A 71,672-nucleotide genomic window follows, 5' to 3' on the forward strand; every position below is an offset into this window, starting at 1 on the left:
CCACCAGTAGGCTCCCCTTGAGGCCTGAAACAAAGCCCATGCGTTGGTTGGGGTATTGGAGTTGTTTTGGAGTTGAATCAAGAACACCCAAATTCAAGGGTTTCCGGCGGGTTCGAGGCAAATTGGAGCCTTTCCAGGCTAAATTGGACTTGGCCTTAGGTATAAAGTTTGTTCTACTCTTTGGGATCTTCATTTCTGTAATTTATGAGAATTTTTAGAAACAGCTGAATTTTCCGGCCAGCCGGGGCGGCTGACCGCCGCCCGCGGCAGCGGGTGCGGCAACGCACGGCCAAGGAACCGACGTTGTGTTTTTATGCAACTTTCATTATTCTCATTATGCTTTTGAGACCTTACAGCTGTGGTTTGAATATTAATACAACTGTGGTATATGTTGGATTAAATGAATATATTTGAATTTGGTTTGAATTTTTGGAAATGTGAACTACGAATGGCTTGATCCCTGTTTAGGGTACATAGGTCTCGTTAGATGCAGCCATACAATAAGTGAGATTAAATAAACGAGACAAAGCTTTGATTGAGAAATTGAACTAAGTAAGAGTTTGGAATTTTATTATAAGGGCCTGTCATTGGAACTATTTCCAATAAACGGATGTTTAAAATCTTATGTTTTGTATATATAAATTGAAATTGGGCCTATCATTGGAATTATTCCCCGAAAATAAATATTTTCAGGCCGGGGACGTGAATTCAACCAAAAGCATAAATTGATACAATTTCAATATCTTATGATGCAAAATGAGAAATGTATTGTCTGTTTGTCCAACAGTCCATAACTTAGTAAGTTGATCAGAGCAATGTGCTCTCTCCTCCTCTATAATAAGTTTGAATGTCTCAACCCCATAATTTAGATTAGTTAGTATATGTTGACCAAAAAAAAAAAAAAGAAGAAGAAGATTAGTTAGTATAAAAAAAAATATTCTTTTTTAATTTTCCATTACCCTTGTCGGATATAATAACGAAATAGTTATAAAAAGAGCGCTACATTTATTACATTTCTACTTTTTTCTGTAGTTTTTAATGAGGATAATGCTAGAGAAGTTAAATTTGTAAACAAAGATTTGGAAACTAAAAGACATGAAAGTTGATGATTAAATTATACTAAAGCGTTGATAAACATGCTTATTCTTATTGGTGATACATCATTTAGTTTGCAAATTTTATTTTTAAATTTAGTCTCCTTAACATTATTTTTTTCATTATTATTGTTGCTGACAATGTAAAAAGTCAAATCCCATTAATATTAATAAAGGCTGTTTCAATAGCGGAGTCAATGCCCTCTTCTACCTCCTACCACCAGTTTAATGCCTGCAAGCAACAACCTACTTGGACCATAGAGCGGTAAACACATATTGAGAATTGTTATGAGTACTCCAAAAATTTTATTTGGCACTTCAAACTTTCTATAATTGGAAAGAAAAATACACTTGTAAGTGTAGAATGAGATTTTTGAAGTGCTAATAACAATTCACACACATATTTATTATTATTAAAGAGCCTCACACAATCCTTCACAATTTCAAATCTTCTGTTTTAATTTCTTTTTATGTTTATTAATTGAAATAATCCATCCAAATTATGCCTAATTTTACCCCATTTACCATTCCAAAAAAGGGAATATGAAAGAGATGAAAGTAAAACTGTTGCAGAAAATTTAGCATTCTCAGTAAATGATTAATGCATGATATGGGAGGATGGTATCAGAGGGCATCAAAACACAAGAATCCAGGTCAATAAACTGTGAGTTTCAGTATGTCTAATACAACAAGTAAAATCTAAAGTACTAATCATGTTCAATATTTGAAGAATAAATTATAGCAATGATCTCTTAACTTTAATGAAATTTAAGCAATGATCCCTCAACTAAAACTCTATTACTATTGGTTCCTCAACTCATCAAAACATGTAGTTATGGTCTTTTTCATCAACTTTATCGGAATTCATTTTGACTTATGTTGGAAAGACCATTGCTACAATTGGGATAAATTTGAGGGACCATTTTCTCCAATTAGGTTAAAGTTGAGGGATCATTTCTCTAATTGGATTAAAGTTGAGGGACCATAGGTAATGAATTTTTAGTTGAGGGACCATAGATTCACGTTTTGATGAGTTGATGGACTAATGGTAATAAATTTTTAGTTGAGGGACCATTGCTCCAATTGAGTTAAGTTTAAGGGGCAATGCTCAGAATTACACATTCATGTCTACCTGGAACGAAAATACCCTTACAATAAACCTTTGCCGTTCTCTCCCTTTTCTCTCTCGCATAGAGTAAATCACAAACTTCCTCAACGCCTCCAACTCTTGCCTTGGGTTGGGGTCAGCTAGCAACCCCTTTCCCCTCTTCTCTTTTCCTTTTCTTTATTTATGCTTGTGCACTTCGAAGTTTTCCTGGCGTCCTTCGCCATTTTCCGGTGTTCTTCGCCATATTTCGATGTTTATTACCATCTTCTTTGTCACATCCCGGCCCGGGGCAGATCACTTCCCGGGCCCGCTCCACCACCTAGCACGATATTGTCCGCTTTGGGCTTACCATTCCCTCACGGTTTTGTTTTTGGGAACTTACGAACAACTTCCCAGTGGGTCACCCATCCTGGGATTGCTCTAGCCCCCTTCTCACTTAACTTCGGAGTTCCTACGGAACCCGAAGCCAGTGAGCTCCCAAAAGGTCTCGTGCTAGGTAGGGATGGGAATATACATTTAAGAATCACTCCCCTGAGCGATATGGGATGTCACAATCCACCCCCCTTGGGGCCTGACGTCCTCGTCGGCACATCACGACCAGGGTTAGGCTCTGATACCAAATTGTCACATCCCGGTCCGGGACGGATCACTTCCTGGGCCCGCTCCACCACGGTCACCCATCCTGGAATTGCTCTAGCCCCCTTCTCGCTTAACTTCGGAGTTCCTACGGAACTCGAAGCCAGTGAGCTCCCAAAAGGCCTTGTGCTAGGTAGGGATGGGAATATACATTTAAGGATCACTCCCCTGGGCGATGTGGGATGTCACATTCTTTGTCTTGACAAACCCAATCCCCAGCCTTCAACCCTCGCCCCACAACCCCTAACAATTCATCATCTTCCACCTCTGTTCAAAGCCAAGAGCGACACACCTGGTTTGGTCCGTAGATCTCAACCCTCGGTTCACATCTCTGTACCTAATTGACATGCTGGAAACTCGAGGCCAAGCATGCTGCGGGTTTGCCCAAAGCGAGGGTGTTTTAGATGCCCCCTTAGCCCCATCCCCTTCCCTTTTGTTTTGGTTTTGGTTCTACTTCCATGAGCTTGTTTTGATGGTTCAAATCTGTTGGCTCATCTTCGGTACAGCGGTTTTGGTGGCTAATTTTGGTTAGAGATTTTTCCTTGTTGCTGGTTGGTTTGTTGTGCGATTCTTTCGTCAAATTCAAAGCAAAGTTGGTTTTCTTCGAACGATTACCTTTGTGGTCGCTGGCGAGGTGATGGCATCATCGGCGGTCGGCCTTTGCTGGTTCCAACTTTGGGTTTTTGTTTTGTCTGCTTTTTTTGCTGAATGGGCCTTTGGCTATCACTTTATTGGGCTAGTTTGTTGTATTTGTATTTGGCATTTCTCGTTCAATGAATTTGGTTGTCCTCTGCCCTAAAAAAAAATAAATAAAATGTCTGCCCAGAACGAAGGAAGTCATGAATCGTGGAAGGAATGTTATGTAGTAGGGAGCACTGAGGAAGTTAGTAGCTGGAAGAATTTCAATACCCGTGGTTTACTAGACGCGGGGAATTTAAGAATCAGAGTAATTCCGATATACATTATATGAAAGTAATGTCGCAAAAAAAAAAAAAAAAAAAAAACACAAACGAATTGGCCGGGGATGAAAACATCCTGGCAGATCAATACTCGTCATGTCCATAAAATCTTTAGCTAGTGTGCAAAAGAAGATTCAACCTGTAGACTTAGGACGACTTCAGACCCGACGGCACGTTGATGCTTTCTTTTGAGTGCAACGAGGCACCTTCAGTCATCGCAGGTTTTCCCAAAGAAGTTGTTCTCGTTACCCCGCCCACACGCATACATACTCACAGAGGTCTGCAGACTGCAAATGCAACATTTGGATTCATAGGAAGTTCCTTACAATCGTAAATGACATGCGCCTCACAGGTCACAACTGCACTCGTGCATCGAAAACTCTATTTGTTCTTTCATTTTTCGGCACATAGCACATAATCTAGCATAATCAAAGAAGAAGCATTAACTTTACAACAACATATGTACAATTCTACAACAAAAGACACTTTTCATAGAATTATGTACTTCACAAGTCAAAGCTTCACATACCTTGCAACAAAATACAACAATCAAATCTTGAGCGGGCAAAGTATTCAGTGTGAATTGCAAAACGTTGATATATTCACATCCTGTTGAACTATCATCTACATGTTTATCCAAGTGATTGGAATCAAGAACTCCTTTATCACAGCCACCGCCTTCTCGATTTCAAATCCAATAATGGAGTCAATCAATCAACAAATGAAGCCCCGCATTGCATTTGCCACTCCATGCAATCTTCAAAATCAAAACTACTTGCACAATCCAGTAATGCATTTTGCTGATGCTCGTAACGGCATATATAATTCAACCCAACAAGCAGCTTACAAATAGCTGCCTCCGTCTTCTCTCGATCAGCAAAATACAATGTCTGAAGCAGAAGAACATTTGTGCGCGTGACAATCTGCGTTTGCTCAAAATTACGCTCGCTCTGCCATCTCATCATGTTGTGCGCCAATGGGGCAAGCCACCTCAAAATCCCGTCAAGAGTCTCCTTCCAATCATGTGCAAGAGGCGCATCATATATGGCCATATTCTTGGCATAGGACTTGAGATTAGTCCTCAGACCCATCCTTAAACTCGTTGGTAACATATGATACAAATCGTCCCTCGCTTCCTCGCCGACTAGATAAGGATATCGAAGCAACTTCTCTATAACAATTATAACATTTGCGTAATGTAAAGCTAGAGCAGAGCCTCCCACTGTAGAAGGAGGGGCATAAACCATTAACTTACTCTTGGGACCAAACAGTGCACCACCATTCGTTCCGCCACACTTGAATTGAAGGTGAACACCCGTTTGTGCTCGGTTAAAACAACCCGAATGGTTCGGATACTCTCTCCTTAAACCGCCATTTGCAACACTGCAACCCGAAATTTGGCTACTCCTGTCATCATAATTACCAGCACCACCATAATCATCATCAACTGTACCGCTCATTCTAAGGCAGTCCATGAAAATCCTCCCGGGGCTTGCTCCGCACCGAGGGTTCAAATCCTCAGCTCGAAACGCCCCAAATTCACCTCTCCTCGAATCAAACTGAGGCTTAAAAGATGACCCTTTTTTCAGCACCACAGGCTTCTCAACCGGACCCGAATGCAACCCATCTTTCCTACTAGCAACCCTCTTTAACGGCTCAGAAGCCACCTGAGAAACCCTCCTCACATCAATCTGACCAGACATCATAGGCGGTGAAGCTCCACCAATCAACCCAACACGGTCCTTGCTCAAAACAGAGTCTCCGAAAACAGCCTGAATCGGAGCGAAAATAGTACAGACCGTCCTGGCGAGCAATTCCACAACTTTATCATACGTTTGGTTCCAAAGAGAGACATCCTTGAGATGCCTGACATCCTGCTTTTGCCAAACGAGCTTCTGCTCAAAAGCCCTTTTGCTCTCCTCGTGCTGATTGTGCTGAAATTTCTTGGTGGCCTGCTCCAACTCATTCAAAACCTCCATTTCGCTGTACAAATTGGAAGTAGCATTGACATACCTCTCCATTTTTCTCACCATACCCTCCATGTCTTTTACCAAAAACCCCAACTCCTTCACATCAATGACCCCATTAACAAGGTCGGCATAGACATGCTCGAACCCCTGCAGAGCCGGCTCGACGCACCGCTTCCCGAGCCTCCCCACGACGGCGGCGACCCGGTTCAGCTCCTCCAGCTTCTCCGCCATGGCGAGCTCGAGAAGATAGGCCTCGTTGGCGGATACCAGGTTGAGCACTCCCTCGGACTTCAAGATCTCGTTTTTGAGCTTCGAGATCTCGGAGTCGGTGAGAGACTTGTGGAGATGGACGGTCTTGGACATGACATTGGCGACCTCGAAGGAGAGAATGCCAACGGTCTGCTTCTGGGTTTTGGCGCCGGCGGCGGGTTGAGATTTGGGGACTGATGATTTTTTCGAAGGTTGAAAAGGAAGAGCGTGCTTGAGATTGGAGCTTACCTGGTTACCCATCTTCAAAATCCAAGGCTCTGCAACCATTGCTGCGAAGATCCGGATCTCAAAGTAACTGGGTCGGGCCAAAACGCCGGCGGAAACTCGATTTCATGCGCGAAATCTCGGTACCCTTTTGAGCTGGCCGGCTATGGCGGTGAATGGAAGGTGAGAATTTGCCGGCGAAAGCAAGAACAGAAGAAGGAAAGCAGAGAGGGGTTGGAGTGTTCTGGGCGTGGGGAGAGAGTGGGAAGGCGCAATTGATTGGAGGGAAAAGAAAGGTGTGGGTGAATCATCAATCAGTGGATGAATTTAAAGTGGTGGAAACTTTTCAAAACTTTTCAAAGTGGCTCTGACTCTGACTTTCTGCAGTCTTTTGGGTTTTGAATTTGTTTGCATCTTTTGTTTTTCTGGAAAATTTATTTGATATTCAAAATAACCCTCTCTTTTACCTCTCTGCATTTTGATGAGTAAATGAGGCCTAGTTGGTACTTAAATTACAATAATTTTAAATAAGAGGATCTTAGACATCAATTCTTAACCGTTTATCGTACATCATGAAGTCAGCTTTCGTTAAGTATTGTTTGTGTTCAATTTTAAATAAAAATTTCTAAATAATTTCTAACCGCAGAATGATTATGAACGGATATTTAGAATCATCACAAAACAGATCCAAATAGGATCCTATTCCTGTTTTGTGTGCTTAAATATAAGATTTTCCTTTTTAACGCTTTATTAGAATCTCTTTCATTTCTAAGAAGAAATATACGCTAAACTAATATTTGATTTGTCTCTTATTAAAGAAAAATAAAATAGCATGAATCCAAGTCAAACATTGATGCATTGAGTAGGTTTGCTTTTTCTGGGTTTCATATTGAAGGATTAAAAGGAAGAACTAGGGAAGTGGTTTTGACTTGAGATTTATTTTGAGTCAACGAGAAAGAAGCAACTAAACCATCATCACCACCACCTCCCCTTAGCCTCTCTGACTTCATATCCAAGTATTCACATTTTACAAGTCTTCATATTTTACATGTGTAAACAGAAAAAAAGCACACAAATTTTCAGTTTGTGCTGTATATTTTATTCAAATGGAGTTATTGACGGAAACTAAACGGAAGGGCTTCATTGATATGCAGGTGTTCGATCTTATTTGACGAATTTGGCTAAAAAGCCTTAATCAAATGGTAGGCAAACTGCTTTGCAATTTGTATGTGCATCTTCTACATCTATTCCAATGAGGTCAACTGTCAAATTTCCCCAAAATTCTGATCCTGCATGCATAATATGTTGGATCCTTTAATTTCATGGAGATCTGGAAAATTTGAGGACAAAAGCATAAATCCATGGGAAAATTGGTTAAAAACTAGGGCAGGAATGGTGGTTTTGGTGATGATTTATGAATATATCTACTTTTTAGCTTGCAAGTTTGCTGTTTAGCTACAATTTAATTGATTTAGGTATTACTGGTACCTGCTCCTCTAATTCTCCTTTAGATTGACACGGCAACTTTGGCTTAATTAATATGAATATTGAATGATACATGAATAAATAATTGAAATTGGAAGTAAAAGACTTAAATAGTTATGAAATCAAATTTAACAACTAAAACACCGTAACATTGAATGATACCCTGATTAACAAGCATAGAAAGCAAACGAGGACATAATCACATCGACTACAACACTTGTGTTTCAATTCGACCACATTGAAATCCACGACAAGATTTTTATCGAGCCCATATATGCACCGTATTCTCAACTAGGTATGTATTCTCTTTCGTATCAATGAATATCGTACTTCTCTCTCTATATATATATAATAAAAAGCATATGTGTTTCAATTATGCATTTGAGTTTGCATTTTCTTATTTATAATTTTGATTAGTCTAAAATAAAATATTGCTTATACAAAAAATAATAAAACAAATGTAGGTGAGTTGGAACGCCTCCCTGTATATAACAACTCAGAGTCAGTGAACTCATTATTCATTTCCTATCATTATGTCTTGTGTGCCTTTTTCTTTTTTTCCCCAATATAAAAGGAATTATTGTTCAAGTCTTTTATTGGCTTAAGATGTTTGCAAAAGAAGAAAAATATGTTCTATGTTAAATGGAACATGGGAGCTATTTTTTACACATTTTTAAAACTTTTTACACGTTTTTATTCATTTTTAATAATTCAGTTAAATAGGTAAAATAGAACGGTAATTTTATTTTAATAAAAATGTGTAAAAGGCGAAAAAAAAGTGTTCATCATTCCTCCCACGCGTATGCATATATCCTCTGTCCTTTTCAAACATATAGGCTTATAGCTTGCCGTATGTGACTTTGGATTTAGTTTTGTCTACTAATTCTGTGGAAAAAGATGTCTACGAACGAAAACTTGACTGCACTGATGAAGGGCATTCGTCAAAAGTTAATGATGTAGTGGGAGCTGGTGACTTTGTTTTTATGCAGACAAAACTTAGCATAAAAAGCTTAATTCAGACTTGAGGGCTATCACCACACCACACATGGACATTCTCTCCCTACAAAAAGCAAGCAAACAATGACAAAAAGAGCAACGACCTAGTCACTAATTCATCGATAGCTATAGGCTTTGCATATATTATTTTGGTTTTCCTCTTCAGAGGAGAAGGTTTAGCGTGTAATAGTAGAGTTTGAAATTTATTGCAATGGAGAAGTAAAATAGAAACTTCAAACATTGACTGTAATACTTCATTTATAATATTTCACAACGAGTCCTCGTACTTTGTAAGTTAAGCGTTCCCTAAATATTGATGGTGCTCCACTTGTCTCGAAGACAAATATGTACTTATATTACATGTAGCATTCACATACTCTAATCAAATACAGATTATATTGATCGTCTTTCCATCGATACAAAACCCTAAATTCCTGGGCATCAAATATAAAATGAACATCAGTCATTTCCTTTATCTCAATTCTTTTGGGGACAGCATTAGAATTCAACGGGAGAAACGAAAACACCTTACTAGGGGCATAAGCACTCAATGTCCACATCCTTCTTCCGCCACTGCTCATGTGTTAGTAAATTTATACCCTCATGTCTCTCATTAACATAACGTGTATCACTATTTATCACAGTATACTGAGTGTACACATTCAAAGAGGGAGCAAAATCTCTCCCTATATGTGCATGGAAAAAAGTGAGTTACCAATCAAAGATTTGATAAATTTGCTTTCTCTTTTCTCAAAAGATTGTTTAAGGTCGAAGGATATGATAATAGTTAATCTCATACAGTAACTATTTAATCTTGCAGACCGAGTTCTGAAGCCATGCCGAGTCCAAACCATAAAATCATGGGGAAGACACTTCCATTTTGCAAGGGGCAGCTGGTTGGCAATGCATTTCATATGGAGATCACATGATTTCAGAAGGATTAGAAAACCCCATTTTCCTACCACTAATTATGTTAATTAGATTAGTTATCAAATTAACATGCATGTGGATCAAATGTGATTTAATGTGGTGGCCATTTTCGTTATGGCCTCTGTAAACTCCGCGAGTGCAGTATAACATGCATGCCTTTTCACTTTGTCTAATGCTTCTAGACCTTCTCCAATGCCTTCAAAGTCTGACGAACGTAAACTAAAGGGCACAAAAAAGACTTACAATTAGAGGACTAGAGAGAGAAGACCACCGCTTTGGCATGGAGATTGACTTCTATACATGGGTGCATTACTATTGTAGCCTCTCCTGCTAATGATATAATATATGTGTAAGTTTTTATTCACATGATGTTGTATCATTAACACGAAATCTCACGATAAAAGTGTATTTGTGTCATATAATGCTAACCTTATCGTGCACCTTTCCTTGATCATCATTGATTTTGTGTCTATTTACCAGCTTTCCCTATCATTTTAGATCCTTATCATGGATTTATGTGCCTTTGTTGCCCAAGATTATTATGAAAAACAAAAGCGCATGCATCATAAATCACAAAGAGTCGATTTGATTAGTTTTTTACTTTATCAAAGCACACAAACGAAGATATTGGCTGCTTGATTAGCAAAAGAAATTAATGCTCATTTTAGTCAACATTTTCGGCTAGTGCTAGTATGTACTTGTAGCATCACTCTACCTAATTACTAGTTCAAACGCAATATGCAAAGGCTCTTCCAATTTCGCACGGCAAAAATTAGCTAGTTGCATGCATGCAACGATAAATGCGAAAGGCGATCATCCACATCTGACCCTTTACATGCAAACGGTTGGAAATCGTTCATCATTCACACAAGAAAAACTAACCTACAATCAAAATGAAATAGCGACAATATCTCACGTAAATCATGCACCTTAATGCATTTTAACTTTCTCATTTGCTAGCAATAAGTGATTGACAATAAGATACTATTACAACATGCATTCACATTCCATGTAATTTGTTGAGAATGAATCCTACATTGATGAGAGGAGGGATGTTGCATGAGTTTATAAGTTAGTTGGGCTACTCTCCCTATTGTCAGTTGGTTTTATGGTGGAATCTCAACTTTCTTCATGGTATCAGAGTAGGTTATCTTACGTGTAAAGCCAGACAGCCACATGCGCTCTACGTTTGTGTGTCCATGTGTTAGGCTTGAAAATTCGCCACATGTGAATGGCGTGTTGAGAATGAATTCCACATTGGTGTGAGGAGGGACTATGCATGGATTTAGAAGTTAGTTGGGCTACTCTCTAAATTACCAATTGGTTTTATGGTGGAATCTCAACTTTCTTCATAAATCTTTCTCCATTTGTACATATGAGTGATTGACTTGAGCACAAGACTCAACGACATGTATTGTTGCGAATTGATTTTATAGCGAAACCTCAACTTTCTTCATAAATCTTTCTTCATTTATACGTATGAGCGATTGACCTGAGCACACTCAACGACATGTGCTGTTGACAATCAAATGTAGGGTCGCCTGCCTAGCCAATTCCACTCTTAGAAAAATAGCATGCCTCTTATCTTATCAAGTGGAGTAGTAAAGGAAAGGTCAAAAAGATAAAAACACACAAAAGAGATTGGTTTTGTGATGATCAAAGCTTTCGCGCTATTTGCATGTAAGTTTGTGTTAGGAGCCACTTTTTACTCGAGTGGGCCGGCTGTTCAACTTTTGCCACACAAATTACGTATTTGGCTTACTTTTTTGTTTCTTTAAATATATATATATATATATATATATATATATATATATATATATATATATATATCTCTCTCTCTCTCTCTCTCTCGGATATCACTCTCATGGAGGAGGTGGCCTAGTGTTGATGTTACTAGCTATTTACACTTATTTTTTTGTTTGTTAATTGGTTTGATTATTGATCCATAAACAACTCCGTAAGAATCAATCAACCTCTAATCATTTTGTATTTTAGTACTTGTTTTTGGCATCTCATAGGCCCATCTAATCTCTAATTACTTGTCTCGTCTTCCATTTTAATGTTCTCTTCTTTCACAAGTTTTAAATTATTGAAAAGAAAAACACTAGAGGGATAAAACGTGATCATGGAATAACTCCACTTAAAACATAATCTCACGACTTAAATTTAGTCCTCTCCAAACAATAAGATAAAAGTTCGTGATATAAGTACATCAACGTGAAAGACGGATTGTCTAGTCAAGTGAAACTGAATACGTACAAAAAGTCTTTATGTTTATGAGAAGTTTACGAATGACGTAATTTGAATATCTCTACCACGTATTTTCTCTCTAAGAAACGGCTGTCCCGTAGTGATGAAGGATATTGACAAACTTCTATTTCCTTGTTGAGCACATATAATAAGTAGATTTCAAACTTATTAAACATGTTTATCACGAAGTTATTTTTATTGACGACTCGTTCTTGAATTTGGAATCCGACTTTGACAATACTGGGTGGGCAGAATATCCGGTAAAAAATGGCAGTAGTTGTATCTTGGGTTGGCCATGGGCCGAACATGCTATTTTGGATCGGCCCAACATGGCCATGGTCATCCGTGGCCGATTTATGGAAACTCACACAAGAGAAACAAATATATTTAAAAAATGTAGCGTCTCAAGTGGTCATTTATCATAGTGGTGGAAAGATATTGAGCTCTTACATGACGACGTGAGTTAGAACCTTGTGGTTGGCTAATCTAACAAAAAATGTAGTATCATTTACACACCTCTTTTTACCTCCCGCACATTCTCATTAATTTTTTGTTATTAATCTCCTTTAATTCATTTGACCAGACGGCTGAAAATTGAGAAGAGTGTGTGGAGGTAAAATTTTGTGTGTAATAGCACCACCCTATTCAAAAATGGAAGCCTATGCATTAGTACAACAGGGCAATGCCTAGTATGCTCTCTAAGACTAGATTGGGTAACTTATCACCCAAACAGAATTGACCAAAGGGTTGGATGCAGGCCCAACTTTACCTGACTGGGCCAAAGGGTTGGGTCTTGCTGGTGCCGAAGTCATGAATATTTTTTTATAAATGAATCGAATTCGATGCAAGACTGAACGCATGGGCGTTAGTCAGAGATACAGTGTATGAATTTGATCTGGTCATCTCATCTCATATGTTCTGATAAGATGATGGAGGGCCACAATGTCACACCTCTTCCTCCACTCATTTTATTCAATTAATTCGAAATCCAAATAAAATCAGACAATAAAAGCATGGAATATTTGACTAGCTATGTATTTTTCTGTTATTATTTCATTTCGGTCCAAAGGTTCTCGGAGGAATCCCTTCCTCTATTGGAATATTTTCTTCTTTTTGACCATGTTATTTTCTTCATTTGCACATATGCCCCATATTCTTATTAAATTTCTTCTTCACGTGTTACATGCTCTCCAATAAATATAAATTAAACAACACTTCTTTAGTCAGGCCAATACCATTCAAACCAAATTATTCTTTTGTTTTTTACATTTCTTTTTTAATACTTGTGTGTGAACTAAGCGTGCTTTTAGTCTAGTAATAGTGACCAACATTAGAACTTGATGGATATAAAAGATAAATGTGTGTTTGAGTACCGCTTCAAAAAGCAAATAAGACTACTTCTTTTGGTTCCATTAGAAACATTGAACGCTTAACCGGTCATAAAACCCATATTTCTTTCCTTCCTCACCATAAAAAATTGATTGCATGTCAGCTCAACCATTAAGACGCGGGACAAATATGGAAGGATTGTTTCAAAGTGTCATAACATGACGTGAGACATAATTGGTGTTATTTTAAACGCGGACAAGTTAAAAGAGGAATATATTATTTAATCAAGAAAATTGATTGGAGAATTGAAAATTTGAAGATTAATTGTTTATTTGGTGCTATCATATCCTTGAAATGGATATTTTGGACCTTTCGAGAAGTTGGCGTGTTAATTTTGGTCCCACTGCATATAGATTTGAAGAGAACGATGAGATCACCAAGACTTGTTGCATGGCGACAAGCTCAGCATGAATTTGGGCGAATTATGTCGTTTAATGTGCGTAATTCGGGTTTCAATATTTTACGATCTTTTCTATATTTTGTTATCTGTTTATTTTTTTCCCTATTTGAAGTTAGGGTTTGTTAAGACTATTTCAACGACTTTTACGGTTGTATAACTTGTATTTTTTTCATCTTTCATATTATTAATCAAAATTCGACAATTTTTTTTAGTTCTTTGGTGTGACAACATCTTATTCAAGAATGACCGTTCGTGATCATTTTTATCTATAACTTCAGATGTGTCATAACAATTGCAGTTTTTAATTGCAAAACAAGACATGTGAGTGTAACGGTTGGTCAAGTTGGTCACTAACGCATCATAGATATCCAAAAATTTAATTAGTAATGTAATTATTCAATTTGGGTTTGCAATACCAAAATATCATGACTTAAAAAAAAGGATAATATAATATAAAACTCACAATGAGTTAATAATAATGTGGTTCAAATTTTCCTTTAACGAGAATTAAACTTACGACCTTTCACTTATAAGTGAAAAAAATATCACTAAATTGTAATCCTAAGTGGCTTTACGAACACAATTATTAGCAAAATGGTATTGTTCTGCAAAAAGGTGTCCACAATAGAATCGTCCCTCGCTTGGTCGTGCTCTGCATCTCCTAGCTTTATTAGAAAGCAAAACCAATGATTACGTCACTGACCACAAATTCCGTTCAGTTTGGGGATCTCTGGCTTTGAAATACATCATCAAAGTTGGCTCAAGGCATCTTTTATACTCTCATATGAACAAGCTTACGAAATCATATTAGACCATCTTCAATTGAATAAGGGTCAGAGGGCTCGTTTTAGCCCTCTGATCCTCCAATAAATTAATATTTTAATAAATAGTGCATGGTCATATTTCTAACCATCTTCAACCGAGGGCCAAAGGGCCATATGGCTCGTTTTAGTCCTGTAAAAAAAAGATGTCTCCAACTGAGGACCAAATGGCCAAACATAATTTATTATTTAAATTTAAAAACTACAACAACTTAAATTTAAAAACTACAACTTATGTTTTACAAATTAAATTTAAAAACTACAACAACTTAAATTTATAGGAAAAAAAAAAAGAGAATTTTTTAATATTTTTTTACAAATTTTGGCCTTTTTTTTTTTTAGCTATAAATAGGATGGATATTGGGCTATAATTCACACACCTTTGAATTCAATCTCTTTCAATTCAAGTTTACAATGAATTCCAACTTTGGATCTTCTTCGAATTCCAACTGGGGGTCCTCATCCAATTCCGAATAGGAAGAAAAATGGGCGCATATGAGACAAGAAGATGAAGAGTCTGATGAAGAAGATGAAGCATGGCGCAACACACAATATGTGGCAGCCATGGTTGCGGCCATGGTGTGTCAGCCAACTGAGGAACAACCTCAATGGGGTGGCTATGTTGCTGGTCACTCTTACAAATCACGAAACAAAGCGATGACGCATGCCAATCTAATGAACAACTACTTCAACCCCAACTCAGTGTACACAGAAGATGATTTCAGACGTCGTTTCCAGATGAGGCATCATGTCTTTGAGCATTTAGTTCATGATGTCCATCAGGTCAATCCATACTTTCAACAGAAGTTGGACAGAGCAGGCCACCCTGGTTTCTCACCTCATTAGAAGGGTATTGTTGCACTACGAATGATGGCCTATGTCTCCCCAGCTGATTTGATGGATGAAACCCCATGGTATGTCTGAGTCTACATGCCTTGATACTCTTGCTAAATTCTGTAACACAATTGTTCAGCTTTACAAAGAGGAGTACCTTCGCGAGCCAAATCAAGAAGATATGGATCGGCTCCTTCGTAAAGCTGAAGACTGTGGGTTTCCGGGCATGATAGGGTCATTAGACTGCATGCATTGGAATTGGAAAAACTGTCCCACCGGATGGCAAGGAGACTTTAGCGAAAGGTCAAGAAAGCCAACTATTGTGTTAGAGGCGGTTGCCTCGTATGACACATGGATTTGGCATGCTTTCTTTGGAGTCCCTGGATCCCAAAATGACATTACAGTTCTTGGGCGTTCACCCTCTTCAATAACTTGACAGAAGGTAAATCACCTTAACTTGACTACTACATCAAAGACCGTTAGTACAATATGGGGTATTACTTGGCAGATAGCATCTACCCAAAGTGGGTGACACTTGTCCAAGCAATTCCAAACCCTAAAAATGACGCCGAAAAGTGTTTTACCTTACATCAAGAGGCATAATAGAAAGATGTTGAGAGAGCTTTTGGTGTTCTACAAGCACAGTGAAAGATCATCAAGGAACCAGCAAGAGGGTGGAGTCGAGAAAATTTGGACTCAATCATGATGTCTTGCATCATATTACACAACATGATTGTGGAGGATGAGCGAGACGAGTATATTGATGGAGAGTCTGATGACGACCAAGAGGATCCAAATAGGTCAAGAAGGGCTCGTGCAATAATATATGATGGGCCTACTTTGCCTTTCAATCCAAGAATTGATAGTATTTCTATAAATGAGTACATGAGGTGCTATAGGATCATACGTTCCCGTGCCACAAACAAGTACCTACAACAGGATCTTGTTGCACATCTTTGGGCCAAAAGAAGCATGGAGTAGGCGTTTAAGTTTTATGTTGTTAAATATTTTTAAAAATGTTGTTTAAGTTTCATGTTGTTAAATGTTTTTTTTTATGTTGTATAATTTTTATGTTGGTTAATTTTATTTAATGTTGTTTCATGTTACTTAATTTAATTTAATGTTGTATAATGGCTTAGGAAGTTATAGGAAATTTATATCAACACAAGACATAAAAAGATAACACAAAATTTGTTTCGTTTTGGTCTTTATATATTTTATTTATTTTTTTTTTGTAAGGGTTTTTATCACAAATAGTCCATGAAATTTGCCCTCACCATCAATATGGTCTCTGAAATTGAAAATCAATCAATGTAGTTTCTGAAAATAAGTATCGCAAATCAATATGGTCCTTTTGTCACAATTTTATTAAAAATTCCGTTAAGTGTTGATGTGACACATAAATGGACCCCAAAAGATTTACAAGTTTGTATCACAAATGGTCCCTGAAATTTACTTACATCATCAAGATGTTGTCTGAAATTGACTCACATCATCAAGATGATCCCTAAAATTGAAAATCGATGAATGTAATCCTTGAAAATAGTTGTCGCAATCACTATGATTCTTCCGCCACAATTCTGTAAAACGTTTTGTTATGTGTTGATGTGAGTTTAATAATTAATTAAAAATTTGTCTAAATACCTTTTTGCACAATAGAATTTTTTTCTTATAGTAGGAGTGTGTAAAGATGGGTGTTTTGAGATTTTTTTTTTTAGAGAATAGACAATGACTGAGGTAGAAGAATGTAGATTGAGATGATAGGTGATTGCAGGACTAAGTTTTTGGGTTCACAACTTTTTATTAACTATTAAATTATTAAACCTATTTGTAATTTTTTTTAAATTTAATTAGACTTGTGTGATCCATTTATGTGTCACATCAGCACATAACAAAATTTTTTGACAGAATTGTGACACAAGGACATCATTGACTTGGGACACTTGCTTGCAAGACTACATTGTTCGATTTTCAATTTCAAGGACCATTTTGACGTCGCAGGTCAATTTTAGGATCATTTCATGTCGCAGGTCAATTTCAATGACCATTTGTGAGAAGAAAATGACTTATGAGACCCATTTATGTGCCACATCAGTACTTAGCAGAATTGTTAAGAGAATTGTGACGAAATGACCACATTGATTTACGACATCTATTTTCAGAGACTCTATTGATTGATTTTCAATTTTAGGGACAATCTTGATGGTGATGGTCAATTTCAAGGACCATTTGTGATTAAAAAAAAAAAACCTTTTTTTTAATTACTAACAATATTATCTATAATAAAGGAGAGGGGCTGAGTTTAACCTCACAATAGGCTAGTAATAATGTGGTTCAAATTCTCTTTTGGTAAAAATCAAATCTAAAACTTCTTATTTATAAGTGAAAAAAATATCATTAGATTGTAGTACTAAGTACTTATTTTGTTAGTGTTAATCAGGTAAAATATTGGAAATTGGACAACTTTGTAAGGCCAAAAAGAATTAGACAACTTTTGGAATAACTCAAACTTTATACAATGGAACCCTTTGACTGAATCATGACCGTTGGATTCAATGATTCACCAAAGCATCCCCCTTCCACCACGAAAATGGCATCTCATGAACTTTTCCCCCAACCCCTAATTCCCCCTCTGATTTTAGAAAATTATAGTAAACAGCTTCATGAGTAGGATTTAAATTTGACTCCATCCATTTTAAACTCTCAATCCAATTCCTCGCATTCTGATAAATACAAATTGATATAAGAGTTAATTCAATTCAATTTATATTCTGATTATACACACATTACGTATTGATAAAGGAATCATAGCATTAATCAACAAACGAACCCAAATAGGAATTAGCAAATTTTCTAGGGGAATATGTACGAAACAATTGGCAAAATCAGGTGCATGCTTGATCACAAATCGACTAAGATGAACGCATATACACCGTTAGATGAGATCTACACAGACTGTTTTTACAAATTAATAAGGGTCCATCAGAACCCTTCTAAATTAGATTGAATCCGGCTGACCAACTACACAGGAACGAAAGGCCGGACCATCTGAGCCGGCTCGTAGCAAAACGGAGCCGCAGGGTGCTGCCACTTCTTGAACACCGCCACCTGCGCCGACTTGTCAGCCTCCGCGCCCTGATGATGGTGGCGCGGGAGCTCCTTCTGCTGGTGCTGGCGCTGGTACCGCGAGTCGTCACGGGATTTGGTCTCGATCGGTTGATCGGGGGAGACAAGAGGGGAGAGGAGGGGGATGGCGACATTCCAATCGGGGACGCGGTCTATTTGAAGGGAAGACGGGGGCGGGGCTCGCCGCTGGAGGCGGCTGGGCTGGCGGCGGTTGCCGGAACTCGGTCGCGGTGCTTCTGCCATTGATTTGATTTGGCTGAGATCTCGGACGGGAGAGAGAGAGCGCGATGGATTTGGGATTTGGTGTGCAACAGATGGAACTACGTAAGGAAGTGGTGAGGGGGTGTGAATATGTATAAGCGAGGGAGAGGGAGGAGAGAGAAAGGCGTATGGTTGGCACGCGGCTTTGGCTCCTTCAAGCCCCGACTTTGGCTGTATCACTCCAACAAAATACGACTCTCAAACACACGGAACGCGCGTTAATTTTTACTTCGTTTTGGGTACGTTTTGGTTTAACCGATTTTCCAGATTTTCAACATTTGAAGACTGAATTGGTTTTTTTTCACTTTTTAAGAAATAAAAAACAATTTGGTTTTTTGTTTACCTTATCACCAAACTGGATTTAACATTCACGTCACTCACACACATCATAAGCGGAGAAATGTTGGAGTTTAGGGGTTTACAAGACCCATGATTCTGATCACGGTCACATATTCTCAATCAAATCAAATTCATCACAACCAAGAATTGGAACGATCTCGAGCGAATTCGCTCCTGAAATTTGGATTCTAGGGTTAGGGGAAGCAAGGAGCATAGAGAAATAAGGTCGGACTCGGTGGGAAGATTTTTGGTTTGAATCCAAGTTGAGCAAGAACAAACCAGTAGAGGAGAAAATTGAGTTTTCTCGCTTCAGGTATATGGATTTGGATCCTCTCCTGATCCCCTCCCTTGGGATCCGGGATCAAGACATAAGGGTCGTTCATTAAAGATCGTGCATCTATAATTAAATGTTTTTAACGTAAAACAAGATTGCTTTATTGTTAAAAATATAAAAAGTATTTAATTGTGGCTGCACGATCTTTGATGAACGGTTCTTGTGCCTTGATCCTCGAGATCCCCAGAGAGGGATCCGGAGAGGATCCAAATCCCAGGTATATGATGTCGAAGGGAGTGGACGATCGCTCGGAAACTCAGCAAACCGAAGAGACATTCAAGACTTGTAATAACACAAACTAAGCGAGGGCAAAATTGGAACTACACTGACACTGTGCTTATGGACAATATTTTAGTGCATTAATATATATTTGATTTGTGTGACATAGAAATTAGGCTAATTAGGGCTAGTTGCAGTCTTTATTTGGTTTGATTAAACCTCGAACAACAACACTTCGTACCACTACAACATCATGGTTTTGGTTTAGGCATCAAACCATTGGCATAACTAATCACTTAGTGATTAATTTGGACTGGTTTAACTAAGTTATTATCCAATTTCAATCAGGCAGTAGTAAAGTTATTTTGATCGAAAGACTCAAAATTAGTGAAAAAGAGACCTAAATAGGAAGGATGCGTGCAAGGGGATTCTCTATGTTCAGATGTTGTTAGCCTTGGTTGGCTTCCTTTGCTCTTTTGGCTACAGCCCTGGAAATGAAATGCTTCTAATTTTCAAAAAAAAAAAAAAAAAAAAAAAAAAAAAAAAGGAAACTTCGTACTGAAAGTTAGGTAATGATTGAGAAGTTGTTTACCCATTAAATGTAAAGAAATTTTGAGAAGGGGAGATAGATGAATGTAAAAACTAACCAAACCACTCGAATTATTATTTTATTTTTTGTAAACCAATCAGGTTATTTAGTTTGGCCTTTTTGAATAGTTCATATGATTTAAGTTTCAAATAACAAGTTAAACTTAGGGGTGGGTTCGAATTCATTCGGTTCGGTTTTTGCCAAAACTGAAATTTCGGTTCAGTTTGATTCGGTTCAATTTTTTTTTCAGTTTTTTTTTTTTTTTTTCAGTTTGGTTTTTCTTTTTTGTTTGGTTTTGTTCGCTTTTGGTTTTTCTTATTTTATAAAACTTGATATTTTTTAATATGGAGTTTAGAAAAGAGGCTTGCATTGTTAGATAATAATAAGAAAATGGGAAAGTGGAAAGTGGGAAGGTAGTATATATACAATATCATATAAACCAATTCTATTCTATCAACAACATCAACTGCAAAGAAAAATGATCACCGTATTCATTAAAAAAAACAAACAAATAGATAAGTCTTTCCAAGTTCCAAAGTCTTCCAAAACTTTCTTTTATAACCAATGAAATATCCTCCCTAATTGAACCAATACCTTGAAAAAGCCTTAGGCTTAGTTTCAAACTTGGCAACAAAGTTTTACAAAAGAAACATTAGGGGCATACATTTATAAAGTGTAAAGAGATTCGGTTCGGTTCGGTTTCCCAAACCTCCAAAATTGAAACTAAGCCAATAAGGTTCGGTTTTTTTTTTTTTTTTTTTTTTTTTTTTTCAATTTCGGTTCAGTGTTTAGTCAGATTTTTTTCGATTTTTGGTTTCTAAACCCACCCCTACTTGAACTTGACTTATTTGAAAAATAAAATAAAACAAAATAAACAGTTGAAAGAAAAAAACTTGCGCGCCTAAACGAAGATCCCATCATGAAATGCATCAACTAAATGAAAACAATGCAACAATTTCAACGTTTTACGCGTATGTCAATGGTGAAGCTTCCCTTCTCCTCCCAAACTTTAACAATGGAATATCGGAAAGTGCAGACAATCTGAGGATGAGTACATGTACTAGTGGATACACTGTTAATTTCTACTTCCATGTTCAAACCTTTATCATCTCCTACAATTATTGTAATTGTTTTGAACTCTTTATTTAATAATAATAAAATAAAAATATGAAGCTGAGCCGAAAAGCGAGTAGGCAGCTGGAGCTACGACCGAGCCAACAAAACCTCCCAACCGAAAGGCATCTAGATTTTACGCTACCAATTTAGACGTGGGCCCCACCACCGACTGTTTTGGGCATTACCGTGTAACGCTTGCAGCTTGCAGTTTTTGCTCCCCTGGATTTTGACCTTTTTTTATTAATTAGTTTATTATTATTATTATTATCTGGTTGGACGACATCAAAAAAGAACGACGTGTCAACTATCTCCGACCAACAGCTCTGATGATGGTTACGTGGTCACTTGTAAGCCTTAATCAACACCATTAAAACTAATGGTGTTGATTAAGGCTTACAAGTGACCACGTAACCAATATCAGAGCCGTTGGGAAAATTACAGAAATACCTAGTCCTCTAGCATTTGGGAAAATTACAGAAATACCTAGTCAAACCAGATAGTCTCTGTCTCAAAGGGTATAAACGTCATTTTCCCAGAATACTCGCATATTTAATTATTTACTAGCCTCTCTGCACGCACTAACGTGCGTGCGTGCAAGAGGCATTTTTGCATAAGTATGCTAAATTTCTAGGACCAAAAATATGAATACAAAGAGAGAGCCCCATGATTTACACAGAGAAAATCCCCAAATGCAAACTTTCTCTTTTGAACATCCTTGTATGATGACCTAGGTGAAAAGCATTTTGAGCTCATCAATTCCGGCATATCGAACTCTTCCTTGTCGGTGAGAGCTCCGGCGATCATTCTCTGCTTCCTCGCCTAGACTTGTTGCATTCGCTCGTCCACCGTGTCCTGCAATGCGCAAAGCAAATCTTTTTGAGCTTCTCAATCGCTCGTGTTTCGGGATCAGTTGTCCAATGCGATGAATTCTCATGATCGCTTGCCCCTCTCCTCGACTGCAGGATTCCACCACGGATCCTAAAAAAGGGCAAAGACGATGTTTTTAACATCAGGGATGAAATGATTAGTGTTACCAGAAACATCCAAATTATAGCTACAAAGATGGGGGTTTTCATGGACGTCAGCAACACCTGAAACATAATACATTCCCAAAATATTCTAACTAGCAAGAAGATTGCTGACAAACTATGACAGCAAAGAAACAGAATGTGATCCTTGTAGCTTACCATTTCCCCTTCGGTGTCGTTGAACTTGTTCAAAACCCTCTCCCTCTTTTCTTCATAGGGGACTCCGAGAGATCCAATAAAATTGACCACCCCTTTGCAACATCCATCAATGTTGTAATTAAATTATTGCCAATGCCCAATTAAAAACAAATAATATTATTCAAGAGGGAAATAAATACCATTATAATTAAATTTTAGAGAAAAAGGGAAAGAGGTAAAAAGTTAGGCGAAAGAGTACAAAACTATGGAGTCAGCGCCAAATCTTTCCCGGTCTTTCAAACCCAAACTAAACCGGGTACGAACCGGATTGGTTGGTATTTGCAAGTGTGACCCGATTACGAATAAACAAAAAAGTCATAATAAAAAAAAAGATAACGAGAAAACCAAGACACAACCCAAAGGACTCTCCTCAGCTGCAGCAAAAGCAATGTGCACATTAGAGAAGCGCGGCGATCTCTTCTTCCTAACCCTCACCGGAGACGACGACCACCGCCTCGGCCTCCCAATCATCGACTCCCTCCTCTCCGCCATCGCCGAAGCCAAGTCCCAAGCCACGCGCGGCTCCGTCCTCATCACCACCGCCCAAGGCAAGTTCTTCTCTAATGGCTTCGACCTCGGCTGGGCCCAATCCGCCGGCTCCGCCACCGCTGCCCGTGCCCGCCTCAATCAAATGGTCCTCGCCTTCAAGCCGGTCGTCGTCGCGCTCCTCTCGCTCCCGATGCCGACGATCGCCGCAGTCCAAGGCCACGCCGCCGCAGCCGGCTTCTTGTTCGCCCTGAGCCACGATTACTTCCTGATGAGGCGCGACAGAGGTGTGCTGTACATGAGCGAGGTCGATTTGGGGCTGCCGTTCCCGGACTACTTCACGGCGGCGTTTCGGTCGAAGATCGGGTCGGTGTCGGGTCGGAGGGACGTGATGCTGAGGGGGATGAAGGTGAAGGGAGAGGAGGCGGTGAAAATGGGGATCGTGGAGTCGGCGCACGATAGCGCGGAGAGCACGGTGGAGGCTGCGGTGCGCCTGGGGGAGCAGTTGGGGAAGAGGAAGTGGAACGGCGACGTTTACGCGGAGATCAGGAAGAGCTTGTATCCGGAGTTGTGTGGAGTGCTTGGAGTGGCGATTGCTACTCCAAAGGCAAAGCTCTGAGTCTGTCATCTTCTCCGATTTAGTGGGGCATTTAGGGAATAATTTGAAACTCAAGAGGTTTGAATTGAAATTTGATGATTTCAGTGGTCAAATGTGTGAATCATTTTATGTAAGACTACATAAGAAAGCTAAGGAAATAAGAAATAGATTATTTACCCTCAATTTTCTTTCGAAATGTGGCTGAAAATTTTCACTTTGCAGTAAGTGCTAGTGCCAATAACAACACTCATTAAAATATGTGTAAAAGTGATCTTGGACGTTTATCGGAAATAAATTTGTTCTAGGCAATGTATATATGCTCACATTTACGTTTAGCACCAATTGAAGGTTGTTCAGATGGTTCGTTTTAGCTTTCTGGTTCTCTAAGAAATTAATATTTTAATGAACAAGACCATATTTCTTACTATATCCAACCAAGGGTCAAACATAATTTATTACTAAAATTTAAAAGCTACAACAACTTAAATTAAATGTAAGATAATTAAATATTTAAAATAAAATTGTGAAAACACTTCGTCGTAGTAATTGTCACATCCCACATCGACCAACGGATAGGGGGTGATGTGCACCCACGACTGCGCACTCTTTCACTGTTGAATTTTAATTAGTTCTAGTTTAGTTTTAATTTATTCACTTTTTCTCATCACTTACCCTTATGGTTAGGTCACCTCAAGGTGTCGCCCATCACAACTCGATTCGAAGTCCAATTGGACTTTCCAGGTCTGGATGTGTCAGTAATTGGCACCGCTTTCATGTCTACTTGTGACGGTTAATAGTTGTATATTAAATTAATTTTTTAATTTAAGTGTCCAAATACTAGTACAGCTTAGTTTGAGATAGTTACATGTATAAATGCACATTTACCATCTCTAATAGGAAGCTTATATTTGGGGCACCCATTATATTTGTCCCACATCGGGAGAGAATTGAGCAAGCAAAAACTTGCATGTGTGACACCCATTATATTTGTCCCAGATCAATTATGGGAGAGGTTTGAGCAATCAAACATGCTTATAAAAGCAACATCCCCACATAAAACCAATCACCTTTTTGGGCCTTAATTAAATATTATTTTTAAATTTTTGGCCAAAAAAAATGTAAAAAAAATAAAAAGTAACGGCTAGCTGATGTCAACTAGCCATTGAGATTCAAAATTTTTAGCCCGTCCAATTGGCCCTTTGACCCTTTTTTGTCCAGTGGGGCCCACGAGCCCTTTGGCCTGACCTCAATTGGAGACGATTTTAAGGTTATTTTCGGCCTTCTGGACTTTTCGGTTGGAGATGGTCTTAAATTAAATGTCCTTCCTACACGAGTGCCCTATGGAGAGAGTGTTCACGTGAATAATGTACTAAAGTGTTTCCTATTCAATTAAATTCTTGGCGTGCTATCACTTTATAATAAGTGCTTCTAAAGAAGTTGAAGCATCACCAAAAAGATGTAAAGCAATGCCAATTTGTTTTTAGAGCCCTCATGTTTCTTTATTTTTCTTCACTTATTAATTATTATTTCTTCAATTTTGACCCACTTGATTTTGTAAATAACAAAAAACCATTTTGATTTGACATCTCCATTAGTCGGTTGGAATAAGAGACTTTTCAAAATGTTATTTTGTAATATCAACTATAAAAATGAAATTTGACATTTTAGTTTGACATGCCAAATAGGGTTTCATCATGCCTTCAAATTTTACCACATGGCATTCTATCAGGAATTTGATTCCTGTTTTAGACATTTGACATTTTTATTGGAGATGCTTTAAAAATATTACTTTTTAGACCACCAAAGAATCGCCTCCCCGTTTGTATTATTGGATTGCCTTCCTCCTGAAATCAAATTGAAATACTAATCATAGATTATGAATTACAAGCCGTCTAATCTGTGTACGTCTATTATTTGGGAGCCCAGAATTAGAGGGGATGGGACACGTTTGGCACTTGGTAGTGACTAGGCCACTCCTGCCAAACTAGTTGATTTAAATGACTTGTTGAGTCATATTGTAGAGAAGCTCGCTTGCATTCAATGCACAGTTTTAATAGCGTCTTTTATTTGTGATTCGTACAACTAAGAGGAGAGAGAAGACAAAATGTAAAAAAAAATAAAAATAAAAAACTGTATCACTTGCTTGTGTTTGGTAAGAATCATTGCCATATGGTGCATTGAGCACGTGAGAGATCTATCTAACTGGCGGAGGCTTCTAAGAACATCTCCAACCAAACCTTCAAATTTCACTTTAGATTTGAAGGCATGAAAGAACAACTTTCGTAGCCGATACGGATGTTAAACTGTTTTGTGAAGGGAAAAGAGGATGTCTGTTAAATAAATCATCGAAGGACATTTCTAAAGTGTGAAAAATATTGTGAGTAATAAAAATGGAGGGTGGGCCAAAGCGAGCCAACCCTAGGAACTCCCACAAATTATGTCAGCCATATGTCTTGATATCCATACGGCACTCACCAATCAAGGGTGAGTGGCATATTTAGCCAACTGACCCTTTTAAACCCCAGAATATCCCCACCGCCTCCATTTTGTACCACGTCCTTCCTCGCCCCTCTTCGTTTCATCGATGTGGGACTGGAGTAAGTGAAATTTTAAGCCAATTTGGCCCCTACCCTAAACTACATAAACCTAATAGTTTAACAAGTAAATTGCTTGAAGGTTAGTTCATAGGGCATACTGGCAGCTACCTAGTAATTTAAGTTGAGATAAATGGCAATTTACTCTTGTTTTAACAAAGGAAAATGATTAACGCTTTTAGAGTAGTAAAAAGAAAGATGCATTGCCTCTTTACGGGCACCCAATGCTTTCGTCTGAAAGACTAAATAAGTTACAGAGTCGGTTAACTGCCAAAGCCCCGACTAACATTGACATTACTAGGGAGCCGATAGCATCTTCAATTAAGTTCATGTAATTAAGAGCAGGTGTCACCTTCTACGAATTAATGTAACACATTGCCTGTGCTTGAAGAAAATAAGAGTCCTTGTACTTTCTCCCACTTCCAATGTGAATCCCATTGCGAATCCAGTCGTCACGATGTATCCAAGCATCCCGACCAATATCAAGAATTCCAAGAATCTGTTGTGAAGCACAGTACATGCTAAGTTGGTAACTTGATGAAAAGTGCAACCAGCAAAAGACACGTTTGGTGGATGCCATTAGCCACAGACAGACAACTAAAACAAGCGCACAAGTATATACTAAAACGGTAACCTCTCCCTACAATCACCAACTACATAAGATGCATACAACTATGTATTAAAAAGGTAGAGGATGCTTGACTTACCGCACCACCTTTCCATGGTACAAAAGTTGGATTTGATCTTGATTGCAAGACCTATTTAACATGATATAGACCACATATGAAAAACTATGGTCGAGTTTATTTCGGTTACAAGAAAAAAAAAAGAAAAGGATTAAAACCATCGAGGATATAAGTAATAAACTAACCTCAACAGTATCAATCGCTTCATTTGAAGGAATTGCATGTAAAACCCTGCCAAAAGGAGAATGATAATTTAATCTTATAAGGGTGTCTGTATCTCTTGCGTGAACGGTCCATCCCCATTCAATAGCCTTTATTAAATAAGCACACGGGCATATCAAGCTCGCATAAGTATCCAATTTTATTGGTGTGTACTTAAAAACCAGAAATTCAGCAGAAAGTTGTGCTAGGGTCAACGTAAAGAGGGGCACACAGCAAACAACTTTTCCAAGCATGGAGACTGAGACCTATGAACTAAAAACTCGCCATCCCAACAACTACTATTCATCTTGCATTGTGCAAACACGAAGCTTAATTGCCTAAGCTATGAGTTTATGAACATAAACCACAAGTCTAACTTAGCAAAATTCTACGCCAAGGAATCAAACTCCACATTGGTGGGTTTCTCTAAAGGAAGTTGAGGTTACACCCAAAACCAATTGGCAGTGGGAGGAGTAACCATACTCATGATTCCATTCAAGGTTTCCTTAACTTTCCAATGTGAGACAACTCTCCATGCACCCTCACGTGTGGCGATACTCGAGGCAAACACATGGAGAACACATTGGGTGACATAGACACGTGTATTGTTGGGATTCACAAGTGGGCGAACCTGGCTCTGATACCGTATTAGAACATCATAAGCATAACCATAATCACAAATATTAATCAAATAAGTAGGCTTGTTTAAGATGAACTGACCTTTCCTCCACTGCAGGAACAAGACCTCTTGTCAAAGCCACTCCACCAATCTAAAACATGAAATAGGTCATTTCTTCATTTCTACACCAAGTAAGCAAATATAGAAACACATTGTATATCTTAAGTGACAAACTCACCAATAGTATACTGCAGAACAATTTTCTTTGGAGGTCTATACGTCCTGTCAACAAACCACCAAGTGGTGCTTAGGTATCAGATAGAAAAGCATTGTAAGTGACACTCTAGAAACCTACCTGTTGAAAGAATGCTACTCGTTATGGCTTCTGCAAGGCCAATTTTTTCTTCTTTCTTTGGTTTAGCTGAAAAAGCTGGGTAGCTGTCCCACATTGGATACCCGGTATTCATGCTGGAAAACAAGCCATCTGACATTTCAGGTCTTCTGGGAAATTCCATGTGCCACGTATCTTCTAGCATGTCTTCATAGTCACGAAACCTATGCAATTAACCAATCGAATATTTATCAAGAATGACTAATTTATCCCAATTATTATTATGTTGCAGAGAAGTTTAGCTTGGAAAACATTACTGACCAAACACTTGGCGGTGGAGGATATGCATCTGGGACCAAAAGCATTGGGAAGAACAAACCCATAGGAGGGACCTATGCAACATAAAATTATAATAAATTTTGTTCCCTGAAAGTTATATTTTAGGATTAAGGCAGCTATAATTCACTTTAAGAGACACACATTGAGAGCAGTTAATCTTGTCTTATGAGATCCAGCTGGCATGCCATCTTCATAAGAATGAACTACACCAACAGCATCAAGCTCCCCCTCCTGTATAAAGGAAACTAAGTAATTTGAAAAGCAAAACCCAAGAACCAAGGTAAAGGACCCTTGTCCAACACATTCTACACTATTTGGCCATACACTCCATTCAATTCAATTACTAAAATATAGCCTTTTAAATCAAGCACTCGATAATAAACCTTCTTTCAACATGAAGGGACTTTGACAGACCTGAATATATGATTACGTTATAGAGAATTAGCTTCACATCTGTGTTCTATAGATGATTCACCATGACCTGAAAAGCTTTCTTTTAACTTTTCATTGCACTGTGAAACCTCAAATTGTATACTAGATCTTCATATATTCTGGAAAGAAAATATGATTGGCTCGTTACTTATAATAATTTTTTTTTTTCAAACAAAACATACAGGGGGAGAAAACAAACTTATAAAAAGGAAAACCACCTATTGGATCAAAGTTATGAAATAAGACATAACATATGTGTGCGTTGTCTTGTAGGTAGTCCTCACGAGATAATTACATTAATTGAAAACTGAACACAGAAATATTATACATACATACAACCCCACTAGAGTGTAGGGTGGCCAAAAAAATCTAGATGGCATCATACACAACATTACTGAAGGTATAACCTAGTTTAAGAGAATCATCACTAGCATGATAGTGTGATACTCAACCTGCCTCTCTTTGGGACGTCATGTCTACAACCAATGTTCCAATTCATCTAGACTAGCGGGAGCTCTGTAATAATTTTTGTTTTTTGGTACTTTTAAGCATCTTTTGGCTTTCCTCAGATGGACTTCTTGTCCATATGTATATGCATGCATGTATTACTGGCGTGAATCATGTATCACTAAAAGAAACTAGGGCAGATGACAGAAGATACATTACATAGAAAATCCAAGACCAAACAAGAAACAAGTAAGAGAACTAACTTTAATCTCACAATAAGACTCTTTTAGTCTGTTAAGCATCAAGAGATCTATCGGCTTGGTGAACATGTCAGTACGAATTTGTGGCCATGTCTGATGATGTCTTTGAGTCCAAAGAAGGCATCTTGAAATGTCCTGAAAAAATACACATACAATTTAACTTCACAAAGAAAAGGTTGGATGGAACATGAAACTTGTTAAATCAACATTTATTTCATTAACGGGAAATTAAAAGGTAAAGAAAGAGGTTACAAGATGAGCAAGTTAACAAAGAAGAACTAAAAGGCCTTTGCAGTGGAATAAATACATGATGGCAGAATTAGCCCAGTGCTGATGTGCTAAAGAGGAATTGATGCACCATCACATTGTAAGCACAAACTGAAGGAATTTGAAGGACATACCAATTCAAAAGAATAAAACATGATATATATCACCATCAAGAGAGAAGAAAAATTTGAGAAGCAAATACGCAAAAGAACAAGTGTGATGAAGAGTAAGATATGAATCATGCGATGAATCGTAAAAATAAAGACTTCAAGCTTTGCATCATTAAGAAACAGCTACTGAGTGTGAACATCATCTTTTTAGGGTTTTAGTTAACATGGATGAGCAACAGTTACAGAAACAAGGGTAGAATATTTATTTCATTCTTGTAGCTACTAGCTAGTCAAAACTTCAGAAATTCTAAAACAGAACCCACCTCTCCACCAAAAGGTAAAGTTTTCTCTGTATGAGGTAAAGCTGCTCCATCCTGGACAACAGAAGAGACAAACGATACATTATCATAAGTGGAAGACCAACTCTAATGATTTAGGCATAATTCAGCATGCTATTGATATAAGACCAAAAAGCTACAAAAGGAGTTAGTTTTTCTTTTATTTATTCAGCATGAAATTTTATAAAGGATGTTTAAAAGTAATAACACACTTGCGAAAGAAAAGAGAGATGGCAGTGACAGTGTAAAGTAACCTCATTTGAGGGATCCCTTAATTGAAGCTCACACACACGCACACTCATTTGCTAAATCCAATACATATACATACATGCATACACACACATACAAAAGTGATTTTAGGAAATGCCTCTAACTGAATAACTAAGCATGCATTTTTTCATGTTGGTTCTGAAAGCATGAACAGATATGCAGGGACTGTATGGAATGATATATTTATGCTTTTTGAGTTTCTTTCTTTATGTTAAATAGATGGGAAGAGAAGGTATGGAAATGGCAGTTACCTCAATGCAAATAACTGATGTCACCTGAGCACCCATCTTAACAACACAAGCTGTTGATAATCCATTCCCAAAAGCTGCAGCTAGACCTTCCTGTGGTAACGAACACAATAAAATCATCATGTACAAGGGTGAGACCATGAAGAGTCAGTGACACACAACAATTTGTACTGCAAAAATAGGAAATCATCAATTGAGGAAAAAGATTGTCAATAGCACTGAGAAAAAAATAGAAAAGTTAAATGATAACTCTAATTGTGGCATTATCTCATTGAGCATAGATTTATACAGAAAAAATTTCCCCACCTGATGTACCACTGCTGAGCTAAAACGCAAGTCACGCAAGACTATTGACAACAATTCCTTTATTTCTGCTTGGAGAAAATGACAAATTATAAAATATGACCATAGTTTCCCAAGGCAATGTTTTTATATATTCAAGCAAACAATAAATTTCCATAAACAGAATTAGAATAGGCCAAGATAAATAAAAAAAATCACAGAAGCGCAAGGGAGTATAAACTGTATGATACATTGTTGTTATGGTTAAAGGATGTATCATTTAGTACATTGACATGATTTCCGTTTCACATAAAAAGACACTACTGATTGCACAACAGGTGTGAGATGAATCATAAATCCAAGGCAAAATGGTGAAGTTGTATTTTGTCTTTAAAGTTAGATAAAGATGGTTACACCCTACAGTTACACCTAATGTGTCAGATAAACATTGTAAAGTAAATTGCAGTGCCACCTAGTATATTGGAAAACACAGTTCACACTTCCTTGTGGAAAGGCATTACAAAACCAACTAGCAGAGACCTTTAAATAGATAACACCAATTAGATAGAAGGACATTGTTATGAACAGAAAGCTACAAACTACAACATGATATGCAAATTATCACCACTACGTATTGTAACAATAATAACAAGTTGTTTCAGTAATAGCAGAGTCCAAACATTTCTATATCCAAATTGTGTAGTCCCCTGGTAAAATTGATATCAGCTCAACGAAACTTATAAGCTCTTTGAGAAGGATGCAAAACGGGGGTTTTGATAAAAGCATTTTTTTTCTTATAGGATAAACTGATAATGAGGAAGGATATGTCCAACTTGGATAATGAGGAAGGATATGTCGAACTTCAAGTTGAAACAGGCTAGTTCTAAATGAATTTTTCTTGTTGTCACTAGTATACTTAGGAAGAACCTCTTCTTCAGTGAGATGGAAAAAAATTCTTTACATAAAGTTACGGTTATCCATATAAGTTCTGATTGACACACATCATTCATCAAGTAAAAGGATTTGCAGATCGTGTAGCACTCACCTTGTGTTAGCAAATATTTCCACTAAAACAGAAGAAGTAAAATACCTAGATAAAGTAGGAATGCATTTCTAAAAAATAGAAACAGTTGGCAATCCTAAATGGCAGTGGATACAAATTTTGAAATAAAAACAACTTATAGCCATGGAAGTCCAATGACTAAGACAGACAAATGTGAGGACAAAGGAGTAATTTCTCAATCTAAAGAACAGACTACAATTTTGAGTACCTCGATTATCAAATGTTTCTGGAAGGACGAGCATAGCTGCATACTTGTGTCTTTCATGTAGAGGGATGTGCAGTTTCTCTGTCAAAATAAAATCCCAAATAGCATGTACGTCTTCAAGTACCTAACAAAACATGCAAAATGTAAATGAGATTCAGTATCTCATGAAAATTAGAAACTTTTACTTTTATGTATTGAATAATGCATTAAAGCATAAAAGTTTAAATTACTAGATTTTCTCAATTTATTGTGATGAAACATGTCACATGTCATCCCAAAAATTTCTTAGGAGAAGATGTAATCAGAACCCATGTGAAGTTGAAATTCTACAATGGCAACTCAACCAAAGTCGATTCATATCTCTGAGTTAAAATGATAATGAAAACAGGAACTGTACCTGCTGCATGGGATAATGTAGCGAAATATTTAGGTGACCTCTACGTATAGGACGATGTAAGGTATATGGTGCCATGGGGGATATTTTTAGTGCTTCCTCACCATAGATGACCTTTTTGTATTTGTGATTGCTAGAGCCAAGCTCCTCAGTATTTGCATCTCTGTGCTGGCCTAAAGACTCGCTAGTTGTGCCTTTATTCTCTGAACTTTCTGCACAGTTAACATGACTATTTGAGGAAATGTGTGCCAAATAAGACAATATCGGTTGCAGTGGAATAATATCAAGTTAAATGTCCATACACGCAATCAAGAAAAGTAGAACAACTGATATACAAGGACTCTTGTATGACCTAATGCTGAAGACGAACTAGGTTCCTTTTGGTACACATCTGTCCAATCAAATGATGTGTCCTTTCTACTATTCTGTGGATTAAGTCCATCAACGCGTCCCATCTGCACATCAGCTTCATCATTTCATTTTCAATGAACAAAACACATAATCACCAATGTCCAAATCATAAAGATCAAGCTCCTTTTACATTGGTAGGGAAGGTGCATAGCGCACTATCTGTATGAAAACGAACAAACACAATGCTAATTTCAAGCAGAAAATATGCGTACCTTGCGTGGGTAAGAATTATTTCCAACCTCTTCATCTATAAACGGAATCTTCAAGAACGACGCAATCTTCAAAATGGCAGAAACAATAAAGCTTAAATTCAAACTCCAAATACAAATCTAACAAGTTAACGCATCAAACAAAGCAATGCGCATAGACTCACCATATCGTAGGCCTTTTCCCGCTCCATGTACTGCGTAGTCGTAACTTGAGTATTGAGCAGCTGAAACCCAAAAGCAATCCAAAAGAAACTAAAAACATCAACAATCAATCGCGACCGAACCCTACGAAACACTAAAATAGTACGTAAAGTTTAAGGAACAACACGAAACCTGGTCTTGAACATTTCTCCTGGGCTCCTGCGTGGTGTGCCATGCGATGCAATGTGGAATATTAAGAGGGGTGTCCTTCGAAGCAAGGCCAATTCTGATGTTTGCAGAACCTGAGCTCCCAAAACAACAACAACCCAAAATTGAAAGGACAAAAATTAGTGACTAAAATTTGAAATGGGGATGTGGGTTTTGCGATTTGCTTTGTAAACTTTGATGGGTTTATGCTGAAAAATCGAATGGAGCTGTAAAAAAGTGGGAAATTAGGTACCTGGGTTGATGATGACCAGATTGGATCCTCGCTCGGAGAGCAGCTGTGAGGGAACCACGGATTTCAGGTAATCCTGGGAAGTAGCAAGGCACAAGCTGTGTAAATTACAACGAGAGATAGATAGATAGATAGATAGAGAGTGAGAGAGAGGGTCCATACCATGGAGCTTCAAATGGCGGTTCGCCTCCTTGATGTTGCTTCGCTTTGTGTGTTTCACTGCTTACGGTGAGTCTCTTGTTTTCCTCTATTTATTTCTGGGTCTGGAAAATGGGTCGTCACGGGCCAACCTTCTATTTCAACCCAAGCCTGGTCTGAACCAGACCGATTTAATATCTTAGGAAACCGGAGCTAATTTTTCAACAAACTCAAATAAGTAATTAATTACCAAACAAATTTTCAATTAAAAAAAAAAGTAATTAATTACCAAACAAATTTTTAATTAAAAAAATAAAAAATAAAAAATGAAAAACGAAATAGTTATCAAACTGTTCTTAAGTATTGCCATGATTGAGATTTGGTTAGAACATTACAACATTAATGAAATAAAATAAATAAATAAATAAAACATTACAACATAACAAGTTGTTAGTTAAGGGTTTTTTTTTTCTTTCTCCAATTGGATTTTTGGAGTTATAAAATTTATAATTATTAGTATGTTTTACCTAATTTAATAAAAATTAACTAGAGGGTAAAAAAACATTTATTGTGACTGATTTTGACCTAATATCACTTTTGATTTATGTGACTACCCTATTTCAATAGCACATATGATAAAAGTTTAGGTTATTCCTCTTCATCTGCCAAGTCCCGACCATCTTATTATTTTTAATTTTGCCAATATGAACACAATTTTTTTCATTGACACTTTAAGGTCATTTTTAATTGTGGTCAAGTTAATTGATGGATTATTTACATATGTGGGCTAATCAGCTGACTAGGATGGACAATATGTCATTGTCAACCTCTTACGTATTAAGTTTGACTCTTCCGGTAAATTAAAAATATAAAATTATGGATTTTAACACAAATTATTTCTGAAATTAAACTATCCTATGATGGTCTTTAAAATATAAATTTGATTAATAATGTCTTTGAATATGAGTGTCATACATCAATCTAACCGTGCTTTACAATCCAATCCTATCAAAAATATTTTTATATGCTGATGTGACATTTGTATAGACCCATTTACCCAATCAATCAATACTATTTATTAACAAAACATTGCTTGTCAACCTCTTTTTCAAAATTGTCCTTCCATACATTAACATAAAGAAAACACAAACTAATAAAATGAGAATAAGATAAGGATAAAACAGTAATTACCATAATTAAAATAAAAGTTAAAAAAGATAAAAGCTTAACTGGGCAATCCCTTTTCTTTGCCGGATACGTGCCAACCCGTTAAAACAAATAACTTCTTCCATTAAAAAAAATTAAAAAACAAATATTTGAGAAAAAAATAAAAAAATATTTGAGAAAATATTTGAGAAAAAAATATTAAAAAACAAATATTTTAGTAGTAGATTATTAATTTTTAAAAATTTAAAATTCTAAACACAATAAAAATGAATAAATAAAAAGAAAAACGGTAAAGAAAATAAAATCTCCCTCTCTTTTCCTTTCCTCTCTCATCACGGCCACTATTTAAGCATCGAGGCCCCGCTCTTCCTCCTCTATTTGTTCTTTCTTTGTGATTTTTTTATGGAGAGAAATACTATTTAAGCATCGAGCTACAGTTGCTTAACATATTAATACCTAATGGTTTTCCACAAAAAGATAACGAAAGACATAACCTTTTCAATTCTTTATATTTTCCAATTCGATCTGATCCATTTATTCGTAAAGCTATTTACTCGATCGTAGACATTTTTAGAACACTTTTAACAGAGGGAACGACACCAACCCCCATCAACTTGGATCATAATGGACCATTACCAAATAACTCCCCCAACCAGAGTCCATAAACCCTAAACCATTTACTCACCTTAGTCAGCAATCCCTGACCTCCCTCATTCCTCACTCACTGCCACTCGGACCCCAACGCAACCACCGGCGATTTCTGAATCTTATGCTTCATTTAGTAAGCGCAGATTGTATGACTTGTGAGCAAAGGAAAACCACCAGGCCACAACCAATTCAGATCTTCAAGTAAACAGAGTTTCTGAACCCCACAACAGGGAATAATCAAAGTAATGAATCCTACCAAAGAACATTCGAATAAAATTACAAGAGTGTTGATAAGAATACTTATCCTCCCCGTCATAAGTATGGGGAGCAGCAGCAACTTCAACAACCTAAAATTTAAACGCTTCTTGAAGATCTATTACCCCCTTGATATACTTCTAACCCGTTTTGGTTTTTGGGGCCGCCTTCTTTTTGACTTGCCTCTTTGGGATTGAGTTCTTCATGCCAATGAAGAACAGCAGCGCACCAAAAAGCGCTGCGTGCTGCAACAAAGAAAATGGAATCTCAGCAGATTAAGTTGCCACTCACATGGAATATTGATAAACGATGAACAAACATATAAAGCAATACGCAGTGTATACCAACCTGCATGAACTCATTTAGGAGTATGCCAAATTTGGCGTTTTCAGGACTGTAGTTGTAGAAATCATAGATAAGGGGAGTGGTAATCGCCAATTGTAGAAGCTACAAAAGAAAAACGTTACATGTGTCAATAATTTTCAAAAGCCTAATATGTTGATCAGAAACTTGGAAAAAATGAATACTAACCAGGAGAGTAGCTCCAAAGGAACTGTTAAGTACGAATAGAAGTCCTCCAAGCCCTTTCATTGCTACCACACCAGCAGCTAAATGTCTTACCTGTACAAGAAATTCCCATATCAAAAATCAAACTACGAATGCGCAACATGACCATAGAATCCAAGGGAGAAACTGCAGAGAAAGAAATAAAAATACTTACGTCTATCTCCGGTATTGCAACCCCTAGCTTAGCAGACAAATTTTTCTTGAACACATTAAACTTGGGAGCCAAGTCCTTTGCAGCAGGGCCACCATCAACACCAAATTCATTAAACCTACATATACAGATGTGCCATCAACACAAAGGAACATGATATTGTTTTAATTTTTAAACACATCAAAGTGCAACAGAATTTTTGACAATCTCAACAACAAGCCTAGCAAAGTCGTGCATAATTCTTGCAATATAGCATACAAACGGATACGCATCAAGGCTGTAAATAATATGTAAAAGTTAAAACAACAGCAAACCAACGGGTAAAGCGCCTGAAGATACTGAAACTTAACAATATCAGGGCAGAAAACTCATGCGAGGAGTTACAAACTATAAACTGGAACTGTAACAACTTTTATCTTGCATTCTTTTCTTTGTGAGTTAAACGTTGGCACGTGTCAAAAACCTCCTCACTCTACATTGGTCAGAGCACCTCAATGGCCAATTCCTTGACTAATATCCACAAATAAATAAATTTACATATGTGTGTGCTGGTGCTGAGGAATACGAAGGTGGGGGGTCTTGAAGTATAGAAATAACAATACTTTTTACGACCGCCATAGAGAAAATGGAAACCACATTGAAATTAAATTTAACAACTTAAGTGCCATTCCATACTCTACATGGAAATTATTCCGTCCAAAACAAACAAACGAGACCGGAAAACTGGATCCCAACTATATACACATGGAAGTTTTTTAACGACAACAAGCACTTGAATCAACATTTCAACCAAACCAGCATTTAGGGAGCCAAAAAAGATTCTACACATATAAAATAAGTTGTTAGACACAATTCCACCAAACCCACATCCTTGTCTGTCGCAAAAGAAATCCAAAGTTCATTTACAGAAGACCAGACAAGAAGCACCCAACCAAACTTCACAGATACGCAAATAAGTTCGTTTTGTGTCGGAAAAAATTATGCTTAATCAAGATTCCATAAGACAACACAAAAGGTTACTAGAACTTCACAATTCATTCAACCACCTGACTCTCTCTACGTGCCGAGATTAATTAAAACAACCGGGATTTGGAAACTGAGCACAGATTAATAGATCTCAGTCAGTTCTTAACACTAATAAATCGAACAGTAAGTCGTAACAACAACCCAGAACACTTGAATTGTTTTCTTACAAAACAATATTTTTTTACTGAAATCTCACTTCGAAAATTTCAAACACACAAACACACAGATGTATATATATACACATATACAACAACATGTTATGCAGAGGCATCAGAAATCTGAGAAAAAAAACCAACGGAAACATGCTTACAAAAGTTAAATCGGAGAAGTAAAGCAAAATAAATCAGCTAACAGTAAACAAGTTAAAGGAGTAAGCATGTATGGTAGAGAGAGAAGCCCTAATACAGCAGATCTAGAGAGAGAGACAGAGAGAGAGAGAGCGCTTACGCTTGCCAAGCAGAGAGGATGAAGATGGAGGCGAAGAGGACGCGGCCGAGGAAGGAGACGAAACCCATTGTTTTGTGCAGAAGAGGAGAAAGAAGAAGCGACGACAGAGTGCCGAAAACGACGGGGTTCGTACTCTCCGAGGGGTTGGTGTGCGGGCGGTCGTTTTGTTTCGGCTTCTTTATTTAAAGAAGCAAATTTTTAAGCCCGGTTCCCTTGGATAGTCCAAATCCGAACCGGACAAGGGCCGTGGACTTTGACCCGACTTACCATGGTTCACTGTGTGACAACTGACAAGAAGTGATTTTATTTGACCCTATCACTTGTTTATTGAACAAAATTTACTTTCTGAATTTTATTTTTTGAAACAAATTTAATGGTTTGGCTTCAATAAGTTTTGGTTTTGGTTTTTAAAACCCAACAAAAGTTGTGTCCAAATTTGTTTTACAAACTAATTCTATATTAAAATCAATCGGTCATGCCAGCGTACTAGGTGGAATTCCCACTTAAAGATAAAGGCGAGGATCACAATGGCAAATTTAAGCTAGGCCTCGAACACTAAACCCTAAACCCAATATGATATAATGTTGTCATTCTTAAGGAGGGATAACAATTATTTGAATTATACTTATTTTGGCGGAGCATATAGGTAATATTCTTCTTACAATTTTTTTTTTAATTAAAAAAAAATAAAGAATCAAACTTTTACCGTGAATACACTCAATAACCCTGATCATTTGACTTGCCTTGATCTACATCTGATGACTACAGCTGCTGCATGAGGTCATGAGATGTGGGCAGATGCATTAGATTTTCAATTTGAATAATTATGTAATATTATATTCAAGTAACAAAACCAAAAAGGAAAAGGAAATCTGGGAGAGGGTGTGAAAAGAAACAATATACGTGATGAGTCGTGGAATTGAATAATGGAATAATCCAGATCCAATGGAAAACATGCACGCATTTGCTTCCTTTCTTTAATTACAATTCTACCAATGCCCGTTATTTTCAAATAATGTTTTCCTTTTGCCCCTTTCACTTTCCATCTTATTATAATTGTCGGGATCCAATCTATGCAGTGCATTTGCCAAAGTCTTCTGTTTCAATAAATTTTTTTTTTTCTTTTTTTGTAAACGACTTTCCTTTTCTTCTGGTGGTGAAACTTTTATAAGTTCTAGAAATACAAATTAAACGTTATACCATTTTGCGTTTTATAATAAAAGTAGACAATATTATTAACATGTCATACTTTTAGAGTATATTAGTAAATAAAACTCACGTGTTATAGTTTGAGCAAATTATAACATTATATACCCGTATTCTGAATGTACAAAAAAATTGCTCTCTGTGACCCGACTGGACCGTGAAGGCAATCTTCGAGACCTCCTCCTTATATTGGTAATTCAAGGGTTGTCTTCATAATGGTATCAATTTCTACTCTATGTTTGCTTGTACGATCCTCAGTTAAATTGATGATGTGGTTGATGTGGCATTATAGAAGCCACACTTGCACCATTATGACAAAGCTGTGCAACTAGTTATCATCTTAGATCATATGAGGCAATGACAAAGACTAATCAGAAACTCAATGATTACTTTTTTATTTATCTGATGCAAATGCGGCATCTACATCAACAAAAAAAAAAATGAAGTTCATAATCATCATGTCATTGAATTTTCCTATCTACCGTAATGCCGAACACCCAAAAAACATAAATACAACTTCAAAACATCATGACAACTCCGTAACCCATTTTGAAAACCGCTAAATCTAAATGGGTAGCATGTTGTTATCCCAAAAGTAAATGCAAGCAATGAAAGATGCAAAACAACTACCTGGCGAAGAGCACTTTAACTTAAATCTCATAACATTGCAAGGGCAAAAATGTAAAACAACGCTCACACACTCTTTCCAAAACCGCCACGTTAGTCCCCAATACAGACAAACAAATCCAACCAAAATGATCGGTTAGCGAATTACGCGTAGGCCCGCGGATCCCCAAACTTTCACCAATAAGCCACGAGTACACCCCATTATAATACTCCCGAGAGTACCAGATATTCGAATCCAACCAACCACCTCTTTACTCTTTTAAATTTTCGAACGCGTGCATCTGTCGCCCGCTTTACGACGTCGTTCCCTAGATCTACTCCGCCCTTATCGCACTCGCCCTGTCCGTCCGAGTTACTTGTTTCCTCCTTCCTTCGCATCGAGAGTTGGGTCTCTCCTCGTACAGGCATCCGACCATGGCTTTCGTTTCGTTCGTTGGACGCCTTCTTTTCGCCTCTGTCTTCTTCCTCTCTGCTTGGCATGAGTAAGCCCAGATCTCTGTCTCCCCTCCCTGTTTTTTATTTTCTTCTTTTAATTTTTTTTTTTGAAGTTTAAATTATGCAAAATCTGATGTATAATTTTAGTTCATCAAACATGCATGCATGGATTTTCTTAATTTTTTTTTTATGTAATTTGTTGTTTGCTACCATTTATTTGTTTTTCTATATCAATTTTTTTTTTTTCAGTTTTGGTGATGCATTCGTAGTTGGATCCAAGTTAATTGAAGAATATGAGTTGTAAAACGATATGATTTAAGCATATTGCATTTATTTGGTATGTAGATTAGTAATTACGATAGTACGTTACGTTGTCGGACTGTTGATCTAAAATGGATACTTGTTAATTGTTATGAGTTCACATCATTCATTTTGTATGAGGCTTGATTTTGATGAGACAGTTCATATGCTTACAGTTGGTTTCTATTTATAGGTTCAATGAATTTGGCGTGGACGGGGGACCCGCAGCCGAATATCTGAGACCAAAATTCGACGTTTTCTCGAATCATCTGTCAACTCACACTGGTGTGCAAGTGCCCAAACAAATTGAAGTAAGAGACTACTTTAGTTTAATTACTTGAGTTCAGTTACTTCTTAATGTTTTGATGAAATATCGTTTTCAGTTGGCACCTAAGTGACTTTTGTACTTTGTGATTGGCAGATCAAACATTTAGTGGCAGCCATGGTGGCATTGAAGGGCATTGGGGGTCTTCTCTTCATCTTTGGTTCTTCTATTGGCGCCTATTTGCTGGTTTGTAACTGTGATTTGGTTGTCTGAGACTCTGATCTCGATCTTGTTTTTGTACCCGTAGGTCAATAATTAGCCGCTAAAACATGTGTTTCGCTATATTTTTGTGCAGCTTCTGCATCAGGCCATTGCTACTCCTATCTTGTATGATTTCTACAACTATGATCCCGAGAAGAAAGAATTCAATCAACTCTTTTTTCAGTTTACTCAGGTTAGCAATCAAGTTTCCTTATTCTCACACTTTTAATACGTGTTGTTTTGCCCATATTTTAATGTTGATCCCTTTGATTTAGGACTCAACAAGGTTATCCTTTTAATTTTAAAATTAGATATTTCGTCAAATTTGTAGACATAACATGTATGAGTTACTGAGCAACCAGGGAAAAACTATAGGGATGAAACCGTAAATTTACTGGTAAATTGACGGCTCGTGTATATGCTAAGATGAGGAAACGACTAATTTGGAAAAATTTGATATGGTTAGAATGGTACTTCTGTTAAGTTTTAAACTGCTGGAATCAAGGTGAGTAGGATCAAACTCCAAGATGAAAATGTAATTTTGCTTCTTTTTTGGTCGTCGTATTTAAATTTCACGGAATGAGGATAATTCATTTTCTTTTTGGTAAATGACGGTATGATTATTGGCCTACGAGTAAGGTTGCTCCGTTGTGACTTGGATCCTCCCTTAGCTTAGAAGCTGCTTGCACAAGGCTGCCCCTTTTTATTAATATCGGGGGCCCCATGGTCAATTTGTTTAGGTGATAAGATAGGTTAAGAGAGGCATGCTGTGCAAAGCTGAAAAACCAAAGAAAAAACTGCTAAATCATTGTTACTGATTTACTTTGTATGATTTGCAGAACATGGCATTCTTCGGGGCTCTGCTCTTTTTCGTAGGCATGAAGACATTGATACCAAAGAGACAACAACTCAGGAAAAGAGCTCCAAAACCAAAAACTACATGAGAGGACGGAACCTTAGATGAGGCGTGGGTTTAGTGTTTTTTTCTTCACCTGACTATTCCTTGAGGAAACTAGTTTTGTATGCCTGTATCTCTGTCTGTATTTCGGTCCCTCTCTTCAGAAATTTAGGGAAACAAGATTTTAGAGGTACGACGGCGTTTTCTTTATTTTGAGGGGTTGGTGTTTTGTTCGTAGTATTACTTAGCCAGTTTGTTGTGGACGGTGCAACGCTAAGAAACGTATTTTCTCAAGGTGCAACTTTTCTATTCTTCGATTTGAGATCTTTAATTCGTTACCATGTTCATTGTCATTAAGAGTTGTACAGCTTACCGGTATATGTGGTGCATTTGAGTTTATGAACGGTTAGATGTTTAGATTAAAAACATGCAAATTCAACCGTCCACTGTAGCTAAGCATCACATTCCTCTCCTGGGTGTTTTTGGTGATAGGTATGGTATGGAATTAGGTTCATCGATAGCTAAGCATCACATTCCTCTCCTGGGTGTTTTGTAGTCTAATAATAAGATTTTATAGAAAAAGTTTATACATGCTGTTGTATTATTGAATTGAAATGCTATAATGACGGAGAATCTGTCGTAGGCTACTCCATCCACAATGGCTTAAAAGAGTCTGACACAGTAGCCACCGCCCCACAATCCCACCATTACAGTTGCTGGCCGAGTGAGGCTGTATAATTCATTGCTTTTGTCCGTGTCGTCGTACAAGGCGTTGAAAAAAGATTCAATGAAAAGAAAAGAGGTTGACAAAAGTGAAAGAATGCAGCAGAGATCAATGCTTCTTTCAACTCCCGAATTAACCCTGTGGCTTTTATGGGTGAAATTAGATTAGCTTAAAACTCGGCCTGCGTTTAGTGTGGCCTTGGACCTGGATGCAAGCTTAGGATAAGGCCCAAGAGTAGATTGTGGCCCATGTCAACTCTACTAACCACTTAAGTCAACCTTACTGCGTCTCTGCAAATGTCCGATGGAGTAATTAGAATTCCCTACATGTTGAAAATAATAGTGGGTAATGAATGCCCACATAGAAACTGAAGACATTGGGTAGATTTTCAATGCCCATAAAATTAATCTTGATTTGGGAGATGAAGGAAGAACATATCGTCAAAGATGTGTGCTTGGAGTTGCTCTATAAATAGAGCACTCCGTATGCTTTCAATGTAGATAGAGCAGAGAAAGAGAGGAAGAGGAGAGGAGAGAATATATAGAGTTATCTTTGTACTCGTATTATTCCAAATTATAATGAAAGCACCACTGCTGCCCGAGGACGTACTCCAGTCACACTGACTGTAGAGGAACCTCGTAAATTTTGTGTCTTGTTTTATTTATTCCACTGCACACACACCGTCGATTTTACAACATGTTATCATCACGAGAAACTCTCATGTCAGTGGAAAGCACAACGCCATAAATCCGGTAAAGCACTATCCACCTCTCACCTTCGTCATCTAAAATCTCACAGAATAAAATGTATGTCCATTTTTCGTCTCTCCCACTGCGCCAGAAGCGCCCCACCGAATTCCGGTGAGAATTGAAATTTATGACCTGAAGTCGTCACGAGATGAGAAAACTCGTACCTGACAACTGGTTTCCAGAGATCCAGAAGAATCTCATTAGACTTGGAAACCCAGATCACGTTGTTTTTGACGAATCTTAAGAACTCCCATGAATACTTCGTTGTTTGAGATGGTGATGGCAAGAATGAATCCACACATGCCTCCCTCTCTTGTGCCTTCGTCAACCCCATTATCATCTTTGTCTCTGTAGGGAGGTTCTTGCTTAACGATGCCATGTTCCTTGGGTCATGCAAGAACAACGCCGGTCTGTAGTAGCCTTTTGGATTGAATTGAATTTGGGCAACCTCCATAACTACCGAGCTGGCCCTGCGTTTCGAGACTGGCAGAGATAGAGAAGGAAGAAAAATAATAGAAAAGGGGGATTGATGGAATGGCAAGGCACATGTGAACAAGGAAAAAAAGGAATGTTGACTGCAACCTCAGAAATATATATATATATATATATATGAAAGGATTTGAATGGTGCATGACACCATTTGGTCAACATAATATAAATGGTTTATGTTGGTGCATGGCACCATGCTGCAGAAATTAAAAAAGTAACAATAATAAGGTTTGAATAAGTGCTGACAGAAGAAAGAAAAATAATAAATAAAAGGAGGTATGATACTTCTTGTTATTTATGTGAATTGGTGTTGGTTTAAAACCCTTTCACAAGTTCTATTTACTTTAAAACAATTTATTTATCATGGACGGTTTTACCGCCTACTGTTTTAAGTTTTGATTTATGTGAATGGTGCTGAATTAAAGCCCTTGTCACAAGCTTTATTTACTTAAATTCATTATGACTGGAATTACCGCCTATTGCTTTAATTTATTTATTGTACTTTTTTTGTTACGATGAGTACATACTGGACCCGAAGTTCCTTGATCAGATCAGAACATGCAGTTTCTTGATCCTCATCATATAAAAATGATTGGACCTGAAGTTCCATCAAACAAAAAGATCGGGCATAAAGCCCCTTGATCCTCAAGATCGACATGAAGTTCCTTGATGAGTACCTTAAGTTTGAGGAGCCAAAGTGCCTCAACTTAATTGCAATAAAAGCCATAAGAGTCTCAGTCTGCAGACTATTAAATAAGGACCAGAAGTTCCTTATGTCCATACTCAAAAATGGTTTAGCAGAAACATTTATTAAGCGGATGAAATTGATTACCCGCGTTCTGCTGATGAAAATGAAGTTGCCAAGTTTCTACATGGGACATGTCATTTTACATGATGCATTATTGATTTGGTTGAGACCTGTTGACAACCATCAATACTTCTTAGTACAACTCGTGTTTGGGAACCAGCCAAACATTATATATTTACTAGTTTTTGGTTGTGTTATCTATGTGCCTATTGCACTGCCACAACATACTGAAATGAAGCATCATTGCGGATTAGGCATTGATGTTGAACATCATCTATCATTCAATATTTAAAACCCTTGACCGAGGATATATTTACCGCGTGGTTTGTGGACTGTCATTTTGATAAGACAATTTTCCTGCCGTTAGGGGGAGAAAATAACTTCGTTTCAGAAGAACGATGAACAAATATCATTCCAGAAGAATGATGAGAAAAAAAACCGTTCCAGAAGAACGAAGAGAATTTGTCTTATTTTAATTCATGAAGCAATCAATATACAAACGAAGTGAGAATAATTGAATGATGCAACGATATGCAAATCAAATACTAGATGCATTTAATGATGAAACGAAAGTGATAAAATCACATATACTTGCTGCAAATGTGCCTACAAGAATTAATGTCCCTGTTGGACAAAATAATATGGCAGAAAATGATTTATCTGTTGCACGCCTGAAGCGTGGCAGACCCTCAAACTCAAAAGGTTCAGTCATTCGAAAGAAGAAGAATATGGCACTACTGAACTATTGCATAACTGTCGCATGCCAGATGCATGACAGTTGCCGCAAGGATACTTGTTCCGAAAAGGTCAATCCGCGGACATGGGAATATTGATGTCTTATGCATGAAGCATGATAGACGTATAAGTTCCAATGACTCAACTCCCGAAGTGGAGATTAAAATCCAAGCTTTATAACGCTCAAAAGGAGGTTATGATCCGCATTCTCTAAATTACGACTATCCTGGAAGAGATAGTGTAATGCCCTTGATGAAGTAATGGATATCCAAAGAAATGGAAAGCTTTTATGCATGCGCATGCACATGAGAATATGAGATCACAGATTGATGATAACCAATGGTAATTTTGGTTTTTACAAGTAGCTACTAAATTCATCAATGAGCTGTGGTGATATTGAGTCTCGTTCTTTTTCCATCAACAAAATTATGGGCCAAAATGGAAAAAGGCAATTCCATTACAATTTTGTAAGAACGTGGAAAAATAGACCTATATACTTGGATACAATACAAATAGCCAAAAGATGTTGAACCTAGAATGTTACATATGGGCATTTGTAATACCATCACATGATATGACGCAAGGTTGTAAAGGAGTTCATATGAATGGAGAATTATATACGAAGGGTTATGAGTCGCCCACATCATATCTCCATAAGTAAATCCTTCAAATATACATGGAAGCGAATTGCTTTGTATAAATTCTAAAGGAAAATGTGTTATAAAATGTAGAAAATCCCTAAAGGATTCAAATTGCTTGAAGAAAGCCCTGGAAGGGTAAAACATAAAATATGTACTCAATACCAATGAATGATATAAATTGCCTTAGTGAGTACTTTCATTATGGTATTGTTGCAACATACTAAAATCTCTTGCAAGAGTTGATGATATTAAATTGGGACTCCTGAAGAGTCAAGAAAGATTATAAAGTGTTGAGAGAAATATTGTCTCGAACTGCAGAATTGAACAATATGCTAACACGAATCTTATCCATGATATTTACGATATTAAAGAATCATATGGATTGAAGATTATGAGTTGATTACTCAAATGATTTAGACACTAAGAATGATCATTTATTTTCGCGAGGGTAAAGATAAATTGATATTTGGTCTAGAAGTACCACATCTTAGTGAAATATATGCTTTATTATATTTAGCACAATACACTGAATGAAATAAAGTTTATATATTAATATCTCCGAGAAATTACATACACATGAGTTAAAACAAACAAATAGGAGGGAGCCTTCACAAAGGTTGCTCATGTGACGCCTCAGTACTTGGAAGTACCCCAGAAGGGGGAGACACCAGAAGTTGATTATTTGGAGTCTCAATACTTGGTGGAACTCCAGACAGCTGAGACAATGGATGTCATTGGAATAAACACTCGAAGCCCCGATTGTCATTTTGAGTCCGATCTTCGGATTCTAGTAGCTGGTCGAGCTTTCTTTTCATGCTCGTAGAGTAATTATTTGCAAGAATGTGTAACACTCTATTCTCATGCTTGAGCCCTCTAATCTCTTGTTTAAGACTTGCAACCTCAGCCATTAATGATTCAACTTGGTGAGTTTGAGAAAGTAGGCGCTGACCCATATTGGATACAGAGCCCGCACATTGAACACTGAGAGCCAATGAGTCTTGAACGGCTGCCTTATCAAACCGGTTTGAAAGGAGTCTGTTCTCCTTTGGAGTGAGAAGATTTCTGGCTACCACTGTAGCGGTTATGTTATTCTTCATCACAGAGTCCCTAACCGTAAGAGGACCATTAAAAGATGAGAAGGACGGGCGCCATATGTTATCCTGACGCTGCTCGTCTGTATCACTCCTGAGACTCAAATATAAGCAAATGTTAGATGGGCAAACCATTTTCAGAAATGATGAAGGAAGTCAGATAAAATCTCAGAAGTGCAAGAAAGGGAAATTTCTGCAGGCAACAATTTTCTGAGTGTTTCTGAACAAAATTGATATCTCTATAAAAGGAGGGGCAACATGACCACTTATTCAAAAATCGAAGAGACACCGATTTTTAAATTTCAAAAGCTGGATTTCCCTGCATGACGTCTATCAACATTTCTCAGGCGCAATCTCAGTTCTTGGATATCACGTGCAACTTTATCAAAGATCTTTGATAAAGTTGAAAACGCGTGAATCTTACTGTTCTAATTACACCACAGTTGCTGACAAGAGTAAAGACACATCACTACTACCTGCTATTGGGAAATCCTTATATATGTCAACCTCTGTCCTCCATGGCAAGGCAGAATTGAAAAGTATCTAACTCTTCCACATCTCCGAGAATGCAACTTTCACAAAGTATCTCGAAATACTCAGTTTTCTTCATTTCCGAGAATACCTCTACAAACAAGTCACACCAGAGCAAGAGTATCTCATATTATCAGGGACGAGAGCAAGAGTATCTTATATCATGCAATTTCCCTGTCCTTTCCTTTGTCCTTGTTCTTACTTGCCAAGACAAGGACAGAGAAATCAATATGTCGGAACCTCCACTCAAACTTTCGCTGCCACTAAGAAGTGATGGTCCATTCAAATGCAAGGTTTGCATTTAACTTCTTCATCAGTGAGCAACTACTACAAGAGAAGATGCCACACATGCATGGGGAAAAAATAGGGAACATACCACTTCTGCAAAGGGAACAAATAAGGCAAGTGAAAATGATACATTAAAGCATGTGGAGACAAGCACAACAAACACATGTCAGTTCATCCTCGACAAAGTCTAAGATCATTTGTCACATGAAGCTCCTCATGGTCTAATTTCATTCAAGATCAAGCCTAGACGGCCTTTGAAGAAATCACAAGTCCGATTCAAGATCAAGTGTCCACCACCCTTAAATCAAATTCAGCTCCAGATAAAATAGGTAAATTCAGACATTTGAAGGAAGTCTAGCAGAAGACCCTCCAACCCAGTTTAAGAACAAGTCTGTGGAAAGTTAACAATAAGTAAAACACCTCATTCGGCAACTATCACCGCTAAGAGACTAAAGCAGCAGGATCAATGATCAACCTAAAAAATTTGAAATCAGGGGGAGATACTCATCAAGAGGGAGCATCCAAAAATAGATCAAGATTTTAACGAGGCAACTAATGTTGATATGTGGGCATCCAAGGGAGAGTGTTGAAAATAATAGTGGGTAATGAATGCCCACATAGAAACTGAAGACATTTGGTAGATTTTCAATGCCCATAAAATTAATCTTGACTTGGGAGATGAAGGAAGAACATATTGTCAAAGATGTGTGAGCACTCCGTATGCTTTCAATGTAGATAGAGCAGAGAAAGAGAGGAAAAAGAGAGGAGAGAATACATAGAGTTATCTTTGTACTCCTATTATTCCAAATTATAATGAAAGCACCACTGCTGCCCGAGGACGTACTCCAGTCACACTGACTGTAGAGGAACCTTGTAAATTTTGTGTCTTGTTTTATTTATTCCACTGCACACACACCGTCGATTTTACAACACTACATTTTTTTTAAACTTGTTTAGACTAAATATCTGTTTGTTTACAAAATTTGATTAAGATGCTTTGATTAATTGCTAGCTCAACATTTTTCATGTATTTAAGGTATCATTTGGTATGCAGACGGGACGGGACGGAACAAAATGAGACGGGACCGGACGGGACAAGACGGAACGGAATGGAGCGGGAGTAAAGATGCCCTTGGATGGAAACCAGGAGGAAGAAGGAGATTGAGAGGTTATAGTTTTGTGTTCCATGGATGTGGAATGAGTCGTTCCAGAGAGGTGAGGTGGAACGAAAATTCACCCAAAACTCATTCCGTGGAACAACTTGTTCCACCCGTTTTAGGCGCACAAAACGTGGGACGGAACGCCTTATCCCACTCTGTTCCGTTCCGTCCCACGTATCAAACGGTACCTAATATATATCCACTTAAGCTACCTAACAACTAATTTCCTGCAGTCTAGGAATTTTAAATTCGTGGCCTTAAAAATATTTAAAACTTATGGTACATTTGAAAATAAACTACAGACTTTTGGTATGTTTAGATTTTAAATGTACCAGAACAAAATACACCAAAAGTCTAAATGTGAAGCCTCATTCCCAACATACATCTAGGATCAACACGAGACGCTTGGGTGCAGGGGTGCGAGAAATTCAAACTAAAATACTGAAATGGAATTCACAATAAAGCAAGCTGGCGGGTCTCTCTCACAAATATTTATAACAACTGTACAACAAAAAGTAACTAACCAAATATGAAAACATCAAGACATTTGACATCAAGACATCAGATTATAAAGAGGGATTTCTATTGGGTTTGTCAACAAAATAAATATGAAACCAATTTCCTTCCTAATTTGTTGCAACCCCTCCTCAACAAATTTTGGACTGACATTAGTATGGAAGTTGAATATCAGAGTGTGGAACAAACAAGAATACAAAATAATAAGAATATTATTAATAGATAAAAATGCCGGAAAGGCTACATAACCTAATAGGTTATATCGTGACTAACTTGTTCTCGACTAAATAACAAGTATGCTATTTATAATAAACTAACCCTAATCCTAAAAGTTAAGAAATCAAAACCCTAATGCTAACGGGCTAAGTCCAGAAAACCAAACATTCAAATAAACCAAAATACTAATATTTTCCAAAACTCCCTGTCAAACTCATGGCAGTATACAACATGAGTTTGCAAACAAGCAGATGCGAACTGACTCCGTTAGGTGGATTGGCAGGCAAGTAAACTTGACTGGACTTGACTTGATTGGCGAACTTGCAAACTAGACTTAATTTGCAAAGTGATTCTGATTCTTACATGCTAATGTGAGAGTACGAAAATAAAGCACATGAATGCTCCCCGTCACTAGACAAACGAAATTTTCATATCTCAATTGTACCAACAAATAAACAACGCCAAAAAATTCTAGCAACTATCATTCGAGCCGTCAACACTCCAAACACTCCAGTGACAGTCACAAAACAATTCCAAACAGGTTAACAACTCGTGTGGGCCTAAAACAAACTTAACCATTTTTTCCCCTTGTCCGTGTGGGCCCAACGCAATAACAAACAATATTTTTTCTTTCCTCACTTTTTGCCTTCTTTATTTTTTCTATGCAGACGCGAGAAAAGGAGAAGACGGAAGAAACAGGCGAAGACAGCAAACAGGCTCACGGCGGCGGATCCTCAAATCCAGATTCTTCATATTGCGGGTGGCGGTGGTGCGAGACAGAGTTGCAGCAATGCTGTGGTGGATCGGTCAGATCGGCAGGTCAGATTGGGGTTGCAGGCAGCAGTAGCGTGGGCTGGGATCTGGGTTGCAGGTTCCTTCGATGCTATGGATGCAAGCGCTTCGGCGATGGCTTTTCCAGATGGTGGTGCCAGACGAGGCGAAACTAGGTTCGTCGGAAGGCGGTGGCGTAGGCATGGTTGGTTAAGGTACATAGGTTTATGGGTTTCAGCAGATCTGTACTTGGACAATATGGAGGGGGATGACAGGTTGCGGAAACGAGTAGATGCAGCGGGACTGTTGTGACAAGGGTGGCAGGACTGGTTCACGACAGATCAAACACTGGATATTTTTGTTTATTTATTTATTTTTAACTACAAACAAGGGGTCTAACCCAAACCAGAGAACGAGAAAAATTCGACGAGACGAAACCGGAAAAACAAAGACGACAAAGTCATACGAACAGAAACAGATCAAACCCCTAAGATCAAACTTGTTTTGATACCAAGCTGAATTTCAGAGTGCAGGACAAATAAGAATACAAAATAATAAGAATATTATTAATAGATAAGAATGCCGGAACGGCCATAAAGTCCTAATATCCTATATCGTGATTAACTTATTCTCGACTGAATAAGAAACATGCTATTTATAATAAATTAATCATAATCCTAAAAGATAAGAAATCAAAACCTTAATGCTAACAGGCTAAGCCTAGAAAACCAAACATTCAAATAAACCAAAATACTAGTATTTTCCAACACTTTGTAGTTGGACTACCAATGTGCAAGGGAAGGTCAGCTATCATGGTGGTAGTATATTGGTTGTCTAAATTTGCCCATTTCATGGCTTTATCTCATCCTTATATTGCTGCTTGTGTGGCTCACTTGTTTGTGGACAATGTGTTCAAATGCAAGGGATGCTAGCTACTATAGTTAGTGACAGGGATTCCATCTTTCTCAATGCATACTATAATGAATACTTTTAAGTTACAAGGATCCAAGTTGTGTATGAGCTCAGATTATCATCCTCAAAGTGAAAATTAAACTATGGTGGACACCCCTTGGTAGAGTGAGTCTACTTAGCGAACTGGTGGGACGCAGAGATCGATTGATCAATACGAATCTCGAGAATGTATGGTTGACCACCGCCCCCTTGTCCTAGAGGCTCTCCGGCTGGGGAGGAGCTTGCTATCGTAACCCTTTCTCCCAGTGTATGTGAAAAAGAGTGATGAACCCATTTTTTTTGTCGGTCATAGGTTGGTCTAAAGAACGAGTATTTGAGATGCTTTACAAGTTATCAACCTAAAAAGTGTGTGCAGTGGCTAGCATGGGCATAATGGAGTTATAACACCTCATATACACTTCTATCAACACACTGTTTGAGATGGTTTATGAGTATCCTCCACCTTACATTGATACTTATGAGTTTGGAAAACCCAACTGGACAAGGTGGAGCAAAGTTTAATATCAAGGGACAGATTGTTGTCTATGTTGAAGACTATTCTGGATATAGCTTAGAATCGGATGAAAGTTCGAGCTGACAAGCATAGAGCTAAAAGAGAATTTGTTGTGTGAGATTTGGTTTATCTGAGGTTAATCTCTTATCAATTGCAGCCTCTAGCTTCACATGTTTATCGCAAATTACATCTCAAGTATTGTAATCCTTTTGAGGTGCTGGAAAAGGATTAGACAAGTTGCCTACAAACTGAAGTTGCCAGATGGAATTAATTAAAATCCACCCCTATGTTGAGTTGCCTTAAGAAGCACCTTGGGCCAGATGCTACATTAGTAACAAGTTTGCCTTCAGTTAAAGAAGATGGATTAATGCAATAGACTCCTCTAACAATGCCTTAAAGAAGAATGTACAAGAAAAGAAATGCAGTCGGAGTCAAATTGCTTATACATTGAGAAGGCAGTATCAAAGAGGAAACTACTTGGGAAGATTATGATGACTTAATTACCCAATTTCAGATTTCAAATTTCAATTAACCTTGAGGACAATGTTATTCTTTAAGGGGTAGTAATGATAGCATCAGTGATTGTCATAGTCATAGTGGTAGTTTAATAGTGGTTAAATGAGGTTATTGGTTGTTTTTAGCGAGTCTATATAAATTTCAGCTGGCAAGTAGGGTGTGGGAATGGTATAAGAGCACACGTGGGGTGTGAGAAAATGAGTAGGGTTCTTCTTTCTTCATCTCCTATATTTTCTCCCATCCTTTCACACTTTACTTTTTGTCTTTCTCTCTTTATAAAAAGTCAGCAAAAGATGTTGACGTGGGTCAATCGTGTGCATTCAAATAGAAGAGGAGGGAAGGGGAGAGAAATTAGAAGGGAGAGAATCCTACTCTGTGAGAAATGTAATGGTCATTTTTATTAAACAAATATAATACAAAAATACATTGGAGTTATGCCCCTTCTTCCTTTCCACTCTTTCCTCCATTGTTAACTGTTATACCTACTTGTTAAGGTTGAATATGATCTTATCACGGGTCTAGGTTTTGATCTCTTGATGAAAATCTCATCGCCACATTTGATGAAGATTTTGAATGATATGAGTTCTGACCCTACCAACCAAGTTCGTAAGTCATGCCGTGCCACTTGAGCACGTAAACCACTTATGTTTGGGTGGATATTTAATATTGGGCTTAGTGCGGTTAAAGGCCTAAGAATGCGAAAAGTAGGAGGAAATTGGGCTGGGATAGTTGGCAGCCCAAGAAGAATTTAAAATTATTTTTGCCAAGGAATAGGCAGTAAGTCTACGTGAGAAGTAACAAGTGACAAATGGTAGCTCATCCCTAGCAAAAAACACTTTTTCATGGCATGGGTAGGTAAATAACTAAACTAGATAGAGACTCACCATACTTTGGAGTCATCACCAAAAGGGAAGGCTTGGACAATCGGGCTAGAAAGTCTATAAAAGCAATGAAGGACACAACGAAGAGCTCTATTAACCAATCAATCAAAAGACACTCAACTTTGCACTCCGACAACAAGAAACCAAAAAGCTTTAGTTTGTTCAACCTTTACCCTTTTTAGTTGCAGGTTCACCATAGAAAGCTATCTTTTGTCAAAGTTTTAAAAGCTCTGCTACCCTTCCCTGTGTTGTAGTATCGAATCTCTTTTGTAAATCTGGTTTGTATTTCATTTTGCAAGACTTCAATCTCTATAAAATACAAAGAGAAGTGACTGCAAGAAGATGAATCTTGCCTCACAAGGTTGTAATCTTGCCCGAGTCTCTTTTGTTTGTACTTACATAAAGTAGATCTTTTGTTTATGCATCTTTCATTGGATCTTATGTCATTTTCAACTACCTTCGTTCAAGCATCATCTATGATTAATCTTACTTATTTACTGTTAGTCTAAATTGGTAACCAAAGAAATAACTTGAACGGCCTTGAACTCCCTTTAATTGTACATATGATTGTTTACATGGCAGGAAAAAGAACTTTATACAAACTTAACCCATCTGTGAACAATCCAATTTAACTAAGAAGTAGAAGTGACTTGTGGCGTAAGTAATCAATCTATCTAATAACTAAAAGAGCAATCTGTTATACAAAGGATAACAGTGGCATGCTCATACTCATATTAGCTTTGACTATGAGCCTAAAGGCCTAACAAAGGCACTATTCAAACTAATAACAAACTTATATTGCAGTACACCAAGCAACAAACCTTGCCTGACAGGCAAGACCCAAGGGAGTTGTGTGAGGGACAGATCTAGCCCGAACATAATTTTGGCTCGCTTGGTGGGACATAGTTTGTAGTATTGTCTGCCAAGACGAAGGAAGGATCGAACATTCAGGTGGAAGGTAGAATTCGGGCAATCTTTTTGCCAACCAGAAACAGACATGAAAGATCACCCAGAAGATTTTCCTTCACCACACAATCCCAATATCATAGAAAGCCCGACCTCTTTAGAGAAGTCGAGTGGAAAAGTCACTAATGAAGATTTGCAAGCCACCATGATGAAAGTACTGAAGAGTATGGAGAAGATCTCTCTGCAAACCAGATGAGAGGTTAGTAGCCTGTGTTTCTTAACAGAAACGTTACAAAGAAAGTTAGAGTTAGAATACTCCACGCCAAAAGATGGCTATGCCAGTGAAGGAGCCGTGGAGACGAGCCCAATAAAAAAGTTAGCAGTTCCTTAATTTCCCTTACTTGAAGAACTGAAGAACAAAGGGAAAAAGAAGGAAGGGGCTGAGATCAGTCATCAAGAAGACCCTATTGTGGAGTTTCAAGAGATAGGCTTGCCTGATTTTCCGTCATCAACACCAAAAATTAGGAGGCAAATCAGGCAAGAAGGAATAAAGATCGGTACACCTAACTCGATTGGAGAAACGAGTGGAAAAAGCTTGTCTACTGCTACGGGCAAGCCTTCTCCTTACAGTTTACCACCATTGGCTAATAAAGGAGGATGAAAAGCTAGATGAGGGCAACCCCGACATATAAAGGGAAGCTTTCTCAAGCATCGACCATGGCCTGAAGTGGGGGACTTCCTATCCCCCGCACAATAATATTGCCAATCAGCAACTTAGGAATGAGTTGGCAGAGTTGAGAAGGATGGTGGTATAGAATGCTCAACCTCAAGCTCGCCTGATGTTTAGAATAATATATCAGAAGCCTTATCCTGGGTATGTTGATGAGCAAAATCCTTTCCCTCTTAATTTCAAAATGCCCAGTCCTAACTTTCAGCAGAGAAGATTGTAATGTATTTTCTAGAAATTACATTTTCAAATTTTCAAATCACTATGTGGCGTTCGAGGACAACCTCAACTACAAACTGAGATTATTTAGGAACTCGGATTAGCTTTCCAATGGTACTCTCTGTTACCCCCTTATTCCATTGCTAACAGGGGCAAATGAAGATGGCTTTTCATGAGTAGTTCTGTAGGGTGAAACCTGACCATTAATGATCTGGTAGAAGTGAAGCAATATGAACACGAGTCCACAAAGGATTTTATGATGAGGTTTAGGAAGGCTAAGATGAGATGCCAGTTCCTCATCAACCATGCTTAACGCATAGCTATTGCCCAGAAGCTCTGAGACTACCTCTAAGGAAGAAGTTCTATGAGGTGCAGTTTAATGAACTTTAGAAGCTGGTGACTGCGGCCACTAAGTATAAAAACTATTGATAGAAAAACAACAAGTGAAGTATTCATTTAACATACCTCAATTTTATAAAAATAAAGCATCAACACTTTAACTGGAGTTTGAAGGCCTAGAGGTGGGAGAAAATGACAACAGCTTGGGGGAAATGATAGAGCTATATGCTACATAGATGACTACTCATTTCAAACCTTTGATGGTGAAAGGATTGGTTCAACCCATCAAGGACCAGAAGATCGTGATGAATGATAGAGGGTTTGTACCTATTAAACCTTCAAAGTATCAGTCATATTCCTTTGACCTGACTAAGGCCGCAGACATCTATAAAGAACTAGTAAGAGCTCAGGTAATCTTGCTTGACATCACTAAAAAAATGCCTAAACTTGAAGAACTTAGAGGAAATAAATATTGCAAGATCCACTACACCTTCAATCACTCAATTGGCAATTGTGTACAATTCATAGATTAGATCCAAGATCTTATAGTCAAAGGGAAGTTGTTGTTGGAAAAACCCCAGGCTAACATGATGATTGACATAGACCCATTCTTTGAAGCCTCAATCAACATGATAAATCTTAATTAGGTTGAGAGAGGAAATGGAAAGGTTATCCTGGATGGGAGAGGAGAAAGAAAGGAGGCATGTAGGCCAATGGAAGACAGCAGGAGGTTACTCGACAAGCCCCAAGCAACTATGGTTAAAGGAATGGTTTTGTGCAGTAGATGTTAATGTGAATGTGAGCTCGAGGTACCAACATCAGGTGCCATCATTGATCACGAGTTGATCAAAATGAAAGAGATAGAACAAGTTGCCCACATGAGTCTCCAGGTTATTGAAGCAAATAAGGAGACTACTAATAATGTGTTCCAAAGGTTGGGATGAGATTCAGAACCTAAGAATTTATCTGAGTTATTTAGAAACTTTGAAGCCTCTGAAGAAGTGGAAGATAAAAATGTGAGGTTACAAAATTGGGTGGATGTTAAGACCCCCCCCCCAGCCAATTAGCCACGGCAGCATAAGATAAAGGAGACTAGAAAAGACCATGAGCCCGATACCATCAGTTACAAAGGTGAATTTGGCTCGACTTGGCCAAAAATGGTATATAGTGGGCAAAGATGGAAGGCTTATCAAAGAAATAGGGGCATTCACAATAAAAAGGGTTTAGAGACAACATAAGGCTCATATGAACTCATTAAAAATTCCTGCTATTTTAGAAGCTTCTGAGGATGTTAAGTTTGAGGAGTTTACCTAAGGAGGAGAGAGACAACCTAGCTGGAGGAACAGGAAAAAAGTAGAAAGAGCTAATAGAAAGGCTGAAAGCGGAGGGGATCATGTCTCTCAAACCCCTAATTCAGGGAAATACAGGGTATAGGATCAATGGACAAACATTTTTACAAATACTTTTACACTCTTTTTAAGCCTTTTAATTACATGACATCCAGTGGTTCTTATTTATTCCTTAAATGATATGGATGTTTATGTGGATTTTAACTAATATTAAAGATAAAATAAAACTTAAAAAACTTAAAAATCTGGAAAAATTAAACTAAAATTAAAAAAAGGAAGAAACTTTAATTGAAATTGGTTCTCCCATTCCCATTTCGATCAAGACTTGGATTCAGACTTTGAACCCTAATAAAAAATCATTAACTGAATTTTTTATTTTTTTTTCATTTATTTTTAAGACTTGGATCCTGATTTTGGATTCATGAAACATCATTTAACTGATTTTTTTTTTCTTTTTCCAACCAGGGACGGATGGAAAGCCGGCTAAGATTGTTCTTATTTTTTGCTGGGAAAATTAAAACTAATATTAAAAAAGGAAGATAATTTAACTGAAATTGGTTCTCCCATTCCCATTTCGATCAAGACTTGTATTCAGACTTTGAACCCTAATAAAAAAATCATGAAACTTCTTCTTTGCCGATAAGGAAGCTTGATGGAATCTCTTCTTTCATCTTATCAAAAATAAACCCTAACAACTCCATCGCCCCCTCGTTCGCTTGTAATGCTAATTTGCTAGTGCAGGGGTCAGATTAAATCTTACCACCACCATCCACCATCAAGGTCAGCTTTTACATTTCACAACTATTTTTCCGTTTAAAAGTATTGGATAGTTGTCTAAAACTCGCAAGCGCTTGAACGGTAATTTGCTTTCTGTGTTCATTGAAGCTACAATTTTTTTTCTTCCAGAAATGCTAAGTTGGCAGTTTGTATATTTTTGAAGGTTTTAATTGCTAATAAGTAAATCTTTGTTTATACTTCAGTAAATGTGCTTGCAAGTCTGGTAATTGTATCTTTATCTGAAATATACAAATATATATATATATATTTTTATTTTTATTTATTTTTCTCATGTCACCCGGGCTGATCATTTTACCAGACCACGAAAATGTCAGGGTATATACTACTCATTCGTTTTCCATTTCTCTGTATTCGTTTCGGTGCACTTTGTTGTGCATATAAAAATGGAGGATGCATATAGTTTTAGGGATGAAAGTTTGTTCCTGATTGCTTGGCCTGCGCAGTATCCTGAATTTATGTTTTAAACCAATTCTACATATGAAAATACGGGGACACGTTATTCCATATTTTAATTTTAGTTTTAATTTTCCAAATTTCATGTTTTGTTTTGTTTTGTTTTTGTTTTTGTTTTTGTTTTTTTTTTGTTTTTTTTTTCAGTTTTATTTTATCTTTAATATTAGTTAAATTTCACATAAGCATCCATATCATTTAATGAATAAATAAGAACCATTGGATGTCATGTAATCAAAAGGCTTAAAAAGAGTGTAAAAGTATTTGTAAAAATATTTATCCCTTTATTCTATCCTTAAGAAGAATGCAAGATAGTATAGTGATGGTACCTACACTAGGCTGGAATCCAGAGCATATTTGTTTTGGAACCAAATCTCCTGAAAGAGGGGTACCTCCACCATGAGGTAATTCCCTTTGGGACTCATGAACAACTACTTGATTTCAATGCAATAAAAGAAGAGAAAGTGCCCGAGTTGATGTTAAACAAAGATACCTAAGCCTGGATGGATAAGTTTCTATGCCAGATTGGAGAGAATAAGGAAGGAGCACCTGGACCTAGCAACTTTCATGTCAACATGATCTATGTACTGTCCTCCATGTTCTATGCAAAACCAAATCAACCAGCTATCATGGATGATGAATCATTGGCATAGAAGCCAGTGATGGCCCTTGTAAACATTGAAAAGGTTAGTAAAGAAGAGTTAAGCTTGGTAGACATGCCTGACCCCACACGAAAAGAGCATGAGAGAGTTTATTTTAATGAGATGGTGTTAAAAAAACCAAGTCTGGCCTTAGCAAACCATTTAAAGCCCATATATGTGACAACTCATTTGGAAATAGTCTATTTTAAAAAGGTGTTGATAAATGGGGGTACATCAGTTAATGTATTACCACTTAAACAACTAAAGAAACTTTGCAGAGGTGAGGAAGACCTTATCCCCACTGATCTCACGATGTCTAGGTTTTCTGGAGTCATCACCAAAACACATGGGATACTACCCTTAGAAGTAGATTTGGGATTCAAGAAGATTATGTTGGCATTCTTTATGGTAGATAACACCTCTACTTATGGGGCGTTGTTGAGAAGGGATTGGATACACCAGAGTTTGTCTATACCAGCATTACACATAAATGCTAGGATTAGACTATAGTTTATTAGAGCATAAGATGCATATTAAAAAGGGTACATGCTTGTAAAGCAAGCATCAAGGAGGATGTCAAAAGAACTCGAAGGAAAAATCAAGGAAGAAATTGAGAAGCTAGTGAAGGCGGGCTTTATTATACTTGTAAAATATGTAAAGTGGTTGCCCAACATTGTACCTATACTGAAAGCTTTAACTAATGCCAGTCGATGTTGTGTCGATTATAGAAATATTAACGAAGCAACTCCCAAAGATGAATACCTTATGCCTATGGCCGACCTATCCATTGATGTAGTTGCAAAACACAAAGTATTATCTTTTATGGATGGAAATGCTGGATATAATCAAATAAAAATGGCTAAAGAAGACATACATAAGATAACATTTAGATACCTAGGACATATATGAGTTTATGAATATGTTGTCATGCTTATTAGGCTGAAAAATGCTGGTGCTGCATATCAAAGGGCAATGAATGTTATTTTTCATGATCTGATCGGGCACATCATGGAGGTATACATTGATGACATCATGGAAAGGTCTAAAACTAAAGAACAACACTTGGAAGACCTCAGACAAGCCTTGCTGAGAATGAGAACCCACAAGTTGAAGATAAATACTAGAAAGTGTGCCTTTGGGGTTAATCGGGGCAACTTTTTGGGGTTCTTGGTCCATCAAAGAGGTGTGAAAGTGGACAAGAACAAGGCTAGGGCTATAATGGAGTCATCTACACCCACTAACACCTACTAACAAAGTGCAATTGCAAAGGTTGCTAGGAAAGATTAATTTTTTGAGAAGATTCATTGCTAATCTTGTGGGCAAGATCCAATATTTGACTTATTTGTTAAGATTAAAGAATCAAGACAAGTTTGAGTGGGCCCCTCAACATCAAGAGGTCTTTGATAAAGTGAAGACTTGTCTAGCCTCTCTTTAAATGCTCATGCCTACCCAGAAAGAGAAGCCTTTAAAGCTCTACATTTCAACATCCGGGAAATCAATAGGGAGTTTATTAACTCAAAGCAATGAAGGAGGAAAAGAAAATGCAATATACTACCTCAATAGGATCCTTACGGAGGTAGAAACAAGATATACCCCAATTGAGAAATTATGCTTAGCCTTGTACTTTGCTACCAGCAAATTAAGGCACTATATGTTGCATTGACATATCCATATAATTGTCAAACTGATGTGATCAAGTACATGTTGTCCAAGCCAATGCTAACAGGAAGAATTGGGAAATGGATCCTAGCACTGTTAGAGTTCAGTTTCTAGTATGTACCTCAAAGGTCAGTGAAAAAACAAGCAATTGTAGACTTCCTAACTAAGCACTAAGAGTCCGAAGAGAAACTCATCAACATCCCTGGAACCTTGGAAGTGGCTAACCTTTGGATCCCATCCAATAAGGCTCAGTCTGGCAAGGAAGAATAGATACAACAAAAATTAAAAAGGATAACTAGCTTATGGATCACTCCTTAGAGGCTGTATTTTGATGGATCATGCATACAACATGCTGCAGGAACTGAAATTGTCATCATTGATCCAAAGGGAGTCTAACATTGCTACTAATTTCTTTTAGATTATAAAGATACTACCAACAATAGGGTGGAATATCAAGCATTGATCATTGGCTTAGAAATTCTAATGGAGTTGGAGTCAGCTGAAATAAAAGTATATGGTGATTTCGAGTTGGTAATTAATAAATTAGATGGAGAGTACAAGTGTAGACATATCACAAAGACAAGATATTATCTGGCAGCTACTCAATTATTGGGATATTGGGGTATTGAAGCAACAATTAGCCATATTCCTAGAGAAGCAAACTTAACTGCCAATGAAAAGGCACATAGGGTTTCTGGAACACATGTTCAAGAATAAGGGCATGAGATAAAAGTAGAGATACAAAGAAGAAGTTTCCCCTATATCTTTGAAAGTTGATTTAGCCTGGATGTAACGACTGAAGAGCCTGAGATAGAGGATTGGAGAACATCTACCATCTAGTACTTGAATGACCTTTCTCCTCCCACTAGTAAGAAAATTAGACAACAGGCAACTAAGTTTGTTATGTGGGATAATACTTTGCTGAGAAAGACTCCAGATATGCTTTTATTAAAATGCTTGGGTCTGGAAGAATTAATGAGGGTGATGGCTGAGGTATATAAAGGCATTTGTGGAGCATACTAGCATAATTTTATCGATGTAAACCCAAATTTAATAACAGATATATATTAGAAACAATTTAAGTGCCAAAGATGCTAGTCAAGCAAAAGCACAGTAACTCACATATGAAATATCTGAGTTATCTAATATGTATTAGATGCAATCCAAGGTTCAAACAATCATACATGAAGTTCGTTCACACAACAATAAATAAACATCCAAAGATGAGATGATTACTAAGAAGATATGCTACTTCTGGCCCAACATAGAGAAAGATTGTAAAGCTTATGCTAGAGGATGTGAGAAATGCCAAAAGCATAGACCTCTATAACATATACCATCGGTGCCCTTGAATCTAGTAGTAAAGCTATGACCTTTCGGAAGGTGGGCCATGAACTTTATCAGGCAGATATACCCAGCTTCTAGCAAAGGGCACACCTTCATAATAGTGGCAACTGATTACTTTACTAAGTGGGTTGAAGCTTCAATTGTGAAAACCATTAATTAAGCTGCTGTGAAGAAGTTCATTGAGACCAAAATTCTACATAAATTTGGGGTGCCTGAAACAATTATTACAGACAGTTGAGGAGTTTGCAGCTAAGTTCAAGATAAAGAAGATCTAGTCTAGCCCTTATTATCCCCAATCTAGTGGTCAAGCAGAAGCTAGCAACAAGATATTGGGGAACATCATTAAAAGAATGGTGGCAGATAGCCCAGAAATGTGGCATGAGATGTTGGGAGATAATCTTTAGGCTTATAGAACCTTAAAAAGAACAGGAACTGAGACTATTCCTTATGCATTGACATTTGGGCAAGATACAATGCTCTTTATGGAGATCAATGTGAGTTCTCTAAGGCTTCAGAACCAATTTGGCCTACATAGTGATGAATTTATTCAGGCCATGTGTTAAGGAATTGAGGACTTGAATGTTGCCCAAATTAAAGCTATGAACAAGATCCACGAAGGAAAAAAGGCTGTTGCCCGAGCTTACAATAAGAGAGTATAATTGAAGACTTTTGAAGAAGAAGAATTGGTGTAGAAAGCAGTTTTGCCCTTGGGAGCTCAAGTTAGAGGTTTTGGGAAATCAAGTCTTACTTGGGAAGGCCCTTTCATAATTACCAAAGTATTAGACAGAGGAACTTATTACTTGGTAGATTTAGAAGGAGATTTACAGAAACATCTAATAAATGCTAAATTTCTAAAGAAGTACCACCCAACTCTTTGGGATGTTAGAGACTGTTATATTAATGAAGTTTGATACTTAGAAAAAGGGGTGAGGAATTCTTTATATGTCTAAAAGCAGTTGTTTCTGTTAGAAAATGTGAATAAACAAGTAAAATAGCAAAATAGTGAGAGATCTTTTTATTTAATTATTAGGAAAGTATAGGAGCCCTAAATTACAAGTTTACATCTTTAGCCAAGGCAGCTATCCTAGACTTGACTTTCTAAAGCTATATTGCTGTTGGCTAACTGGGCTTCTGACTTCTCCACCTCCTGGTTTACTTTCTTCACTTCCTCAATCTTATTGTATAGCTTGCTGGAGAGGGTCATTTGCTCATCCTTTAGAGCAGAAAGTTGTTTTTCCAACTTCTGGATCTCTACAGCCACCACCATTATCAGATCCTCCATGGCTGAGCCCTTCTCCACCAGCTGCTGCAAATTAGTGGAGGTCCGACTATGCTTTTCCTTGTAACACCTCACCCTGTTGCCCTGCCTCTCTGCCTTAAGATGCTGATCCCTCAAAGCTCTTAGATTTCAAAGAAGGAAATGAAAGACTCATATTGCACCTTGGTCATTTGCTAGGCTTAATATAATTCAGTAAGGGCATTCTAAGTATCTTGAAGAGCCTTAAAGCTAAATAAGGTAGAAAAGTCCATTTGCATCCATTCTTTGAAGATCATGCGTTGCTCCATGAGGTGTTGAGGCTTAGAAGGACGCCTTTTGGATCCAGCTTAGTCCTAATTTGCCCGAACTCTCTAACTAGTTCGAGCAATGAAGCTGTGGCTAGGAGAGAAGCCAATAGAGGATGCATGATTCCAGCACCATTAGAAGTAGCTGTAGTAGTGGCAATGTCTTCAACAGTAGTAGTAGTAGCAGTAATGGAAGAGGAAGCAGATCCGGTAACAGGCACCCTCCTAGGCCTAGGAATGGGAATTCTTGAAGTCCAGTAGCCCAAGAAGTTTGAGCTGGGACCACTATGCTCACAGTAGGCTGAAGAGACTTGCCCGAAACCTCACCAAAGCATTACCAGATGAAAAGAGAATGAGTTACAAGAGCTCAACCTTAAGCTGAAATAATAATAAAAAGGGATGGGGGAGTAGAAGGAACATATTGTCAAGATAAATATACCTTAGTTGAACTTTGAGCCATGGTTAGAGGATTTTTTGGTAAAGTTACTACTGGTGAGGATAGAGCAGGGGAGGCTCTAAGACTAGTTACCTATGAGATAACTGGGTTACCTATGAGATAACTGGAATATCAAGGACTATTGGTTCCTTGGCAGCTTTTGGAAGAGGGGAAAACTGACATAAACAAAGTTTAGATCATTAGTTTCAAGTAATAAAAGAAAAACCCTCTCAAAATAAGAAACACCTGAGAGGAGAAAATTATGGAATGCTAGTGTCTTCTACAAAATGGAACAACTTTCCAGTTGCAGGGTTGAATTAAGAAGTATGAATCACTGTTATGGTTGAATGAACTTGAGAAGAATGAGGAAGGGGTGCTTGTTGAGTTTCAGATGCTGGAATGCTCTTAATTGTCTAAAAGTAACAAAGACAGGTCAAAGGTTGGATCTTAATAATAATAAAAAAAGGGTAACAAGTTTTGAGAGAAGGATATACCACTGAAGGCTTGGCCCGAAAGGGAGAAACTTGCTTAGATCGGGCATGAGGAGAAGATGGTTTATCCTGGGAAGTTCCTTCTGCCTTGGAAGCTTGTTTTGAAACCATTTGAGGTTAATGAAAGGGTTAAAGAAGAAGAGGAAATAGGTTTAGGTGATCAATTATGACTACCTTCAACTTCTTCAAAATCTTGGACATAACTTCCTTGTCACTTTGCTGCCGCTCCTCACTGGCCTTTATCCCATTGGGAGGGGAGTCAAGCTTTTTACTAGCAGTAGGTCCTAACCATGAGGAAAATGCAATAAGTTTGATATCTATGAAAAGTGAGCAGAATTGAGAAATTCAAGAAAATAAAGTGCTTATTGGTAGACTTTTGTTTTTTCTTGCCCACTTTAGTTGGAAGAGTGGCCAGAGGGTCAGAAGTTTGAGAAGTTTGGGGTCTTTTTCTTTTCCTAGTTGGAGTAGCTCTAGGGACGGGAAGATCATGTCTAGCCTTAGACCGTTTCTCTTATTCTAAATCAGACGATTCAACCACCTTGGGATTGGCCTGACGAGACGTTCCGGTTTCTACCTCAGGTCTAACCTCTGTCTCAGATTCGTTAAACATCTCATAAATGTTTTCAGCTTTCCCAAGAGTTTGGCTCGGGCATGCTTCTTGCTTAGTAGCTTCAGTAGCGGCTTCTAGTAAAATCATGGCATTAGCAGCCTCTTCTTCCTTTTGCTCGAGTGTTGTGGCTTTTGGGTTGCCTTGAGGTGCATAATGAAGGAAGCAAGGTTAGCATGGATAAAGATCATATAAATAAAGAAAATGAATAGCAAGATAAATTACCTATTAGTAGGAGTTGGTTTTTCTCGTTGATAACTTTCTTCCTGCTATTAAACTCTTCTTTCTTAGGGAGAAACTTGAAGAAAACTTGCCCGAAGAGCTTAACATGGGCTTCTCTGATGTCGCCGTCATACTTGTTGGACCATTTGGCCTCCCACCAAGTGGTAAAAAAGGCGGTACACTTAAAATTCAGAGTGGTAAGCTTATGAGCTATCTTGGTCATTACATTCAAAGTACGTTTACTTGCCCAAAATGTAGCCTAAGAAGGAGAAGGTAGGCGATATGAGGTTCCACATTGGATCGAATCAAAGAAGGGGACCAGGATAGCCTTCTCGAATCCTAATTGTCAACCACAGAAGTTAAGGTGGTAAACCTCTAGCCCACATTCATAGCTCGCTTGATCACTTCTTACTCCCCATGCTATATCCTTTTGTTGGATGTAGCTGATGAACTTTTCTTTGCAGAATCTGCTAGCATCCACCCTAAAGGAATCCTGGAAAAATGTTGTCCGAGAACCAATGATACCTCCTAAGCACAGAGGTACCCCACTCCAAGTCAATTATGGTTTTGCTGATCTTGAAGAAGTAGAGGTAAGAGAAAGTTGAATGGTTGGTATCTGGAGCCTCTATTAGAATTTGGGTTGGAGCGAGGATAAAGGACCATGCGGCCACATTATCAAAAGATTGCAGAGCTTTCACCAAAGGGATCCATTCCATCTTCACTCATTTGGATTTGTTGGGGAACACATGCGTGTTCAACTAGTTAAGGAGGAAATACATGTGTTCTTGGGCTTGGTCAGCAGAAGGCGTTGGCAGGCAAAAATTCTTCTTGGCAAAAGGAATGAAGCCAGTGAACAAAGACCCATAACTCTTGAAGGTTGTAAGATTATACTCCAAGCTCACAATGTTTTGTGAAGGTTTAGAACTTCCAGTTGGTGGTTGGGAAAAGGATGACCAGTCATGAGTAATGTCCACACATCTTCCCGACTACTTAAGTCTGAATACTTGAGCCATATCAAAGACGGTTGGAGTCATCGGGCCTATTCTGAAGTCAAATGAGTTAGTCTCATTGTTCCAGAACAGAAGGGCAATTAACAGAAGCTCATGCTTTATGGGAATGATGGTCTTGGACATCATAATTAACTCATAAATGCCATTGGCCATCCATTTCCCTTTCTAGATGGGTTTCATCTCGTCCACCCACTTTGACCAAGCTGCGTCGGTCACGAAAGGAAAACCTCTCTTGAAGTTTGACCACCTAACAACATAAATGCCCTATTCAGCTTCATAAGGACAATGGGTGAACCATTCCTTAGTAGGCATATTGCTTTCCATAGCAACAGGAACTCTGGTGGTCCAAGTAGGCCCTAGTGAATACACTTCACCTTATTCAAAGAAAATGTGGAGATTGAGGCCAGCCTAAGGATAATGAAGGCCATTGAGTCGACGACAAAAAGTGACAATCCCTTCTCCAGACTCATATGTAGTGTGTGATTTGGTAGCCATTGTTGAATTCGGTAGAGAAGAATGAAAAAAAGTGGCTAGAGTTTGAGGCAAGAAAGGGTTGAAAATTCAAGAGAATATGGTAGTTCGGAGAATCAAGTTTGTTCAAGGTAATGACCAAAAAAAGTAAAGTGGAAGTTATATAACGGGCATGTAGTTAATGTTGGAGATCGTGAGTTAGTGCAAATGTTTTTTTTAAACGACTAATTAAGTGGTGCTAATACCTAATTTTGGCAAGCAATTAATTTTAATCATTATCAATGTCTTGATTAGTAAACTTAACAATGATTAAAGGGGGCACTGTTTGGGTGGATATTTAATGTTGGGTTTAGTGCAGTTAAAGGCCCAAGAATGCAAAAAGTATGAGGAAATTGGGCTGGGACAATTGGTAGCCCAGGAAGAATTTAAAATCATTTTTGCCAAAGAATTGACAGCAAGCCTATGCAAGAAGTGACAGGTGACAGAGGGCATCTCACCCCCAGCAAAAAGCACTTTTCCATGGCATGGGTAGGTAAATAACAAAAGTAGATAGTGATTCACCATACTCTGGAGCCATCACAAAAAAGGAAGGCTTGGACAATCGGGCTAGAAAGTCTATAAAAACAATGAAGGACACAAGGAAGAGCTCTCTCAACCAATCAATCAAAAGACACTTAACTTTGCACTTTAACAACAAGAAACAAGAAAGCTTTAGTTTGTACAACCTTTACCCTTTTTAGTCGTAGGTCCATCATAGAAAGCTATCTTTTGTCAAAGTTTTAGAAGCTCTGCTACCCTTCCCTGTTTGTAGTATCAAATATCTTTAGTAAACCTAGTTTATATTTCATTTTCCAGGACTTCAGTCTCTGTAAAATACAAAGAGAAGTAGCTACAAGAAGACGAACCTTGCTTGACAAGGTTGTAGTCTTGCCCAAGTCTCCTTTGTTTGTACTTACATAAAGTAGATCTATTGTTTGTGCATCTTTCATTGGATCCTATGTCATTTTCAACTGCCTTCATTCAAGTATCATCTATCATTAATCTTGTCAAGCTAATCACAAACAGGTGATTTTTTTGTGATTACCCAAACTATATTTCTGGTAACCAATTTCCTTAATGTAATCACCAACTATGTTAGCAATAAACTTTTTCGTCCTTGTACTCTCCTTCACAGTTTACTGTCACTTAGTACTACAGTCTAGTGGTATTCTCCTTCCCTTGTAAGTGAGAGTCTTAGGTTTGATTCCCACCAAATGTGAATTTGAACCACACTATTATTAAGCCATTGTGAGACTTAGCTGACCCTTCACCTTAGTGTAGATAATATCATTTGTTAAAAATAAAAATAAAAAACATAGCCCCAACTTCTTAAGCGACCATGACAATAATAAGAGGTCTTCTTTGTGAATCCTTCCATTCATCAGTCATCACTACACACCCTTATATTTCCATGGAAACTTAATCTTTCCTAACTCTCACTCACAAACGTTTCTCTCCTAGATATGGCTTTGATTAATTGCCAATTAATTAAGCGTATATTTGTTTGGGCCGTACTTTAATTAACGGTTCCTGCAGTGGTAACGAAGGAAACTGACTTTCGGCCTCTTTTTTGAAATGCTCGAAACGAGTTTTCATCTCTCCGGGCCGAAGAAGGAGCTTGATGCGTTTTTCGAACTCTTCAATGGTGGTTTCAAAGTCGCGATCAACTGCCTTTCTCTCTTGAAGTAATTCGGCGACAATGGTCGGGGTAGATCAGTTGTTGCCCCTTCCTGCTACCTTTTTTGGCTGCCACCGGGTGGTCGAATTAGCTTGTGATTCTTGTCGTCGAGCCATGCAATCTATTCTCTGGCGACGACATTTTTGAGACTTAGATAATGCCGTATACAGGCTAGTTGGAGAATCATAACTGTACCAATGTTGGTCACGTGGCTTAGGTGGCTTGAAGGTTTTTTGACCCACCGATAAACTCGAACTGCTGGAGTTACGCGAGTAATAATCCTCATTATAGAATGACGCGTCAAAGTCAAGACGTTGTCTGATTGGGGTTGGGTCTTTTGCTTGTACTTGTGGGCCGAGTCTCTCAAACACTTGCTGTCGTTGGCCGGCACCGAGTTTCTTTAGAGGTTTTGTTGCGGCTGTGGACGGCGGACATGAAGTTGAAGCCGGAGGTGTTCTCTCTTTAGGTTCAATTCGTGTTTTACAGCGGCCGCACAAAACCATTGATTCATCAGTTTCTTCGGAACTAGAACCTGACATGGGTTCAACAATGGCCGGCACTGAAGACTCCATGGGTGGTGCATTTGAAAATAAATTAATCTTGAGTCTCGGCTGACCACCCTGCTTACAGACATGCTGTACTGGGACGAATTCGGCCTTCCATTTTCCTTTGTTTTTAGGGAGATGAGCATCCACCATACCAACTGCTGTCGAGGGGAAGGGATTGACGTCAACTGCCATCTGCTGATCAGAAAATTTTAACTTACCCTTCTCAATCCAACTTTGAATTGCATCACGGAACACGACGCAATTATTCGTAGCATGCTTGTTTGAATTATGGTACTTGTAATATGTTTTGTCTTTCAATTCTTCGGCCTTAGGAATGTTGTGTCCCGGCCGAAGTTTTATGATCTTTGCTACCAACAACTGGTCGAAAATTGCATCGGCCTTGGTGATATCGAAAGTGTAAACTTTTAATGTTTTAATTATCTCTTCAGAAGCCGAGCGGGTTTTGGCATCTTTGGAACTGATTTGAGCTAATACCTTGCAAATGTATGATTTATCTATCATTATTTCAGTCGCGTCCACACTGGCGTATTGGGGATCCTTGCTTTCGGCCAATGCGTAGCTAATCGTGAGATTCTTGTATATCGTTCCTCAGGATGGCGATTTTGATATTTTTTCCTCTCAGAGCAAATAATCATACTGCTCAACGTGCTGAGTAAGTTCGTACATATCTCGGATATTTGCCCCCAGAAATTTCTTTTTTTATTCCACGTCTAGGCCGTTTAGAGCAATTTTGACGAATTCAACTTCATGGAGAGGTACTCGGCACCAATTCCTAGCCGACTTAAACCTTGTTAAGTATTCCATTGGCGATTCATTTGAAGCTTAAGCCATTCTAGCTAACGATGAAACGGACATTTCCATCCCTGGTCGATAGAATTGTTCATGGAATTTCTCGACTAATTCCTCCCAACTCTGGACGGAGTTCGGTGGGAGGTTGATGCACCAAGCAAAGGCTGAACCTGTTAGTGAAAAGTTGAATAGCCGTAGTTTATGGAAATCGCTATTAATGTCTCCATATTACGCAGTGAACTGAGCGACATGTTCTAACGAAGATAAGGATGATTCTCCGGCGAAAAGACTGAAGTCAGGGATCTTAAAGCCTTTAGGGTATTTGAACTTTTCCACATAAGCCGGGTACGGATGGATAAACTTTGGGAACTTCGGCCCTTTTTTTAAGGCCGAGTCCATCATTCTTTGGACCTTGGTCATATTGACGGATGCTGCTTTTATTCCCTGGTCAGGCCCATCAGATATATTGCTTGATCCGCCTCTTTTTTCCAAGTCAATTGGTTGGAGTCGAGCAGATCCTTTCTTGGCTTGTAATGGAACATTCTTAAAAGGAAGTTGTCGAGGATGGCCGACGTGGCCATCTTCAAAGGCTTTACTGACCAATAGTTCAAGCATCTTGGTTTGTGTATCACTATTGTTTCGTATTGTGTCAAGCAAATCATTCATTTTCTGGCCAATCGATTGCTCGACTTGCCGAGATTGTTCATTAAGTCATCTTTTAAGAAACGACCTAGTTCGCGGATTAGAACCTTCCCTACCATCTTCGTCGCAATCTTCCACTATTCCTTCGACGAAAATGCCTGCCGTTTGGTTAGGAATTTCTGGGTTGCGAGGTTGTCCGCCGAGACAACTTTCCTTCTCTTGGCGTGTCGCACTTGTAGCCTCGGGTGGCACAACAATGAGGGAATTTTGTGCCTGAGACAAATCTTGTCCAGGGCCTTGTACTAGTAAGTTGGTTGTTGATTTTCCCATGATTGTTTTCTTTTTTACGGACCGTGTCTCAATGGTCATGAACTCCGAAGGTCTAGCACAAGGTCCCACCGGGCGTGGCGCACAGGTCAAGTAATTAATAAGCTAACTACGTCATTCGGTTGAATGCGGGGCGTGCCAACTCGTCGGCCGAGGAGTAAAATTTGTTGATGTTGAATTGAGCGCGTTGCTGACTTCTTTATCTTGCGACTGTGGCGAAGAAGGAACAAATCTCGGCCTTTGGATTCTCGAGCCTGAAGACAAGGCTACTAGTTCTGCGAAGTTCACGAATCATCGACGCCGAATTCGGTCACAGTGATTATATTCGTGAGAGTATAAGCACGCTGAATCGACACTAGATTATATGGACACAAGTATTCAAAGGTGATGTCTGTCTTGATGGTAAATGTGGTTCGACTGTCAGAATGCCGAACTCTGAAACCCACTTGGGAGTATCCAATCATAAAATCACTCGGC

At 38.0% G+C, this 71,672-nt stretch overlaps 6 protein-coding genes and 1 non-coding gene across 7 annotated transcripts; 2 read left to right on the forward strand and 5 right to left on the reverse strand.

The window, feature by feature from the left end:
• Positions 1-3,722: 3,722 nt before the first annotated feature.
• On the reverse strand, positions 3,723-6,679 carry LOC103967486 (protein PSK SIMULATOR 3). Its single transcript, XM_048574614.1, has 2 exons — positions 4,327-6,679; positions 3,723-4,216 (listed from the first exon to the last, which is right to left on the reverse strand). Exon 1 carries the CDS (start codon positions 6,302-6,304, stop codon positions 4,508-4,510), a length of 1,797 nt encoding a protein of 598 aa, XP_048430571.1. The 5' UTR covers positions 6,305-6,679; the 3' UTR covers positions 3,723-4,216; positions 4,327-4,507.
• An 11,404-nt stretch (positions 6,680-18,083) lies between these two features.
• Positions 18,084-18,730, reverse strand: LOC103967487 (uncharacterized protein At4g14450, chloroplastic). Its single transcript, XM_009380738.3, has one exon. It carries the CDS (start codon positions 18,713-18,715, stop codon positions 18,368-18,370), a length of 348 nt encoding a protein of 115 aa, XP_009379013.2. The 5' UTR covers positions 18,716-18,730; the 3' UTR covers positions 18,084-18,367.
• Positions 18,731-22,872: 4,142 nt separating this feature from the next.
• LOC103967488 (enoyl-CoA delta isomerase 2, peroxisomal-like) lies at positions 22,873-23,823 on the forward strand. The gene has a single exon (XM_009380739.3). The coding sequence runs from the start codon at positions 22,945-22,947 to the stop codon at positions 23,659-23,661; it is 717 nt and encodes a 238-aa protein (XP_009379014.2). The 5' UTR covers positions 22,873-22,944; the 3' UTR covers positions 23,662-23,823.
• A 2,208-nt stretch (positions 23,824-26,031) lies between these two features.
• LOC125472800 lies at positions 26,032-26,157 on the reverse strand. The gene has a single exon (XR_007254700.1). It is a non-coding gene; the product is annotated as a U11 spliceosomal RNA (small nuclear RNA).
• A 261-nt stretch (positions 26,158-26,418) lies between these two features.
• On the reverse strand, positions 26,419-34,252 carry LOC103967489 (actin-related protein 9). The gene is made up of 20 exons (XM_018652409.2): positions 34,107-34,252; positions 33,948-34,020; positions 33,680-33,789; positions 33,511-33,570; positions 33,350-33,415; positions 33,079-33,181; positions 32,730-32,938; positions 32,336-32,456; positions 31,089-31,153; positions 30,786-30,875; positions 30,250-30,300; positions 29,553-29,684; positions 28,552-28,641; positions 28,393-28,463; positions 28,096-28,295; positions 27,979-28,022; positions 27,842-27,891; positions 27,106-27,151; positions 26,942-26,992; positions 26,419-26,733 (listed from the first exon to the last, which is right to left on the reverse strand). Exons 1-20 carry the CDS (start codon positions 34,107-34,109, stop codon positions 26,590-26,592), a joined length of 1,779 nt encoding a protein of 592 aa, XP_018507925.1. The 5' UTR covers positions 34,110-34,252; the 3' UTR covers positions 26,419-26,589.
• Positions 34,253-36,093: 1,841 nt separating this feature from the next.
• Positions 36,094-38,502, reverse strand: LOC103967485. The gene is made up of 5 exons (XM_009380734.3): positions 38,344-38,502; positions 36,874-36,988; positions 36,684-36,773; positions 36,501-36,599; positions 36,094-36,397 (listed from the first exon to the last, which is right to left on the reverse strand). The coding sequence occupies exons 1-5, from the start codon at positions 38,409-38,411 to the stop codon at positions 36,293-36,295; spliced, it is 477 nt and encodes a 158-aa protein (XP_009379009.2). The 5' UTR covers positions 38,412-38,502; the 3' UTR covers positions 36,094-36,292.
• Positions 38,503-40,405: 1,903 nt separating this feature from the next.
• Positions 40,406-42,549, forward strand: LOC103967484. The gene is made up of 5 exons (XM_009380733.3): positions 40,406-40,658; positions 41,105-41,222; positions 41,333-41,422; positions 41,532-41,630; positions 42,277-42,549. Exons 1-5 carry the CDS (start codon positions 40,591-40,593, stop codon positions 42,379-42,381), a joined length of 480 nt encoding a protein of 159 aa, XP_009379008.2. The 5' UTR covers positions 40,406-40,590; the 3' UTR covers positions 42,382-42,549.
• Positions 42,550-71,672: the final 29,123 nt, after the last annotated feature.

This window comes from the organism of the source record quoted next, unplaced genomic scaffold (assembly GCF_019419815.1).
Source record: "Pyrus x bretschneideri cultivar Hongxiangsu unplaced genomic scaffold, Pyrus_bretschneideri_v1 Contig73, whole genome shotgun sequence".
NCBI lineage: Eukaryota > Viridiplantae > Streptophyta > Magnoliopsida > Rosales > Rosaceae > Pyrus > Pyrus x bretschneideri.

Bases quoted from the DNA above. Each gene is read 5' to 3' on its own strand.
- LOC103967488 (XM_009380739.3), top strand. From the start codon at position 22,945: ATGTGCACATTAGAGAAGCGCGGCGATCTCTTCTTCCTAACCCTCACC.
- LOC103967485 (XM_009380734.3), bottom strand. From the start codon at position 38,411: ATGGGTTTCGTCTCCTTCCTCGGCCGCGTCCTCTTCGCCTCCATCTTC. The intron at 36,989-38,343 runs GTAAGCGCTCTC...CTGTATATGTAG, and splicing joins ATCCTCTCTGCTTGGCAAGC to GTTTAATGAATTTGGTGTTG. The intron at 36,774-36,873 runs GTAAGTATTTTT...TTTCTTGTACAG, and splicing joins TTGCAATACCGGAGATAGAC to GTAAGACATTTAGCTGCTGG.
- LOC103967484 (XM_009380733.3), top strand. From the start codon at position 40,591: ATGGCTTTCGTTTCGTTCGTTGGACGCCTTCTTTTCGCCTCTGTCTTC. The intron at 41,223-41,332 runs GTAAGAGACTAC...TGTGATTGGCAG, and splicing joins AAGTGCCCAAACAAATTGAA to ATCAAACATTTAGTGGCAGC. The intron at 41,631-42,276 runs GTTAGCAATCAA...TATGATTTGCAG, and splicing joins TCTTTTTTCAGTTTACTCAG to AACATGGCATTCTTCGGGGC.
- LOC103967486 (XM_048574614.1), bottom strand. From the start codon at position 6,304: ATGGTTGCAGAGCCTTGGATTTTGAAGATGGGTAACCAGGTAAGCTCC.
- LOC103967489 (XM_018652409.2), bottom strand. The intron at 28,642-29,552 runs GTTAGTTCTCTT...TCCTTTATACAG, and splicing joins AGTCTTATTGTGAGATTAAA to GAGGGGGAGCTTGATGCTGT. The intron at 26,734-26,941 runs GTAAGTCAAGCA...GCTTCACAACAG, and splicing joins TACCATGGAAAGGTGGTGCG to ATTCTTGGAATTCTTGATAT.
- LOC103967487 (XM_009380738.3), bottom strand. From the start codon at position 18,715: ATGGCAGAAGCACCGCGACCGAGTTCCGGCAACCGCCGCCAGCCCAGC.